The sequence below is a fragment of the Apteryx mantelli genome, chromosome 2 (genome assembly GCF_036417845.1).
Source record: "Apteryx mantelli isolate bAptMan1 chromosome 2, bAptMan1.hap1, whole genome shotgun sequence".
NCBI classification, from domain to species: domain Eukaryota; kingdom Metazoa; phylum Chordata; class Aves; order Apterygiformes; family Apterygidae; genus Apteryx; species Apteryx mantelli.
This window is the reverse complement of record NC_089979.1, coordinates 19,661,128-19,733,216: the sequence shown is the minus strand read 5'-3', so window position 1 is coordinate 19,733,216 and position 72,089 is coordinate 19,661,128. Positions and strand designations below refer to the sequence as shown.

At 37.3% G+C, this 72,089-nt stretch overlaps 1 protein-coding gene across 2 annotated transcripts; it reads left to right on the top strand.

The window, feature by feature from the left end:
- The first annotated feature begins 23,777 nt into the window (after positions 1-23,777).
- Positions 23,778-68,680, top strand: EMC2 (ER membrane protein complex subunit 2). 2 transcript variants are annotated; one of them, XR_010883273.1, is made up of 12 exons: positions 23,778-23,879; positions 30,968-31,081; positions 34,007-34,071; positions 39,264-39,349; positions 42,170-42,227; positions 54,261-54,346; positions 54,510-54,569; positions 57,017-57,098; positions 58,250-58,360; positions 61,190-61,294; positions 66,271-66,356; positions 67,383-67,467. XR_010883273.1 is itself a non-coding variant. In XM_067290240.1 (11 exons), the coding sequence occupies exons 1-11, from the start codon at positions 23,840-23,842 to the stop codon at positions 67,467-67,469; spliced, it is 894 nt and encodes a 297-aa protein (XP_067146341.1). In that variant the 5' UTR covers positions 23,778-23,839; the 3' UTR covers positions 67,470-68,680. The 2 variants fall into 2 exon arrangements, 1 of the variants encoding a protein (XP_067146341.1); XM_067290240.1 differs by lacking the exon at positions 66,271-66,356 and having other exon boundaries at positions 67,383-68,680.
- Positions 68,681-72,089: the final 3,409 nt, after the last annotated feature.

Below are 72,089 nucleotides of genomic sequence, written 5' to 3'. Positions count from 1 at the left end.
CACTGTCTTCAAAGTGAACCCAAAACCAACAATCCCTTGATTATTCATTGCAGCTTCCGGGGCCCAGCTGCCACTTCTGCCACTGAGTCATAGGTATCAGACTGTATTAGACTTGAGTGAATACACATGATGCCTTGCTTGGCATAGTCACATCTGTGTCATGAAAATTACTGAAGAAATATCTTTAGATCATTTACTGATTCACTCATTTAAACATCCAGCTTCTCTCAGATTCTGTGTCATTTTTCCTAGTTACAAAGAATGAACCAGCTTTTCAGAAATACTCAAATCAGTCTCTGGCTCTGATTTTACAAAGGCATCTGCATGAGTAGGTCCTTATAGAGTCCCTTTTCTGAATAAGGGGTTTAAATACCGTAAATCCTTCCCAGAGGTCCCAAAAGAGAAACTGTACTTTTCCACTGTGTGTACTCCAACACCAGCATCACCAGATGTAGCACACATCATATTCTTCATTTCAAAACAACTGTCACAGTGTGTGCCAGAGTCTCAGTTGCCCTGGCATTCAAGCAGTATTTCACATGACATACAAGTGACAACCTCAAATTAAAGGAATAATGGCACACAGTCCTACAGAAGTAACTAATGGATTAATGGAAGAATAAAGCATACTTACAGACATCTCAGTGACACTCTTTTAGATTTACTACCTCCAACTGAAGTACTTATTTCTAAAGCTGTCTTTCCCCACAGATGTTTTTTTCTGCTCTTTTTCTAATTTTTGGCATTGCTACATACTCCTTGCTATTTTTCTCTTGGCTCTGGTGTCAGATTATGCCCATTACTTCAATTTATGTTGCAGAAATTGTATCCAAGGTAGGATTATTTCTTCACTCATCTACTAAAATTGGCTCCTTTCTGCCTTCCTGGACATTTGTCACATTAGTCAAAAAGTTACCATTGACATAACCTAGGTTGCTTGTTATGCATTTGGAGGAACATATTTACCATCTAAGGTGTGAAGTTCCAGAATAGCTTCCCAGGAGAAGCAGAGACAAACAACTGAGTCAGTTGTAATGCAGATTTTGTATGCTGCTGGACAGGATTTACATCCAATAACAGAAGCAAGCACTGATGACCCAGGAGACTCCTTTAAGGTGTATTTCCCATGTGCCAGAGTTATACCTCAGTGTAGTTACTTAGGGGCAGAATATGTCTTCATAGCGGAGTTTATGCCTGTTAAGCATCTGGTTTTGGAATAGTTTGTCCAAGACAGACTTTCCAGCAAGAATCTATATTGCAGAGCTGCACTTACCTCATATCTGTACAGATAATGTATAGTGCCTGGGTTGGCACTAGGATGCCTTGCTAAATATCATGAGAATCCTGCAATATGTAAATTGAAAATTGCTAGGTAGCCTCAGGTTGTGGAAACATGAACGAAAGTCTGGTGGTGATAATGCTGGTGTTTAAAGTCCTCCAGAGAGCAGCTACTCAAACAGCTCTGTGATATTAGTCCTCCTCCTTTATATTTCTTATGTGTTGTGAGTAGTCTGCATTCAATCTGCTGTGCCTCTCTCCCTCACTTCTCTTTCTGTGTCAACTGGAAACCAATCTGCCAGTCCATCCTCCTTCAGTTCAAAGTTACCTTGGCAAGTAACTCAATAACTTGGTGTTGTCTCCAAGAGGCCCAGTGGCTGCCTTTCTCTGGTCAGGCTTCAAGGCCCTGCCCAAGAATTCAGAGAATATCTTGTTTTGCAGCCACAGAAATAGATGCAAAAATTCTTCTCCTTCACATCCCAGAGCAGATACTTCATATCTACAAAGATATGGCATATCCTATCTCACATCTCCCCTTTGCTTACCCATGTTGGCTCTTCATTGTATACTTGCCATGCCCTGTAAAGTTTATATAGTTCTGTACAATACCATTTTAATGTACTTTAATTAGGTTGGGTGCTCTGTGAAGCAGAGACTTAGGCCTGGAACTGAGATTTGGCACAGCCACCTGTGTCATCTTCTGGGATCATTGTATGCAAAGTCAGGCCAAAGGTGCAAAAGCTGCTCATGGGTCTGAGCAGTTCACCATGGCTGTAGCAGGCAGAGAGGTTTAGAGTGATGGTTTCCCAGTGAAAATTGTAGGAAGAAAGAAAATGCTATTTTCAATTGAGGGACCATACATCTCCTTAGCAGGGAATTCAGGCCAAGTCTGAGTAACAGCAGCTAAAAAAAGCATATTCATAAGAAAGTGTTGAAGATGTCTCATATGATGAGTTCCAACTTTTCTGCTAGATGTCCTTTCTGCCAGCAATATTCTCAGGATGGAAATAGCAACAGATTCAGAATAACCCTCTGACCAATTCTCCAGCATTATTTTACATGATTTTGGATCAGATATAGGCTTGCTTATGGCCAACAGTACAGTCCAATGTGGCTACACTGCATGGGAAGGTCTGGCCCTTTCTCACCAAATGCTTAGTTTCAGAATCCAATATATAATCTAATGCTGTTCTATTCTAGTTGTAAATAGGGACTGTTCCTTTATGATTCCTGGTTATATTTACTTTGAAAAAAAATCTTAAGAAGACAAATGCCTAAGATTGCTGTGCCACAGCTGATGAGCTTTTGATGGGGTTTCTGAGAACAGAGAAGGCCATTCTCAGCCAAGAACCATGGGCCAGAGAACTCATCATCCCAAAAATTCAGGACAAGGCTAAGCAGTAGCAGCAGCTGAAACGAGCACGCACTCAGAATAGTGCCTTAAAACATTTTCTGCAATGAATTGTTTTCTCAGTTAGGCCTACTGTAGAAAAATAGACTTCTTTCTCCTTTTTTTCCCCCTGAGAAAAGCTTTGCATATGTTTTTAAGCAGTGATAAATAGTTCAGTTGCCATAATGCTTTAGTGTTGATTGATTGCTATGTATATTGTATGTGGTATGTTTTATGCTGTTTTTCTGACACTGGTTTCCTGTCATTAGTCAAACCTCATTTTGTCTGGAACAATGGCTGAATTTCCAGACGAAAGGTAAGAACCCTGATAGAGAGCATAAGCCAATCATGTTCTCATGTTGGTGAAAATTAGGAGGAACTAGTAACTTAATTTCAGCATAGTTACTCTGGATTTACGTAAATGTAACTTGAAGTAGAGTGTAATGCTATACACAAAGCTAGATACCAAACGCATAATTCTTAGTTAATAATTTTGCACAGTAATTAGCAAAAGTGCAGTAATAGGGAAGTCCTGTGCTACACAACTGTCCTATAAAAAGCTGGGGACATTTCATTAATCAGTATTTGTGGTTTTCTACTAGCTAGTCTTTCTAATGATTAGAAAACAAATTCTGTCCAAACTTCTATATGAGTTAGCAGAAACATATAGAACTTTCCCCACTTTCTTGCTGATAAGAGGTTTGGAGCAACATTTGCACAGATGACCATGAAAGACACTGTCAGAACCATTTTTAGAAGTATGGAAAAAACGCCAGGTAGAATATTTGTCTCAACACATAAATACTTTTAACCCTTCAATAAAATGGTAGATGGCAAATATCTAAGTAGAATTAGTTGTTTAAATGTAATGCTTCTTGCCAGGTCTAGGTACCCAGTCACTGCATATATGGAAATGTGAGTGTTTGCCCGGAGGACACTAGGACGATGACACTGAAAGAACCATTTTACTTTCCCGTCTGGCACTGAGCACAACAGGGTTAAATGCATATCTCCATAGGCCCAGATCTACCCTGTCTGTGACAGTGACAGCTTTGGTCTGATTATACTATCAGCAGTATGATGTCACGGTCTCGTTCCAATGTCATCATCCTGTGCTCAAGAGTGAACTCTTCACAGAAGTCAGAGGAGAAGAGGAGTATGAGAGGATTGTGCCTGATTTGACTGCAGGGATTTGGTATTACCTGATTTTTGTTGATTTTTATCCCATTTTAAAACTTGCTGTGTTTTATAAAAGATGTTGAAAAACAAAAGAATAAATCAGATTCTATGCATGAACTATTTATGGGACAGATTGCAATCACTCATGCTGGGATTACCTATTATATCAAATAAGGATATTGCATTAAGCCTTTTAAAAGATTACTCTAGTATAGGCACCTCAGGGAGCACAGCAGTATATGCACTAAATAAGAGTTAATGTAGTTTGGCACAGCTAAAAGTAATTAAAGAAGATGACATTACAGGCTATGGCTCCTGATGAGATATTCCTTTCCTTGGGTGTGCTGGAAGTCACAAGGCCAAAGGCCAAGTGACTCATCCTTCTCCAAAGAGGGAATGACACACATCCTGGAAAGCCGCGCTGAGATTCTTTAAACATCGTACATGGACAGAGGCTGTCTACAAACACCAGCATGAGGCCTGGGACATTTTTCACTTATGATCGTTACTTTAATAAACTGACTCAATCTCTCTGTACAATTTAGGGACAGATACTCAGCTATTGCTTATAGATGACCCCAATGTAATCACTCAGGTTCATGACTCTCTTTCTACAGCCTATTTAGATCTTCAAAACAGGCTCTTTTCACCAGCTTAGATAATTCCAACTACTAGGCTGTAGAAGCTCCAGTCTGATTCTTGATAACTTGATAATCATGCACAGCTGGCTTACATGAAGGAGGATCCTTTCTTAGAACTGAAATGCACAAATGTCTAAACCAGACATCTCAAGGATTAAGAGTTACAGAAAAACTGCAGTCCATATGGACGGTACAAAATAACTACCAAACACACCCAAAAGTTTAATGATGTCAGAAGAGCAATAATTTAAAAAAGATGTGGGCTGTTACAGATTGCAGTCCATTTGGAACAGAATTCCCATCCGACATCTCGCTCCTCAGTCCCTGGTTCCAAGGCTTCAATAGTTATGCTTTGTACAGTGTCATGAGATCCTCATGTAGTGGCTTGTAAAATAGAAAGTCTATTTCATTTTTTTATCACAAAATGATATATTAATGCTAGTCTGAAGCACAGAAATTAGGAGTCACTGGCAAAGGTAAGAAGGGAATCTAGGACCACATGTACTAGGTCAACATGCAGTATAATGTACAGTTATGTCTTTCATAATACACCTATGCTTTCAATGGGAACAAAGCGTTGTAGCAGATCATTAGAACTAGTGGGATTTTGCCAATTTGTACCAGTAAGAAGATGATGTCCATTCTATCCTTTTAGCAAAATGATACATTTTCTTGTAAATTCAAAATCTGACTACTGCTAGGAAAAATAAATGTATTTGGTTTTTCAAAGTGTTTCTGTCAGTAGTATGAAAATCACAGCACACAAAATACTTGATCAGTCCTCCACTAGAATACTTATACATCTACATGAGCAATACAAAAAATAAAGAAATAAACCAAAGTAGGAGAGTACCGGGCTCTGTGAAGTCCACGAGGATCTTTGTTATAATAACTGATAAGCTTTACAAGGTACTCAGTTATATCCATGCAAGTGTAAAGGTCTCTGTGGGATAAGTTACTGTATTATTTTCCAAAACTTTATTAGAAAGGTTCAGCCTACATTGTCTTCCAACTGGTAATTCATAGGCACACTCATTTCCATCTCTCATGAACAATAATGCTTCTTAGGAGCGCATATTCTGTGGCAAAATAAAGATAAGCTTTTAACCTAGTGGTTTGCTAATACTAGCAGTCCATATAAATCCATTTTCTGTTCCACCAGTGCCAAGTCATTTGCTGGTCAGTAGCATAAAGCTACCATCCGTGTTCTTCAAGGAGGGTCCCGTTTTGGAGGGCAGGTGGGATAGCAGACAGCTTCAGAGTGGGAAATCTCAGAAGCCCTCTAGGTCTCTGATCTGGAAAGTTTCCTCTACCTGAGGGAGTATGCTCAGAAGTGGGGTACTCCACCATGGGAGCCAGAAGAAAAGTATTGGCAAGTTTGTCATGAAGTCCTGTTCCCACAATTACAGAAAGCATTTGTTTTGCCTTGCTACTGGAGCGGGAGCCTGGAAGTGAAGAGGTAAGGAGACTCCTCAGCTACTGAAAGCTGTCACGCTGCATCGATTTCAGTAATAGTATGAGGCAGCTGAGGGCTTCCCGGATTGGTCCTTTTTGCCTGCTCTGCTGCTGACTTCTTGCATTAACACTTTCAATGTACTCATTTGTGATGAAATGGAAGCAATAAACTTGCAGTGTTTTCTTCATGATTAATTAGCAGTTTGCAAAATATTTAAACATTATAATGGAATAAAGTACCAATATTTGAAGGCAGTTTTTATGTGGTATGAAAATCAACATGTTAATACTTCTGTGTCAGATCAGTCTTGCAGTTAAAATGAAAAGAATCTGCACTACCATCTTTCCTTTTAGGACAGTTTAATGTATTCACCTCTACTTAGAGAAAAAAGACATGAAATAACCATAAATTGTTTCAGCAAATTACAGTCTAGACTTGCTGATTTGTTTTAACAACATGATATATCAAACCCATATGCAAGCATTATTGTAAACTGCTGTTCCTAAATGTCTATAAATGTATTGTCCTGTAGACTAAGTATCACTGCAGCCAAGTAATTACTTAGATTTAATGTGGAATTTGTAACAGGAAAGGAGTATTTGCTGTGTCACTTGTAATAGTCTGTTTTTTCTCTTCCCCTGCCATCTTTAGACAGAGTGGCTGGGTCATCACTATCATTTGACAGAAATGCAGCTTGCAGAAGATGAGAAGGCTATATGTGGTTAGGTAACACCAACACAGACAATGAGTTGTGTGCCTCTGAAAGGAAAATGAAACAGGAGTCAGGCTGCATTTAATTTTTAATGCTTTTTGTGGTTGTCCAAGTTTATCTTTATAATTCATAGTGTTCACACGATGTACTCCTTTCCTTCAGAACAGCAGCTGTGGAATGCATGGAGGACTACCTTTAAGGTTTCCCCACAACTGAACTTGCCTGCTTCTGTACGACTGTGAAAGCTGTCATTGACTACGATGGTCTCTTCTCTGCCAATAGGCTGTGGTGGTCAGCCAAGCGCATACCCTTCGAGCATAGAGCAGTCGCAAATTCATAATAATTTCCAATGAAAATAAAATGTGCTTGCAAGCTTAGGTATTCATGGTATTCATGTTTTTACAAACTCTATTTTTATTCGTTATAAAACAGATTGGTATAACTATTTAGGATTTTAAAACCAGGAATCTAAAGCTTAGAGCAAAGACATTTGCTTGTATCTGGGACAGTGGCATCTTGGACAGGGACTGCCTGGTTGAATCACTGCCTTCTGCCGGTTAATTTTGGAAACTAGAACTATCTGCTCTGCCATTAAATGCACAGAGTAATTAAGATACCAAATAACTGTAGTAAATCAGTGGCCTGTAGTGGCCCGCTCCCCCACTACAGTGTTTATTTTGTCACATGTTTTCATTGCCATTTGTTCTAGAAGAGAACATGTCGCCCTCATAGAATATCCATGCAGCACAAGGAGGCCAAGGCGATATTGTAACCACAGTGCTTCTTGCATATACTGACCCTTTGAAATGTTAACTGTGTAGTCCAGCATCGGACTGACATTGCGTTTAGCTCCTGTAGGATTTCCCCTCCCCTCCCTCAGGATAAGGCAACAGATTTGGGGAGCAACATGTTCTGAATGTTGTAACGAGGCATTGGAGTCTTCTTTATAGAGCTTTTTCAGTTTTGGCTTTATCAAACTCAGCAAATAAATGATATATATGCCTTTCCCATTTCCTATGTAAGATCATGAGTGAGGAGGTGCTTCTTGACAGATGGTCAGTGAGTATCTTCAAAAGTGATTTTTCAGTCAAATATAACCATTATAACTGTCTAGTCAATTTAGCAATGGCATCTCAGTTGCCAAACTTCAGCCAAGTTTTCTAATAGCTCTGCCTAAAGAAGTTCAGCTAGAACTTCATAAAAGGACAAAAGAGCTCTTTTTTCTGTGCCTAAAATTACTTGAACATAAAATTTGCACCTTTAAAAAATAAAAAGGCGATATGTCTCAATGAAAGAAGGAAAAAAAATCAAGACATTATGATTGTCTGAAGAGAGCAATGCAAAATGAATGTAACATTCAGATACAAGTATGGCATAAATCCCAAGGTCTTTGCCTAGAATTATTACAGAAATTAAGGTACAAATTCTTTTGGCATCCATGTGACTTTAGCACTGCTTTGGTTCTGTAAAGGATTTTGGGCAGATCCTCTTGTACAGAAACAAAAGACATTCATATTATTGAATAAAGATGGAAAATGAGAACAGTAAAAAGACATTAGGGGAATATAAATGCATACTGAGTTTGACCTAAATTATTAAATATTTATTGCAAAGTGGTAAGTTTCAGTTACATTTTCTAAGAGTTCATATCATTAACTGTGTCTATAAAAAGACAAGTAGCAAAAGCCACAGAAATTGCAAACCAAAGGTTACAAACAGTTCTAATACCAGCTCTAGCACCCTAAGCTGTAATTTCTAAAAAATTTAGAGATTCCTTAATTTCTAAAATTAAGAAAATGTTAATTTTTCATTTACTAGCTGTAAGTATCAATACAGTATAACACATTCTTTCTAAAAATTGTCTGCTTTATACAGGTTGGACTATTTGATGTGAACTGCCTGAAATGCCTAAATATACTGTTCCATCCTTTTATTAGTGCATAAACTGTTTTTGATGCATCAGGATCACATTGGAACAAAATGTGATCCACGGAATGACCTAAAATACCAGTCATGCTGGTATATACCATGTTCTCTCTTCATACCAAAATGTGGAATACAAATTATCTAAGAGGAAGAAAGAGCACACTGTATAGCTCTAGATGACTTAATATGAACACTTTCGGTGATGTTAACATATTGCCTCTTGCTTCTGATTTACTGACAAAAATATATTGCAGTATATTGCAAACTCTTGCAATTTATAGAAATAGAAATTCACTTTATTAAGAGAAGATCAAGTCCAGTAAATTCAGGACAAAACAAATCCCACACATCATTAACTGTGGATCTCTTCAATACACTGGTGAATATTGGCTATTTCATGAGATCATATTTACTGGGTTTGTCATCAGATTGTAAAACATTTTACCTAAACTGTCAGTGAATGTAAACCAAAATAAATACAAAACTGAGTAAAATGAAAGATGATACTGAAGCTGATGATAAATTTTCTTCATCAGTCGAATTTTTTTTCTTTCATTCTGATTTTCAGATGTAAAAATATTTTTCAAGCAACAGCCTGAACTACTCAGCCTAGAAGTGATCCAGTTACAACACTTCATGTATGGTGAGGTTCACAGTAGCTACTTTTTTGACAACTTCTGCACATTTTTATTTCGGAAATAGTTTGTGGTTCGTGTAGTGGAATAAGCTCTTGTTCTTTTCCACTTAATGACCCTGGGGTTTTTAGCAGTGATACCTTTGAGAAGAATGTTGTGGTTGAAGCTTTCAGTTGCTGTACTAATGCATCTCTGGTACTCACTGTAGAGCTACTGTGCAGTTGAGGGAAAGACAGTAAGAACTATTATTTTTAGCAGCCATCTATTTGCAAAGCAGTGCTGATGATTAAATAATTTGTTGCACATGTACTGGTCCAGATTCTGCTTGTCTTTTGCAATCAAAGCTCTCCTTGATGCCTCTAGAAGAAGTGAGGGTACAAGCATAGCAAATTCATTCCCCTAATCATTGAAGGCCGTGTTTCTCTACTTTTCTCCGATTGAGTATGAACTTACCCTGAAAATAAAATAAAATTTGTATGATCAGTCACAGAGTAAAAAACTACTCACTCACAGTGAAGTTTTTCTTTTAGATTTATAACCTGCTTGTATAGGCAGCATAATCATTAAAACCTATGACTACTCCAAAATCAAAAAATGATTTAAACAACACAGTAACAGTCCATATTATCATCTAAAAACAAGGATGTCTCAAGTCCACTGCCACTCATCAGTCCATATCTCAGCTCGCATAACTGATTGTCACTCCTTTGATCTCAGCAATATCTCTGTTTACATGTGCTGGTGGTCTCATTCACTCTTCTAAACAGTATCCAATGGCTACATCTAGGTTAATAAATCAAACAGTGTTAAATGGTGTTCCCAGGAGCAAGAACCGATTTGTATCTACTACTGAATTGCCAGATTAGTCCCTGGGATTATTTTGTCTCAGGCCAGCTTGCATTCTCTCAAATAACTTCTGGGTGCAATTCAGGAAGAGGCATGGGCCAGAGACCATTGCAGTTTGGATGTAGCCACCACGTTTTGAAGGATAAGAGAGTTTAATAGTAGAGATGCAGACCACTCAATGCCATTTGGCTTCAGTACCAAGCAGTGCTCCTGAGCAGATGAATTTACTTGTATAGACTTAGGCAGTGAGTACCACATCAGAGCACAGCCCCTGAAATCTCATCCAGGGTAAATGCAGTTCTTGCACCAAGAGTATCAAGATAGAGAATATGACAGTCTGAATTATAGTGCACGCAAGTGTGAGCCTTTTCGTAGTAGCAGAGGAGTATGGGAAGTTTCAATAACCCTTTTAATTCTCACTAAAAGGGGTCTCTGAGCAGAAAGCTTTAGCACTCTGGCATCTGGGTTTCAGTTCAGGCCCTGTGATTCATTCTCTAGAGGCAACTCCACTGTAGAAGTATCATGGAGATTTTTCTCTCCTGATCTCCAGCTAAGTGTTATTATTACTACTACTAGGGGTGATCTAGTCCTCAGCTCTCACTTGTCTCTGCAATACCAGTTCTTCAGGAGTTGTCACAAGTGTAGATGACAACAGAGCATGGTTTCTTAAGCTTGAGAATGACTGTTAACATGTATTTGTTCCCTTTACGATTTGTTTTTTTCTCTCTCTTTTTCCTATGGAACTATGCTAAAGACATATGCAGAGTTTCTTTGGGTTTTCACAATAAGCAATTTCAGCACATAAGCTGTGTTCCTCTCTGGTCAAAGTTTCCATCTGCGGCTTACTTTCAGAAGCTGGAAGACAAGCAGTTGTATTGCAAGGAAGGGCTGTTGACGTCAAAGCCGTGTTTGAGGTAGGTCTGGTGTGCAGCTTGAGATTATAACTTCCCTTCCTTATACTTCAGTCCTTTTGAGAAAAGTTTTAGTTAGAAGAAAGGCAGTTATTTTATGTGGTTATAGAAGTGCTAGGCTTTTTTGGTAAATCTGGTTGCATAGCCACTGACAATCATCTGCAGATTTTAAGATTTAAGAACTGCAGCTGAGTGAAGCAGAATTAAAAAAGAATGACCATATGTAATTCATTTTTGTGTCCTTCAAAGATGTTAATTTTTACAGATCTTACAGCAGAGTTCTATTTATCCATCTCTAAGGACACATCATGCATTTTTATATTCACTGTCACCTTTTGCAAAACTTGCAAATGAGTAATAAAAAAGAAATGAAGAGGAAATATTTAACTAAAAAAAGATAATACAATTCATCATTGGGCTTAAAGGAAAAATAATGCATTCCACAACTCATCACATTCCTAACTTACAGCACAATCATCTCATTAAAACCTATAGAAGTTTTGTCTGTGTATTTGCTCAATCTTCTCATGATGGTATTAATTTAACTAACTTTTTATCACTTAGGACACAAAACAAAAACAGCAGGTGTGTTAATTTCCAAGAAAGTAGGATGTATGTTTATACAATTTCAGAGTGGCATAATATTCAGTTCAGCTCTGTGCTACTGGCCTTTACCTTAAAGCAGGAATGATGTGACAAAAAACCTCAAGAAGTGCCTGCAGATATATTTCAGAATAGAAGTAATCTGTTAGGGAATTTAGGAAATACTTCCTCACGCTTATCACTCTCTAAATGGGAAATGAGAAACTATACATCCATTTGTTTGGGGCTGGCAAAGAATTATGTACTGAAGTGCATCGTATCAGCGCCTGATACAGCTTGTTATTATGGTGGCTGGGCTGTTATAAAGCCTGGACTACTCACAGAGTTGTAAGATGAGTAAAGAGAGCAGATATAATTCTGACACAAGGTAAGCAATCCAGTTGCTAATCAGGCCACATGTGGGAAGCTCATAGGATCCTCTCCATAAGTGCACAGGTGATTCATTAACTTGCCCTCAGGATTTAATGCAGCTAAACTCTCTGCTGGATGCTTCAGTGGACCTTAATAGATGGAATTCCTTTCCTTATAATGGCAGGGCCTCACTGTAGAACAAGCATGAAATTCTGATTTCTCAGTGGCCCATTTTCATTCTCAACTTGTATGAATATCATTGCTGAAGGAAAAGCTCTGAAAAGTTTAAATTTGAAAATGTCAAATGTTTTATTTCAAAAGTGAAATATTGCTTTTGAATCAAGGATACTTAGAAGTTAATTTGTTGATAGCTGATAGTCCTTTAACTAAAGAGGACAGAAGACAGACAGCAGGAAGGGAAGGTTTGGGGGTTTTCTGTTTTTTTTTTTTTCTTTTGTTTTTCTGGTAAGAGGGAAGAGAAGAGAGTAACTGCTGAAGAGTCAGAAGTGAAGAAGATCTGAAGAACTGCAGAGACAACGAAGATGTCTACACGCAGCAGTTTTGGGTTGAACGTTATCCTTGAGCATCCAACAGAAGCTTGTGCCATATTGGATCATCTGATAGACTTCAGGGAACAAAAGATCCAGAAATGTGCCTAGAGTCCACAGTAAAGTTCAGACAGGGACATAAAGAAAAGGTGTGAGGAAAAACAAGATTTGCAGATACGTATAGACCAGAGGATCTGAAAAGCAGATCTGTGGATGGGGACAGTAACTCATCATATGACCATGACGACAACACAGAAGAAAAGGAGAATTGGTAGGGTAGCATGGGAGAATGGAAAGAGGAAATAAATAAAAGATGGAATAGAAAGGAGATTCTGGCTCAAGAAAAAGAGAAGAAATACGGTGATGACAGTCACTGATCACAGCTTGAGGAGGAATGAGGAGCATGATATTCAGGAGACAGTAACAAACAACAAAAGGCAGGATGCTACTCAGAAAGCTGGGAGAATAGAAAAGAAGAGACTTAAGATTCACAGTAAGAAGAGGCAGGTCCGCATCACAGAGGACCCCCGGCTAAGGAGGATTAATAGATGTACTCCTGTGCAAGTCCAGAGGACGGAAAGGTAGGCAGAGGGTCAGTTTCAAGAATGAGGAGAGTAGGCCAGCAGGCAAAAAGATCCTGACTGGGCCAGAAAAAGCCCACACCCATTCTTCGTTTTGGATTAAATGCCATGGCAAGGTTCTTGCTACAGGATATGTAAAATGACTGCATCGGCCTAAAGAAAATATTCAAAGAGGTGCTATAAATCAAAGGAACAAAACTTGTCATACACTATGAAACAACCACAGATCCACTAGAGGAACTTCTTATGAATGTTGACCAAATGTTTGTGAGGCAGGCAGATGGTCAGAGAGATGCTGAAAGACTTTGGGGAATTTTCCAAGATGTTCAAGGCCAGAAGATCTGGAGCACAGTGAAAAAATGTGAGAGATCTGGAAAATATATTGCCCCAAATGATCTCCTATCCCTGAGTCAACCTACAAAGTTTTCCCATCACTATAGTATCAAAGCAGACAATTAAGAGAGCTCATGCTAATACAAGATCATGATCTGAAAGCCACACAAGGCTAGTGTATGTTCTTGGCAAACCAGTTTCATACTGGTCAGGCACGCCATTGCTCTTATTGGTACAGGTTTCTAATGCTGTTATAAAACTGGTTTACCTCCGAGTGATAAATCCTAAATTCTGGCTTTCAGAGAATGGGGCTCATATAAACTGCACTAAGGTCATAAATGGTATATACCTATTCATAATTTGGACTTTCACTAAAGGAGCCAGTGAAAAAGTGAACCACAAGAGGTTCTTTAAAGCCTGGAGCACCATGGAGCAGGCTTATGAGCACCAATCTGGAAGGCATTGGCAAGATATACAACATCTGTGTTTGGAAGAAATAGGACACACACACACCCTTGGACAAGCTGGGATCTTTATTCTTTCCCACTAATAACATTTCTCAATAGGGTGCAGGTGCCTTCTGTTAGTCTGAGGAATTCCATCTAGCTTCTCCTGCCAGGACTTATGAAGCCAAATGTATATACAAAGTGTATCTGCCCAGTGCATACTATTACAGCCTGTAATGATTGCAGAATGGTGACAGATTATTCACTGTGAAGGCTGAAGGCAAGAAGACACAGTTTCCAGATTCATTTGAATGCCAATATCACAAATACTATAAATACAGTGATGACTGGCTTTACATTTTGCAATGTATGGGAATTTTTTATTTTTATTGGAGTAGTACCTGGATACCGATGAACACATTAGCTGATCTGCAAATCTGGAAAGGACTCCCCAAAGCCATGCAGGTCCTAGTTCAAGAGACTAGGGAAATTAGGAAATTCGCATTGGAACTTTAGTGTATAATGGTTACAAATTGTGCAGGACCACTTTATGGTCAATAGCGTTTTTATAGCACTTTTTGTTATTGAAATTCTTCACATTTTTTTCTTGCTTACTTTTTCTGCCTTCACAGAAAACCCTGAGAAGGACAAAAAGTGTTTTACAAAAAGCAACACCACCTGTTTTATTATATGAAATGTAACACATATAGTTCCTTCTCCTCTGTATATATACAAATAAATATAGCCCATATGGTATTCTGAGTATGTTTGTGTTCACATTCATGCCACACGTAGTTATCCTTTCAAGAAGTCATCTGATAACTCAAGTGCTATTCTGCAGACTGGAAGTGCTCCTATCATTGCAATACTTTCATTGCAATACCGCACAGAAGAAGATGCTGATCTGTACGGCAGATGTCCCTGATAAATTCTATTTCTCGTTGTGTCTAAAACATTGATTTTTCTATTGAATTGATTTAATTGGAATTTTTTCTGGCTGCAATTTTGAGATCATGAAGCACTGTTTCTGAGGCTTGTACATATTGCTTGGTGGTTTGTAATATTTCAGTAATGTCTTGAGGCTTTCTGTTTCATTGCAATTGCATTTACAGCAATAAATAGTTCAACAAACACTGAATTTTATTAAGCTGGAAAATATATATGATAAAGAAAGTTAAAGAAGCCCATAGTCAGCTGTGCCAAATGCAAACAACAAGTGTTTTCTTTTAAATACTAAAATAATGTGCAAACAAGACTAAGCAAAACTAAAATGCAAAATAACTCCAAAACTGAAGTGTGTATAAAATTAAAGTTCAAGAGAAGAAGGCTCACACCATTGGGCTGCAGTTCCACAACAGAAGGAATTCATCATTCCAAGTTTAAGGAAATCCTTAGCCATTTTTTCTCATCCTTGTTCCACGATGTATTGCCCCTTCAATACAGCTGACATACAGAGAGACCAGATTCTGGCCCTGAGTTGGACTGAAAATGATCCTCCTTTTTTAAAGTTCTTTTTGAGTTAATTTTAACTTGATTAAATTTACTGGTTGAGAACCAGCAAACAGTTGCACTGGCACAACTGAGGGCATACTCTGCTGCGTTCAGGGATGAGACAGTAGATCTGGATGTAGACAGGCAACTCCTTACACTAGCCTTGCTGCCTAATCTTATAACGGTGCATATAAGTATGGTCCCCCTAGAAGTGAGGGAGGCCTTCTTTCTCTTGTGCTTTCCACTTTTCCTTCCTACATTTTCTCCAACGAACAAGCGTGAAGGAAGAGGGGACAGCTTTGCCCTTACTAGTGCCCAGACTGCTGATCCCCCATGGAAACTGGACCATCAGGGTTCATCCTCCTGCTACCTGCAGCAACAGTGGCATATTCACTTTGGTCAGCAGGCAGCTTACCCCACAGAACCCCAAGTGCTTTTGGTGAGAAATAAAAATAGTCCATTAAGTCGTTATTGTTAAATAAAGTACCTGTATTTCTCCTCCTTCCCTCTTGTATTCTGTTTGACTTCAGCATTACGAAGACATGCTTTGCAGTTTATAATTTTGTCATCTCTACTCATATTTAAGATAGGTGATTCAGAGGTGAACACTGGAATGCACGGCAATGGTAATCATATCACATGAAAAGTTGTTTTTATCTTTTTCACACAAATAAAATAGGAAAACATAGAAAATAAGGTTAAGAAACATGAAATCCATCCCCTAATCGAATCATTTGCATTTCACCTCTTCTTAATATACTTCAGTGATGAAGATTCCACAAACTGCCCAAGCAGTCTTTTACAGCACTTAATTATCTTTAACAATTTGTCCTTGGTGTCCCATCTCAGTGCACAGCAATTTTTCTGTAAGTAGTACATGAGCATGTCTGATTTAGAAGATCTCTTTCACTAATCCAGGATCCATTGTTTTCTTTCAAGCTGAGCATCTTGTTAGGAACATAAACATTACACAGGTTCCTGGCTGGAAAAGAAGTGGCAGTTTACACTAGTGAAGAACTTTTTGTCTTCAAAGACACTTTTTTAGAAGCCCGATGACTGCAAAATATACTTGAACAGAAGGGAATGATTATTTCCTTAATTTGCCAATTAGTAAATGTACAAAAATTTGCATAATATCACCTCCTAGCAATGGGGAAAGATTATAACATCACCAGTGGAGAGAAGAAGGAAGACTCACATGAACTTTGCTTCGAGAACTTTAATGATTCATTCCCTAAGTGTAAATGAGAGATTTGCTAAAAGCATTGTTTTCTCTTTCCTGTTTTCAGTGGCTGTAGCAAGGCTCAAGTGAGGAAAGGAGATACTTCTCTGGGGGGAATTCATCTAACTAAACATAGACATTTACAGTGTAGACATCTACATCTGAGCTAGTCTCCTAGATTTCCTTTATAGTTAATGCAGAGAAAGAAGTGAGTTTAGGCAATGATTTAGTTTATGTCTTGGACATCTACTTTAAAATGAGATGCACCCCACAAACGCATTGTTTGCTCCACTAATTATAAATGGAACCTGAGATAAATAGCATGTATATAGACATATACACTGTATAAATTTAAAGTTGTGAGATGAATCCTACTGCTGCTGACTTTTAACATGAACAGTGTCCATGAAGGGAATCATATTATTTGCAGACAAAATCACAAACTTGCTTTGACTGAACTTTTCCTGAAGCTGCAGTCCATTAACACTCACTCATGCAGATTGTAATGCATGAGTTTTTTAAATCTTATGTAACAATTTTAGTGTGTAACGATGTCATGGTAATTAGAATCACAATTTAGATTATTACGAGGCATTTTCTGCTTCGCTTGTGCTTTTAAAACGTTCTTTCCCTCATTTGGCAGCCATACTGATGAGGATGTGGCAAGGCGGGGGAGATGTTAGGGTGGTGGGAAAAATGTGGAAATCATCCACTAAAGTTTCTATCCCAAATCAAATCTAGTCACAGTGGCGAGAAAAGCCAGAATCGTCCTTAACTTTGTTTCCATTATCAATCCACCAGAAAACTCCTTGGCCCCACCCCTGAGATTTTGCATCCAAAGAGGGCTGAAGCTTAGACTGCCCAGTAGCTATGGCTGCAGCTGAGGCTGTGTTGCCAAAAAGATTTTGAGATAACTTCCCCACGTTGTGTAATGGGGCAGGTTCAGAGCACACTGCTCTGCACTTGCCAAAGGCTGAAGCTCTGCAACTGCAGTATCCGTGGTTTAGTATTGCTCTTCAACAGTCTCCTTTCTTCGTCTATCTCTGAAAAGAAGCTCCAAGCTGGAGAAGAACTGGATGAAGCAGTCGGCAGATTAGTATTCAGAGAACTGGCAAGTATCTAATTCAGTGCTTTGTAGCAGGGTATGTAGTCAAGGCATTCTTGGGCCTCTAATGAATTTCCTCTGATTTCCTGTTGAGCTGTTTCATATGTTTGGTGTGATCACGGTTCTGCAGTCTGGTAGAATAAAAATACAGCTGAGGAGGCTGCTGCAAATAGTGATGTGTATTACTACTCCTTTGACTGAAATAGTGGTGTTTGCTGTACCTTATCCAGACACTGACTGTCCTTTAAATACGGACATCTGACTTTCCTAACCAGTAGCTTGAGTGCTGAGAGCAATTGGTTGGACTGGTAAAGCAGCAGCTAGTTGGCAGTGTGGAATAAAGGTTGGTCAAGCAGCCTGTAACAGTTTGTAGGGAAAATAAATGATGAATAGCAAGGTATACATTGCCACTAAGCTTCTAAGAAGTGAAGGGAGAAGAGCTGGGATACCTAGAAAAAATAACATTTAAGTCTGATACCTCCCAAGCATACCCTAATCACAGCAGAAACTAGCAATGTACAGTTGTGAGCAGCACATAAGACAAATATTTGTCTCAATACTGAACAGTCTGTACAGTGATGAGATGAAAAATAGGAATAAGGATTTTAAATTTTACAATTAGATTGTGCATGAATGTGAAATGTCCTTTGTTTATGAGTTTAGGTAAGCTATTTCATCTCCTGTACTTCAATTTTCTCATCTTTAATACTGAGTGTAGTACACCTTTCTGATGTATGCTGAAACACATAGACAGCAACTGCTATGGCACCGTTACTATTTCCCTCAGTATAAAGGGATGCATCCGGTTTGCCTTTCTTCTTAAGGGTAGAAACACAAGCCACTCCATGCATTAATAAAACATACTATCCTTCAAAGAAATTACTTCCCCTCCAAGTTCTATGATTGTCCTGACAATAACATCTCAGAAACATTGCAAAATAATGAGATGTAGTTGAATACAAGGAGAGAACTTGGAAAAAGGAATGAGATTAATAAATAAGGTTTGAGGGAAAGCACAGGAGAATTCCTTGTGAGACAGACGTGAAGTTCAGAACTGAGATTTTTTTAAATGGTCATGATGTCAGGAGGGTGTTAAAAAAACATTCCGAGAGCAGCATTCAGCCCAGGGAGAGCATGTAACTCCCTTAACTTCAGTACAATTTATTTCAAGTCAGACAAAAAAAAGACCCCAAATGTATATGACACACTATCGCAGTTATGCGAAGATGAGTAACAGGGCTGGGAGCCGGAGAGATGAATGCAGGAGGGAACGCAGCCTCAGGCCTACAGGCATACATCTGCCTGCAGTTCCCCCACCACGGTCCTTGAAGGAAGTCCGATGGACCTGCTCAGCTGCAGATACTCTGACCCTGAGCCCACCCTATGACTCTTCCCCATCTGCTCCCATTACAGCCAGCATCTCTGTAGCACTGAAATGTTTGCTGCCCCAGGAGATGCACTCCCTCTGGTCCCTCTGCTTCTCATCCGTGTTTCTTGTGCAGCAGTGAAGTATTGGTCCCATCGCTTGGGAAAGCTCTACAGACATTTGTGGGCAATCTTATTCTTATTTCTTCTACTCTTCTCACTTATTTCTTCTGCTCTGCACGTACAAGGATATTGCTGTTGGCTGCAAGTAAGAGCAGCACTGTGCTAACTCACGCAGCTCCGACCCTACGGGCCTGTGTAAGGAGAGCAGTGCATTCGTGCTGCCCTAGGAGCAGAACAGAAATCAGATTACAACTGAGAGTCAGCCTGTTTCCCGCTTCCCCTTTCGCCCCTCTGGCATTAGAATAGGTCATCCAGTAACTGGAGCACACGGCTCCTTCCCCGCCTGGACGCTGCCCATTTCCCAGTCTAGCTGGCCCCGTTCTCTGGGTCTGTTAGGAAGAAAACTAGGGCAGCCGGCGTGCACAGCGCTCGCCCCAGGCCCAACCTGGGCACCGTGCTGTCGCCGACCTCTCCGTAGCTTCCCCTGTGCCCTCCAGAACCCTCCCTCAGAGGCTGCTCACTATATAGCAACTTACAACAGTGTCCACCCATTTTAGCTTCTGCGACTTATGACCATTAATGGATTCTCACATTTAATTAATGTCCACAGGATCTAGTTAAGACTATACAAAAATTCTTCTTTCAAGCTTGTATATTCTGCGCTGCTAAATGTTAAAAATTAAGCACATATTACCTTATCACGTGGACTCAGAAACTTGGATCTGCAGTGTTCACTTTACTGCCATTTTAAAATCAATCTCAGGAGGCGCTCAGGATATAGTTTGGAGTATCAAGCGGTGGAGGAAGTTCTGTTTGACTTGCTTAAGGCTCGTTAACATTGTCGATTCATCAAGTTGATTTATATTTCTTGTTTTCCCCAGCTTTCCTAAAGTGTGTCTTCTTTGCCTCTTTTCATGGAATGCTGAATGACGCAATTCTGGCAGTGGGCTCTGTTCGTGAGTGTCAATAGCTAGGAAGATTTATATTTTAGGCATAAAAAACTCCCACAGCTGTGGTCACCTCTTGTCCTTTAGTTTGGTAGTCATAAAAAGGGAATTCATTCTGAACTGACTGTAAATACTAATGCTGATTTAGAAATTCAAAATGGTAAAGTTTTGCTACGTATTTTCCAAATATATAACAGTTTGTGCTAGTCAAACTTAGAAAATGATAAGGAAAAAATAAATTTCAAGATGGCAAAATTTTTACTTGATATTTCTTCTCATTTGTGATTATACTGTGATAAAACTTAAAAGCATGTTAAAATGTTCACCTCTCTCTAGTACCCCTTACAGCAATCCACTTATAGCAAATTTACTCATTTATTTTCTTAAATATTTTTCTTTTATTTTGGGAAATTGTAAACTAGATGTAAGCTAATATCTAAAGTTCCAACTTTAGTAAATAAAGGCCAAGTAGGATCAGGCTGAAAGGAAGCTACATTACAGCAGAGTCTTTAAGTCATATGATTTAAATATCTTGAATTTCCTCTATTTTCATCCCCTAATTTATCTTTAGGGACTCATCTTTACCATTACTACACAAGGTAACAATATCTGTAAATGCTCCACCCATAAAATGAAGTTTGTCCATACTCTTCAAGAGTAGGGAAAAATGCATCTGAACAAGCAGATGAGTCTTCCTTTGGTTCACATGGAGGACAAAGTAAAGTTAGCACTCTATTCATTCCCAGCTTACATGGATGCTATACTTGTACATTCTTCCTTGTACCACAACTGTTTCAGAGTTGCTTCCTCTTCTCTATCTCTCATCTACTTCAAGGATGCCACCATTCTTACCTTACTAAACTAACCTCAACATTACCAAACTAAAACAGATTCCAGATCCTGTTAGGGGAGGAGCTCATGTATCTCTACATGCTTCACATTTCATCCACAGGACATAGGCTTCCATGCTTTGCTCTATTGGCAAGCTGTAATTAGTTTGTGATTAGTTTGTAATAAGTTTGTAATTATTTTGTTCTTCTTCCTTGGTATGTGTCATTTCTCTAAACTATAATTCTGACTGAATTATTTTTGAACTGACTGATGGGTTTGATAAAAATAAGAGAAACGCTATTTTTTTTAAAAGAAACAGAGCAAAAAACGTTTGTTAATATTTTTTTTCAAATTCATTTGGCAAGATGTTGCATTAGCTGTGATATCTATCAAAAAACGTAAGCTGTGTTTTCTACAGTTTTAAACAGCCACCTCAAAACACCTTACAATTAAAATTATTATACGAAGTTTAGATCACTATCTTTCCTGTTGGTTCCTGCAGAAGTAGCACAAGAGCAGCAGATGACAGATCCAGAAAACAGATTTCACACGGCAATTGCCTTTTTAGAACATTTGAAACTTTATTAGCAAAACACTTTCAACTTGGAATTAAGTAGTGGAGCTCCTTGGCATTAGAAAGCAGTCTTTAAAATCACTGTTTCAGTTTCCGAGAAGAAAAAGCTTAATACCAAAAACATCTCTGATTCCAACTATAATATTATCTGGCATAACTGGATATTGTAACAATAATTCCCTGCTCTACGTGAGTGTGGCAGGTTTCTGCTCCACAATACGAATGGAGGAATGCAGAGGAAGGTCAGTCTCCAGCTCGGCAGAACACAGTGTATGTGATCTTGGGCAAGTCATTCAAGACTACATCCAAAAAAGGCAGTAGGCAACACTTACAGTGCATAACTTGAGGATCCATTCTCCTCTTACCGTGCACGTGGAGGGCTGCATGTCTTGGGAAGCAATCCAAAATAACTGGGAAGCTGTCTGACTCTAGCTAGCACAGAGGTCAGAATTATTTCTGACACCAGTAATTGAACCAAGCACCTCTGAGGTACAAGCTCCTAAGTCCTGCTGAAACAGAAAGTTTTGGGCAGGTGCAGAAGCAGAAAGCTAATTAATAGTAAGAACCCCCCCCCCCCAAAAAACATTTCAAACACACATTTGTCAAATTTCAGTGCCTTCAGCATTAGGTGGCAGCTGACAGGGCTTTTAAAAGGATCAAAATTTTGGATTTATTTGCTTAAGTTTAGTCTGCATCCCATATTAGGCATTAGAGCTAGCTCAGCAATCCAGCAGCATTGAACTCTGCAAGCTAATTTCTCATTCTAGCTCAGTTATCTCTATGTTGCAATGCAGTGCGCAGAGCAAATGTGTACTAAATCCTTTTATGGATCTGGCCCTTAATCATTCTATATGCAGTCCTTTACCTGTAAAACAGGTGTAACACTTACCTACCTTATAGGACCACTGTGAGAATACATGAATATTTTTGAAGTGTTCAGGTATTATAGATACGGGCATTGTAATATTAGCTGGAAGCATGTCTTTGCTCTACAAGTTCAAATGAGTAGTCCTTCCAATTCAGTGACTTGAAGATTAAAAAAATATTTTGGAGGGAAGGAAAATAAAGACATATGGACAATATGGACATATTGAGAGAGATTCTCAGAGACAGAGAATTGATTTTGAGTATGGAGTCTGATGCACTCTTTCCCAGAAGAGAACTTGTCAGAGCTGAAGGTGAATGTTTGTGAGACAGGTAAATTTTCTGGGTGGTATTTTCTAAACAGATGAGTTCCTTTATTTGCAGCTGAACAGCTAAAAATCCATCATGACTTCCGAACATCTTTTAAGTTTACATCATCCCTGAAGTGGAGTTAAATTTATTTCTTAATAAAGTAGTGAAATTGGGAGCCTTCTTTGCTAAGAAGTCCTTCACATATACGGTCTGTGCCCAGAGTAACTTCAGTGTTAGGAGACAAAAGGTACAACGGAGCCAGGGGTGACGGGATTCAGCAGCAGCAGGCCGGGCTGCGGGGCGCCGGCAGAGCTCCCAGCGCCAGCCCTCACGCGCAGGCCTCCTCCGACGCGGCTCAGCAGTCTGTGTGACGGTGGCGGTTTAGAAAACACTGAGCGGTTGGAGCAAGTGAAGAAAAAATTGACTGTTCCTTGTCTTCTCCAAAACAAGCCCGGGGGCATGAAATGAACCAGCAGGTAACAAGCTTAAAACAGATGAAAGCGGATGCCTCATGCTGCAGCGCTTAAGCTGTTAACCTTGTGCCACAATACGTGGATGCTGAAAGTGCACATGGATTAACAAAGATAGGACAAATTTATATACAACTATTAACGCTACCTTTGCCACTGGACGTCCCAGAGCTAGCTATCGCTGGGGCCCGGAGGGCCCTGCTTTATGCTTGCCCGGTCTTTTATTTTCCCCTCGGCATCATCTGTGGCCACTGCAGGCAGCCGAACCCAGGATGGACCCAGGATCCAACCCCGCACGGCAGGTCCCGCGTTTGAACCGGCAGCGCTTTAACACTGCTGCCGCTTATGACTGAAGCGTGAAGGTCGCTGTGTTTATGCTAAGCAGGCTCCGGGGGCCCGGGCTGCTTTGGGGGCGCCTCTGCCGGGTGCCCGCCCGCGGCCTGGCGCGGCCAGGCCTCCGCCCCGGCACTGCGCTCCCGGAGGTGAAAAGCCCCCGCCAGGCTACGGCGGGAAAAGTGCCCAGGTCTGCGCTCTGCGGCCTGGCCAAGCCCGCTCCGCCCGGGCGCGGCATCAGGCCCTGCGCGTCTCCGCCCGGCGAGGGCAGGCGCGGCGGGCAGCGCGGCCCGGCCGCCGCCGCCGCCTCCCCGCCAATGAGGGCCGGCGCCGTCACGGCGGCGCGTCACGCGGGCGGCCGGCAAGATGGCGAAGGTCTCGGAGATGTACGACGTGACCTGGGAAGGTAACGCAGCGGCGCGGCGGGCGGGCGGCCGCCCGGCCCGGCCCGGCCCCTGCGCCCGCAGGCCCCGCAGCAGGCCGGCCGGCCCCGCGGGCTCCCGACGGCGGCGGCCCCGCCGGGCGGCGCGGCCCGCGGGGGACGACGGCGGCGGTTGCGGCGACCCCCCGGCCGGGCCGGGCCGGGCCGGGCCGCTGCGGTGGTGGCGGAACAGCCCTGTCTGCTCGCAGGCACCGGGGAGCCGCGCGGGGTCTGGCCCGGCCCGGCCCGGCCCGGCGGGCGCCTCTCCCGGGGCTCCCGGCCCCGGCCTTGGCCCCGCGGCGGCGGCGGGGTCGTGGCGCCGCTTCTTGCTGAAAGCAGCCTGCGGCCTTCGGTGCCTCCGTGTCCCGCAGCTCGCCGCTCTCCCTGCTGAGGTTTTCTATAAACACTCTCTAAGCCTTCCTTCCCTACTCTTTTTTTTTTTTTTTAAAGGCCGTTATGCCTCTAGGAACGGCAGTTCAGAAAAACAGCGTTTTTCTCGCTGATCGTGGCACTGCGTGTGCAGGCTGGGCGTTTCTGTTACCCCCCCGCAGCTCTCCCTGGGGGAGGTGCGCGGCTGAGGCGTTCGCGGGTCGGCAGCATCAGCGCACCTGCAAGAGACCCGCTCTGGGACAAAGCGGCCCGGCCAGATAGAAACCCGCTTTCCCTTTCCATCACTATTGCTGAGGAAGGAGGAAGCCAGTGATTCAGTTTCAAATGTAATAGTGTTTTTTTGTCTTTGTCTTCTTCCATAGCCCCTAAGTTCTTGTTTATTCCATGGTAAAAATATTTTCTGGTAAAGTTAAATCACTTTGAGGGTAGGTATGAATGTGTAATACCAACACGAAAGCAGAGTGATTGGACAACCCTTTTCTCGGAGTACTTTGGCGATCTAGTATATATTTTACTGGAAGAGAACATTTTTGCTGGGATAAACTACGTCAACACTAGATGCATCTGCTCTTGCTCAATCCTTTTAGTTGAAGTCTTAAAAGTGGAGGGATAACAAGTCAAGATTTAGGATAACATAGCCGGTATCCTTCAGTCTGTTCAGAAAGCCTGTATGGAGTACCTGAACATTGTCTGATGTTTCTCTAAAACTCAGTCATGAGAATTTGTGGAGGAACACTCAGAAACTCTGAAGTGACATAAAAGTTTTTGAAAATCCTGCTTCTTAAATCTTTGTGTATCCATTTGATCTTAGTGCAATTTTTTTTTTTTTTGTAGTAATACCTAATGTGGTTTACCCGAAATTCTGAGTGGTTCTTCTTTCATAAGCAGTTTGTTCTCACACCTCCTTGTCCAAATGCTGGTTCATACAGCACTCAAGCCCATTGAAGTCTCATATCAGAAATAAGTTAATGCTTGTCTGTAATTTTGGACATAAAAGAGGGACCTAAAGATAAATGGTCCGCTGTGTTACAAACATTATATAGTAGGGAAGACAGTGCATTGACAGAGGGAAGCTGCGTGATGTTTTTTATTTATTTGTTTACTGTTAATCCATGAAGAAGTGGGGGAAGAAAAAAGAGTTAACAGAATGATTTCCTGAACATAAATTATTATTGATTACTTTGGTTTTGTAATGTGGGGAAAGAGAAGGAATATTGCATGGGAGGTATTTTAGCAGATGTCAGTAACATGCACATCAGAAATAGTGCCCGTTCTGTCTGTCGTGTAACTTCTTCTAGTGGACTCCAAAGCAGCACAAAATGGAATTTGAAATACTCAGTTTTCAGTTGGAATTGCATTAATATCAGAAAACATTGTATCTGATACTGAAATAAATATCACTGTAACTGAATAATTAAGGATGAAAAAGCGAGTTTGCTTGCCAGCGTGTATGGTGCATTATGGTGATGTCATTAGATTAATCTAGTACTTTAGGAAAAGATTATGTGTGTGTTTTTATATATCTTATGAGAAGGTGTACTGGTTGTGAAGCTGAACTTGAATAGAGAGCAGGCAGGCCAATATATGGGAATGAAAGGGGTGTGTGTTTGTGTCTGTGTCTGTGTGTGTGTCTGCGTAGCATTATTAGGTTTATTTTTAGGCCTTCCCAAAAGTTGCTGTAAAAAAAAAAAAAAAAACTTCTGAAAAAAAGGCTTCTAAGAAATCAAGAAATGACAGTGCCAATGTTGCGGTACTTTAACTGAAAAAAAAGCTATCAGTTTTGAAAAAGATAAGTTGACATTGGCCAGTTAGTGACAATGGCCTGTTTTAGGCCCTTTATTTGATTTATTAATACAAATACTGGAAACAGATCCTTAAAACCAGACCAAATATTAATATGGTCTCTTTGGAAAAAAAAAAATTGGTAAGCATTTATGATCCAGGGAGTAATTTAAACATGTCAAGTCACACTGCCTAAATAAGTTTGGCTATATTTTTCAGTTTTTACTTTATTTGAATATAAGTTGCTACAAAAATTACATCAGAGAGATGATTTTTTTTTCCCTGCTGCTTAAAGTGTCAGTGATTGGGAAGAGAAGTAAGATTTTTTTCACAGGACCAGTAGCATGTTTTGTGGATACGCTCCCTGTATAATTAGCCCAACCTTGTTTTGGCTGACAGTTTTGCAGAGTCGCTGCCTTTATTCTGTAATCTGAAGGTTGTGACCAAGAAGGGAGAGGATGCCCCAGCTTATTGCTTTTGGACTTTGCTTGGGTGAGTGCCCTACTCTCTTGGAATATTCAATTTTCAAGAGTTTTAACTGACATTTGCAGCACTGTGCAAGGTGCGTGTTTTTGCCTAGGGGTATACTGAACATGAAAATTTTTGAGGACTAGTCAGGGTGTTTTGTCATACCAATTTTTTAAGTTGATATCTTCCAGTTTACCTTCAAATGAAAGAATCAGTTGGCATGTTGGGGAAAACCTTGAAGATTGTCTTTGGTACCACAGCTGTCTCTGCTCTAGAGAACACACATTTGAAACATTATATTCTTCTGTCATGCTTTAAGAGATGCAAAATAGAGTAAAAATGAACAAATTCCTGCAACAAACTCTTCTCAGAGAAGAAGGCTTTTTCGCTGTACTCCACATGCACTTTTACAGATCCCTAGTACAACGAGGCTGTTCATTAGTGTTATGATCCCAGCAGTGTTGTGTCCTAGTCCCTAATGGAGAACTTGGAGAATTAGAAACTGTATAGTGACAGAGAGCCAGAAATTGCTGTCTGGCAAAGAAGCGTGATATTGCAGATTTATCATATTGGCAGTAACTGGTGATGTACAGTCTCTTCTAGGAACCTCTTAAGCCGTGTAGAACTTGATAGATATTGTCAATCTAAGTAATGCAACACCATTGGCGTGCATCTGGCCTGTTTGGATTTGTTTCCAACTTTTCTTGCTATTGATAAACATTTGACATGATTTCAGTGATACATTAAAGATGAATTTGGCCCATGCGTGGAAATATTTTAAAAAAAGACACCTCTATAATTTTAGGAACTGGTTGTGTTCCCACAGAAGTTGGTCTGCGTGTGCAGAATTAGATTGATTGGCAAACAAGAAGCAGTCATGATTGTTGAAACTAAATAAAGTAACAGTTGGCTTTCACAGTAAAACTTGTCTGATGTCTTGTCAGAATTGGACAAAATAAACCAAGTTTTCTTTCCTTCTCTTGCTTGCACAGAAGCACAATTGTTTTAACATGCCAAGTGCAGCTAAAATGAAGCTGTGCCTTTCAGTTAATGATAGACATGCTTTCTGGAGATCTCTGAGTGCTGTCAGGGTAACTCTTTCTCTAATCAATAATTCTTCATGGGGTATCAAAACCAAAAAGAGAAATGTCATATTCTCTAAACTAAATTTCTTTTAACATAAGTGGAATGCAAGTCAGGAGATTATTTTGCCAGATTTTGGGTAGCTTTCTTGATGGCTATATTCTTGACTTTACACAGATTTTCGGGATCAGTAAATCAGTATTACTATTTTTTAGATTAAAAATTGCACTACTTAAGTAGTATTACATTAGGAGTTTTTGTTACGTGTTCACATGAGACTTTTTTTTAGGATTCTTTGTAATTTGTGTATATATCATAAAAATGTTTAATAAAATCAAATTAAACTGTATATTCAAGGCCATTTTCTTGCAAACACATGCATGAGGAAATGTCATGTATAACAAAGAGAAAATCCCGAATGAATTTTGAAGAGGAACATTTCTAATTATCATGTCTCTAGTTATTAGAGTCCACTTTATATGACAAATTGCTTCCTTCCTTAAAGGAAGGACTTAAAAACTGCGTTCACATTTACTTTCTAAGAAAAGACTCCACTAAATAGAAAACTGAGTCCAACACTTTGTCTTTCATAATCCGTGTACACTTAAATGTTGATGAAAGTATTTGTTGTGTTCCATGCTGTGTTTGCTCGCTTCTGTGTATTCCTGATTTTTGTTGTAATTGGGGACAGATCAGTTTACTCCAGATTTTAAATATGAAGTAATGTGATTGCAACAGGCAAAGGTGAGATCCTGAAATTTTAGCTCAGGCCACTTTGTTACAGTTAGAGGCGGCATCAGTGTTGTCCAGCTGGGTTTCTGTTGCCTCTTGCTATACTTGCAAGTTACTGGCCACGTGTTTGGGTGGAGACAGCGGGCTGGAGATCTGAACCGAGCCGGAGCCCAGCCATGACACACAGTGCGGGCTCAGGTCAGCTTGTCGAATTGGTGGCTTGGTGGGGCTTTTATGTTCATTTATTTATTTCCCCTTTTGTAAGTTGGGTGTGGGTGGAACTGAGGGGTGGTGGAATATTGGGTGTCTGCAATTGAAGAATGATATAAAAATGAGCTCTAGCAATGTGCTGGTTACTGAATCCCTGCCTCACTGACCACGGTAACGGTTGTCAGATGTCAAGGTAGTGTTTTCAAGTGTGTAACGTATGTCTCAACTAATAGGGATAACTACCTTGATTTCATTTCATCAGGTGGTTTTAGATACTAAGGACTTGAAAACTGTATTTCATCTAAACCAACAATCGAAATATAAATAATTATAAAAGTTACTTACTGTCTAGTTGCTCAGGCCAAATTAACTGAAACCTGAGCAGAAACAAAAATAAAATACAGGTTATTTCTTTTGGCTTTCTACACATTATTTGTATATTTTTAGGGATCAATGAATATCTTGGCAAGTGTGCCTGTTCCTTTGAGCTTATAACACTTTGATTTATTTATGCATAGCTTGCTATTTTAAAAAAATCCAAGACTAAAGCAGATATGTCAGTTGCTCAAGACCCACCTATATATATATGATAGAGGTGTAATTGTAATTAAAGTTAGTCATTTCTTTAACTATTTTTTTCTAAAATCCCAGCTTGCTATTGCCGAACCTTGTATTGCATAATATATGTAGATTTGTCTCCAAGACTTGAATTATTATTGGCTGACTTCTGTGAAGGCTTTCTTAGTAAAAATTCATTAAGTTTGAGAACATTGTTTAAAAAAAAAATCCCATAAGTTTTACTGTAAATTTTAGCATTTTCTTCTGCCTGTTATAGGGAATTCAGTATTTCTAAAACTAATGAGCCTTTTGACAGATGCACCTGAATGAGAACATCTGTTTGTGTGTTCTGCTTTTCAGTCATACACTGATGTACTATGCCTCTCCTGCTGGTTTTTGCCCCCCCCCCCCCCCCCCCGTAAATTCTGTAATTAGATGATGAGTGGTAGACATGCATTCTATTAATAAATTACTTGGACACAGTTGCATTTGGAATTGCACTGGAATGGAGGCGTTGGTAATTTCCAAGTAAATGAGTAGGTAAAAATCAGATGACTTATTTTTTATGTACGTAACTTGTCAGTTTTTGTGAGTGTTCGTGTTCTCTCACATTCTTGCTGTCTAACTTGGAATTTCCAGGGATCATCGTGTGTCTAGAACCATTTGACTTTACTCATGCATATGAAACATAACCCTGTGGTGGTTTTGGTTGAATTTCAGAATACAAAATATAGCACAGTAACAGTTTTATGAGTGATCTGAGATCACTTCAAATAGATGGAAGAAAGTTCTGTGCATAATTTTAAACTGTCAGTTATGTTAAACTGTGCATTTTGAAGTGCAAGAAAAACTGACAGTATTTAGATCTATGTTTGTGTTTGTTTTTCCAGCTGTTGTAAAGGTAAAAAAAAAAAAAAAATTGGCAACAGTTTTCACGGTACCTTCATATTAGTAAAAACACTATATAATATTGAAAACTATTCTCTTTATATTCCCTTAACCTTTTGTTCTAGTATATGGGACTCATATAAAATTATATTATTAATAATTTTGCATTTCAGAGATAAATAAAACCTAGTCTAGTTAGTGCTCTCTAGATGAGTATGCCCTGCTGTTCAGGAGATCTGGTTCATAATAAATGTAGTCCTAGAACTGCAAGCAAACAAAAGTCCTCATGCTAAAAGAAGCTGTTTTTTCTCTCTTAGCTAGATAAGGAATGATAGTCTTCATGCCTTTGGGCCCTCCCCTGCTGAAGAAAGCCTTCACTGGTGTGCCCGTCTTTCCTGGTACTCCTGTCCATAGGAGTGTGCTGGTTCTTTCTAGGATGGAATTTTACAGCATTTTATTTGCACTGGTACAAATGAGAGGCAAAAGAGTTCTCATAGTTCTTCTGATACTTTCTCTGAGTGAGAATTTATTCATCTGGAAAAGATAAAGCAATTTTGGTATGGTTTGCAAATATAAGTATAAAACTCCTTGAACTCTTGAAGCCTGTTTTTCCTAACAATGAGTAATGTCTGTTAAATTTTATTATTTGTTGGCTAAAGAGAAATCAGGGATTTCTGCATATGTTATTAACCTTATAGCCTACAAATTCAGAAGCTGAATCGATTTTTTATATATATATATATATATATATATATATTAGCACAAAGGCAAGGTTTGATGCTGTTTCAGAAGCCAGGTGCATCTGTCTGTCCGCAGGTAGATTTTTAGTATTAGTGGAAGTCATTTTCTCAGATCTACTGCCCTCTCTAAAACCGTTCTTCAGATACTTATTTTCCAGACATAAAATCCAAATTCTGTTACTCTTTGGAAATCTCAGTATTTTCTTTTGACCCCCCCCTCAGATATGCGTGATAAAATGAGGAAATGGAGGGAAGAAAACTACCGAAACAGTGAACAGATAGTGGATGTGGGAGAAGAGTTAATTAATGAATATGCATCTAAGCTTGGAGATGACAGTAAGTACACATTATTTTAAAAACTTCCATCGTTTTAGCTTTTATTGCACGTGTCTGGTTTTGTTTATTCTGTTTTCTTCTTTCAGTCTGCTTATTATACTTCTGTGTAGCTTTTCTCTGTCTGCTGATGTTGATTAAATATATGTTGCTTCCTTAGTTTAATAGGCTGCCTGAATTCCCAGCCTTGATTTCTTTCCCAAATATGGGGTGCAGTGAAAATAGATGGAAAAGTTACCTGGTTGAACCCTTAGTTGGCATGTTAGTAGTTAGACCATTATGTGAAAACTTGGCGTTAATCTGTTATCTAGCTGTCCTTCAACTGATTTCATGTTCTTCAACAGCATGGCAAAAGTTGAAAAGTATCTTTTTATAAGAGAGAAAGCTATTCCTTAGTTTAAGTCATATGTACTGCAAGAATTAATATTAAGGCTGTTTTTCTTATAGCATTACATTTGTGATACTGTATTTGAAGGTAAGTCTAGGTTTCTGCCATCCATAAAATTATTATTTTCAGGGGATTTTAACTACATTATACTAATTCTTGGTAGACAGAAACTTGGCATATAATGTCTCATATGAAAAGAGAATTGTTTAGAAACATGTCACAACAATACAATAGCACACTTTTCTGTAAGCATGAAATAAAATATAAAGTATAACAAAATACTCTATCAAGAGTGTAGTTGTAAGTTTGCATATTAATGTCACACAGGCCCTTTTTTTTTTTTTAATGCTCATTCCTCTTTCTTCGTGTTTCCTTCTTTTATAATTTGGATAACTTAATACAGACTGTATATTTTTCTTGTAATTCTTTTATTTTCATTAACAGCTATTATGTAGTCACTGGATTTTAGCAGCCTCAATAATGCATTGTATTTACTAATGTAAGTTACAGTATTCTGTGTGACTAACTGTTTGTTCAGCTTTGGTAAGTTAATTTTAATTTCAAATACTTGGCTTCATACAGCGTTCCAGGAATTAAAATCCACATAATTATTGCAGAAGTATACTTTACTTCATATTCTTATCAGATGAAGAATCTTTTAGTATTTAATCTTGGGTTCTGTAGATATGATTCTCTTTATAGTGATATTTTATTGTGGTTCTGTCTAGCATATTCTGCACTGTAAGTCTGTTTTGGAGTACTTTTAGTGCTAGGGAACTTGTGACATTGGTCACTGCAAATATTATGATTTTGGGATATAAATATGTTGATAATCTACCCGAATAACATTGTGTCACAGACACTTCTGTGCATATCAATGAGTCATGAAGTAGATATGGAGATTCAGTACCTAAAGTAGATATTGCACATGGGGGTCTTACATTTTAACTGTGACAAATGTACTTGTTTTTAGACTGTCTGGCTGGTTTTAATACGGCACCCTGCAAAAGAATTATCACAGTTTTCCCCCCTGCTTTAGAAAAACTCTGAAAGCTAACTTTGATTTTACTTTATTATTACAACATTGTTAGGAATTTGAGAATTGTATGTTAGTATGGAATGCTCTAGGAGCTTGATGTTCCTCTCAGATCTTGCCACTGCCCTTCTAAAACAGTGTCCTCAGTAACTCGGCCCCAGTTGGTCCTTCTTGTTCCCTTCTTGTCAGTGTTGTCTTTGTCCTTCTTTTCAAAATATATGTATCATATTCTTTCATAAAGTTGGTGTTTAGGATTTATTAGATAAATTAGCTGCAGTGTTCCTAAGCTTCTTAGAAAATGCATAAAAGTATCTGAAATTTATTTAAATATTTGTTCATTTTAATTTTTGAAAAAGAAATATCAGGAATGGAAACCATATACCATTTAGAAAAAAGAAAGATAGTGTACCTAGAATTCTTGGGTAGCAATGAAAGGTAAAGGAATCATCATATATGATGGATGTTGGTCTTGTTGTTTGATGTGCTTTCAGAAAATATCCGGATGTTGTAATGATTAATTTCGGGATGCGTATAGAAGGGAAAATAATGAATGGAAGAGGGTAGATTATTTGGGTAGCTCTATAAATTGCCTTGTATATTTATGTATGTTATTTGTATTTTGTACCTGATGCATGCGTTTTCATGTTCGTGAAAAAATTGTATAAATTATATTATAACAATAGAGTACATCTCTTACAAATTGTTCAGTGGGGAAAACAGGTTACAGACAAATTAAGGCACGTGTCAGTTCTTTTATATATTTAGAAAGAAAGAATAGTCTCTTTTTAAAAATAGTGGAAACTCATATAATAGAATGTATGTTTGAAAAAAGGTTGCGAGGGCCTTTGTTATTTGCTTTCTTTATTTTGGAAGATATTTGCTTCTGGTTTGGTTCTGTGATGTATTGAGTACCCCAATTCAACTTACAGGAATTGAGAACACTTGGTGCTTGCAGTACTCACATGATATGTTTCCTTCTGCCATAACCCATCTTTGCTGTATAGCTACATTTCTGAGTTCCTTACATTCAAGAACTCAGTAGAGCTAAAATAGGGATAACATAATCTGTCATTGATTTAGAGAAATTGTCCAACTCCAGGAAGAAAGCAATGTTTATAGGAGTTTTGGCAGTGAAACAGTTAAGGAAATTTGTTTTCTTTCTAGCCCAAATGGCTATTCTACAGGTCTGATCAGAGAGCAGGTCCTAATGGAGATCTGTTTAGAAAACTGTAGATATAATGTTAGGAAAAGCAGAGAATTAGAGCTTTTTGCCTTTCAAGATGTCAAAAGGTACTTTATGTTACTAAAAGCAATAAAACTGCTTAAATGTATTTTTAATTAATTCCAGCAGTTTGTTAAAACGTCCCTTTTTCAGTCATGGTCCACAGGAGTGGAAGGGGAAAAGTATACAGAGACAAAATTCATTAATCTTATTTACATTTTAGGTGTTTCCCATTATCTTAAAAAATCAGTTATCTGCATTTAATGTTTCCTTTGTGTCCAGTTTGGATAATATATGAACAGGTGATGATTGCTGCCCTGGACTGCAGTCGAGATGATTTGGCATTGGTAAGTTTTCAAGTTGACTTTTCCCTCAAACCTTAAGTTTTCTTCCTGGGAATCTCTTCCAGATAGTTATAGGATATTCCAAACTCCATATCTTGGACTTTTAGAATATCAAGAAATACACTGTGGGGAAGAAACCTCCTCCACCCACCTTCTCTAATGTGTAACTTTTGTTTAGACAGATCATGTCTCTTCCAATAGCCATGAAAATATTTACAGCTACTCTGGTATGGGCTAAATGTCAAGAATAATACTAAAGTTGCCATATTGTACAGGGAATGTTTGTTTATTGAAAACCTCTCAAATTATATTGTTTTTTTGGAATGTTTTGGGGTAAAATGTCATGTCATGCATATCATATTATTTGTCATGTTGGCTATCATCACAGACAAGGAGTCGTACAGTTAGGTGCACGTATGGTACATCAGAAAGGCCAATATATATAATTCCAAATGCTCTAGCCTTATTAATGAGTAATAATTGAAAAAAGTGTGGTTGTGCCCATTTTTGCTCTTACTAAAATGTCAAGAACACATTATAAACTTACGACTGTTTTATTTTTTGTTAGCTACCTGATTTTGTTTTTTTTCACTTAATCCTCCCTCATCACCTGAAGAGGAAGTGGCACAGCCATTTTTAACTTTTTGTCTGTTTAAATTGTGAGCCAAAAAAGAGACCTGCAGATGTTAAAATCAGTGAAATTCTTTTTCTTTTGGCCTTTAAAACAAGTCTGATTCCTAAAGGCAGAAATACCTTGCTGTTAGTTGTTTTTAAGATAGTATGTTTCAAGTATGGGAACTGATTGTCAATGAAATAACTTTTCTGCAGAGTACTTGGTGCTGTTCTCTCTGAACAGATCAACGCTTAAGGTGAATTCTATCCAATGGAATTAAAGTAGGGAATAGTTTTCTTGTTAGGCATACCTGTTAGGTAAACAGAGCATTTCTTATATTTGAATTTCTCTCTCACAAGTTAGTCAGAAAAGTTCCCTTTTTAAAGCATTTGCTTTTACTCATTAGGTAAAGAATGTCAAATAAATGCTGTGAGTTTTAACTGATGATTCCTCAACCTACTGTATTGTTAGTGAGCTTCTTTTCTGTTTTTTTTTTTTTTTTTCCATGTTGTATTTGAAGAGAGAGCGTTTATTAGCGACAACATAGTCAGCAGGTTGAGGGAAATGGTAATTCCTTTGTATTTGGCCCTGGAGTACTGTGTACCAGTTTTGAGCTCCTCAACACAAGAAAGACATTGACATATTGGAGCAAGTCCAGTGGACAACCACCAAGATGATTCAGGAGCTGGAGTGCATAACACATAAGGAAAGGCTGGGAGTTCTGGGTTTGTCAAGTCTTGAGAGGACTAAGGGGGGATCTTCTTGCTGTTTTCAAATATATGCTAATGGGAAGGTACAAAGATGGATCCAAAGACAAGAGCAACAGACACAGGCTGCACAAAAAGAAATTCCAAACAGATATTGGGAAAATGTTTTTAGCAGTCAGGATGGTGAACCCTTTGGAACAAGTTTTCCAGAGAGACTGTGGAATCTCCATCTTTGGAGGGGTTCAGAACTTGATTAGCATATGGCCCCGAGCCTCCTGCTCTGACTTTGGAGTTGGCTCTGTTTTGAGTGGGGATTGGGCCCAGGTGACCTCTGAAGGTCCCTGCCAACCTAAATTATTCTGTGATTTTTAATGTAAATATTGTTTATGGATATTCAGTTATAGTCAATTTGTATGTAATTTTTTTGCATATATACAAATAGCAATTTAAATAAAATGAGCTAATGTAAAACTGGAACACCTTTTCACTAGATGAAAACTGTAAACACAAACTTAGCTACTCCTTTGCAGGCAGGAACTGAAAAAGGCAAAAGACTGTTTTGCACCCAAATTTTAATGAACTTTTCATCTGTCCTTCACAAAAGGCTGGGAAAAGACATGGGGTTGATTTGTGTCCTGAAAGTCAACAATCTTGGGCTTATTCCAAATAAATAAGAAGACATTTTATAGAGTTAAAGTCATTTGTGAGAACTGTTCTTCCAATAGTTTATTCTCCCAAAGATGACAAGACACCACGTAGTCTTTGAGCCTCATGTTGTGTTGTTTGGGCAAAACTCAATGGCCTGGGATACACAAGGGGTCAGACTAGAGGATGTAACTGGGAGAAGGGCGATTTGAAAGTAGACGGACCTAGAAAGTTCTCAAATCTTTATCTCAAATTCTGTATGTATATAGTAAAATGGAATACACTGAAAAATACAGCACAAAATACTGAACTTGTTGTGAACCCAGTGAGCTTCCCTTTCTTAGATAATTTTTATGTACCTCAAAAGAAAATACTGTTTTAGTATAGCTGTCTGTTTAAACAAATGTATTTCTGTGTGCCGATTTATATTGAAAACATTTTTCATCTTTATTTTGAGGGTCTTTTAGGAAGACTCATGAAGTTGTTGAGGGAGCCAATGTTGAAAGATCAGTTGTGAAACGCTATTTGTTTTTATTAACCCTGGCAGAGATTTTGAATTTGAGTTTTGTGCCCTCTAAGGGATATTGCTTGAGATGACAGTGCAACATTTTATGCGTCTCAGAAAGTAGGCTAAAAGCCTAGAGGGAAACTTCATTTTTTTTTAAATTTGATTGATTTATAATAAAGAAATAGTTAATTCAAACAAGCCAACATCATATGTGGCTTTTTGCTACAGCTGTAGCCCCAAAGTAGACAAACAGCTCTGGAACTTCTGTTTTTTAGCAGTGAGCTTTTTGACAGCTGTGATGCATTTTGCTTAAGGGAATGGGTCTTATCTGCTCCAAATGAGGAGCTGAAGATGGTTTTCACAGAATCATTCATCTGGCTTTTCTTTTTTCTTTTTATTACTGCTGTCCTCTTTGTCTTGCACAGAATGATTGTGCATAATGCATGCATCCACTGCAATTAGCCAATTCTGTCTTTCACACACATGTTTTAGTGAAATCACCTGCTTTTGGCAGGCACCTGCACTACTGATGTCTTACATGCTGAAATTCAAGTTTATGCTTCTTTGTTGTTGTAGAATTTAAGTCAGACTTTTAAAGCTAAAAACTTATTGGCTAAAAAAATCAGAAAGCAAATTAACAATACTTAAAGTTGTACATATAAATTAGATTGTCATTATAACTGGTGAGTTTCTGAGAGAATCTCAAAAGTAGATTATTGACATAGTGCAGAACCAGTCCTAACTGTAGGAACAGATAGAACTTCTTATTAACAAGTGCAACATTTCAAAAATAAATATTAGCTTAAGCAGTTATAGGAATTACGAATTAAATTAAAAAAAAAAAAGACATTCGGTGCTACTGAGTCCAGAACCCTTTGAAGATATACCTAATGTATTTTATCTCTGCAGAGGGCTTCTTTTGTTTTTGAAAGTGTTGCAGTGGATTGTTTACATCTGTCTCACAGCTTTTCATGTCACTTGATTGTGCCAGATGTCTTCAGCTCTTGGAGTTTGTTTTGGCCTCGTGGTTGCTCTATTCAGTTCAATTATGATCATGTAGTCAGATCTGTACATGAACGTTTCTGGTCTCAGAGTACCCCTGCACTCAAGTGTTACTTCATCTTCTTTTTCTGTAATGTCGATGGAGTTTCTCTGGATGCAGCAGTCTATCTGCAGATTGTGGAGTTTAGTCTCTATATTACAATTTTTGACATTTTAAAAAGTTTATTGGAGAAAAACAGAGCATACTTTTATTCTGAAAGTTATTGTCCTTCAGGATAGCCAGATTATTGGACCACATGGTGGATTTATGGTCTGCAAAAGTTCTTTTTAAAAAATAGAGGGTTACATTTGTATTATAAAAGCTGGAGTGAAACTGCTTCCCTGGAGTTTCATGAAAGCTTCCTGTCTCTTAAAAATGTTCACAGATTCATTCAGATTATGTAATGTGCTGCTAAGTACATGTGGTTTTCTATAACAATTTGTAGCTCAGAGCAGCAGCATTTGACCTGACCATCACTCAAAGTGCCAGTAGATGGTTTCTGTATTAAATCTGGGTCTTTTGTTACATGAAATTGCGTTGTTGAGATCTTGGTTGATTGGTACTAACAAGATCATGATGCAAATAGCCTGTGCTTACTTGAGGCTAAACATTACCTCACTGATTACTGCCTCCTTCCTCTCTCTTCTCTCTGTATTCTTTTTTATCTGGGGGAGATGTGAGTACTTCTTTTTGCTGTGCTCTAGGAACCTATTTCATCTGCAGAAGCAGAGAGGGAACCTGGTAATTTTTACCAATTTGCTTATCTGTCAATATATTTTCTGTGACCAGTGGATGTGATGAGATGGAACAGACTATGTAGTTAAGCCTCCACCAGGCCCTTAGAACTGAAGAACAGGTTTAAAACTGAGTTGTATCAAATGCCTTGAAAAGGAGGGTTCTGTATGAAGCTTTTAACATGACTGATACCACTGCTCTTTTGGAGAGCCTGGGGCTCATCCTGCCCTCCACTGTAGAGTAATGGATCAGCTACAAATATTGCACTGCTATCTAGCCATATTCATGATATGGTTAGAGTTAGGTTGCTTTGGGGAAGTTCTGACCCAGTCCCTCTGCTGAATGTCCTTTTCCCCTAATCCAGGGAAATCTGCCTGTGATGAATTTATTTTATCCAGCCCAGGTGTCTCATTGATTTCAGCAGTTAGATGTTTTGCCTCCTCTGCCAGCAGGCTCAATTTAAGCCAGTGACAAACATTTTCTTTGGATTTCAAAGTTTTATTTTAAAAATAAACACAGTGCGTAGTATTAGCATAGTTTCTTCCATTGTAAGAGATCTATTTATTAAAGAAGTATCATGTAAGCTCTTACTGTCTTTATTTTGGGTTTTACTGTTTTGTATTGTTATGAGGCAACTAAGTAGACTTCATGTTTTAATAGTATCAGAAATCTTTTAGTAGATGAGTTTAATTTTCTAGATAAATAACTATTTCCAAGAAGCCTGGCCATCTAGTGACTTGTATGGAAAATATTTCTTAGAATTAGTTTTCTAAGACTAAAAGGTTTCAGTTTCTGAACTTCTCTTTATTAATACATTTTATTGCTTATTTCAAAAATTTATATTTGCTTTCATGTTCTTGAAAAAAAGTCCAGTTTCTTTTTTCCCAGCTTCTGTGTGGATAATTATATTCACAATAATATTTTTGGTTTTGTTTATTTGTATAGTTTTGTCTTCAAGAACTAAGGCGGCAGTTTCCTGGGAGCCACAGGGTTAAGAGATTAACTGGAATGAGATTTGAAGCTATGGAAAGGTAAAAGCTGAACTTAAGAAAATGTAATTCCTGTCTGGAAAAGGTACTTGCTATTTCTTAAAAAGTAATTCAAGCATAATAAGAGCAGAGCAAAGCAATGCTGTGCAGTTTCCTTGTAGAAAGTAACAATGTGCATGATAATCTTCTAATGCTTAGACATTTTTATTGCCTTTTTGCTTGTACTCTACGGTGTTCATTTTTCCAGTCTTTCCATCAGACTTCACAGATTAAAAGGATCTGTTACTTTCCAGCATAAGTCATTATACAGTAAAACACTAGGCACTTTTTTGGCGAAGTCTATAAGCTATACATTTAATGTTGCAGAGCTAGAGCAGCATTTGAAAATCACTGACAGTCTTTTTGTTCTCGTTGTTCTCCTGTGCACCTAATTAGCAGGGAACATCTTTTCCCATGTTTTCTGAGTGTGGTCTGGTAGAATTTAATAAGGATTAAATCTATAGGATTCTTTACAGAAATTACTCAAAAGCCATACAGAACTGAGTAGCAGAACCTAAAAGGCAGACTGACTTTTCTAAAATAACCTGTAGAAGGGTTATAACTTACCAAATTTAGGAGGAATTATTAAAATAATGAACAGCTGAGGACTTTGCAGCTTTTCAAGAGGAATGACCTCAGGGCTTGAGGTTGACCTTCATTGTCTGACTTTCTTCTTTGGATATATCCTTTTTATCAACATTCCTTTCTAATGCACTTATCTTGGATATGGCAGAGGGCAGTTAAAACTTTGTGAAGGACTTTTAGTTTCTGGTTGCTTTGAATGCTAGCAAATCTGTTCTGTGCTGCACTTCTAATTGTTGAGATTTGGAGCTTTTGGGCTGTCTTGATATGAAGGAACTGGAATTTAGAAGTAAACCCGTAAATGCTTTTTTTCTATTTAGCAGATATTTTTCATCCATTTCCTTGCAAACTGAACTCTGAAAATATAATCTGGTATCAGCCACCAGTGAAGGTCCATTGTTTGGATCAAAATAACTGGACTCCACCAGCACCAGACCAGCCAGAGGGCAACTAAAATTTTGACATTCCAAACTCGCTTTGTATAAAATACATATCCCTGAAGAATTTCCATTAAACTTAGCTCTCTTTCTGTCTTCATTTGATGTAGGGTAGGAAGGTGGTGAGAGATTGGCAGCAGATTTCCCCCTCCCCCACACCTGTCCACAAGTGCAAAAGATCGTGATTCTGTTCAGGCTTGTGTGATTACATTAAATGTGTTACTGCATGTAAAGAGATCTTTGTGGGAGTTGACTGCTACACAAACGTTATGCGTTGTTTCAGCAACAAAGTGGGATTAAACTGCAGTTTTCCAAAAGTGTGCATAAAAATTCTTGACATGATGTCTCTGTGAGGTTAGTTCCTCAAGACTGGAACATCAGGGGAGCAGGGGTATTGACAAAAGCTGAGGTTTTATCTCCATAGGTTTCCTCCAGAATTCAGAGGTGGAAGAGAGGCTTCATGTCTGGGTTATCTTGTGCAGGAACCTATCCTGGTACAGGAACTCTGTGAGGTCTCTCTCTCCAGTGACTGTAAATGAAGCCTAGGGAGACCTGCTAGGCTGAAGTGATGACACATTCTGCTGAAGAAGTGCTCCTCTGCTAAAGTCTGAGTGACTCCCAGGAGCTGATAAGATCCTGCCTTCCTCAGCAGGAAGATGAAACAGTGAACAACAGCCTTGCAGACTGAGGACATCACTTACTAACAGAAAGAATAGATTATTCTGGAACTTTACCCAGTAAAGCTGAGATTGTGGCCATCGTATTCAGGCTTGTAAAATAGGTTGGTTAAAGTAGCAACTAACAGGGGTCATGAACACAGCATTTTGCAGTACTTCTGCTTAAGTTGTCTGCAGTCACCGTCTGCTCATTTCTGCTTTTGTGCTTTGTTTCGCATTTGTTTTTATATCTTATGGTGATCTGGACTGGACAGCTGAGTTTTACAAATCACAGTGCAGCTTGGGGAACAGTGTAAGTATGTAAATGGGTGTCCAAGGCAAGAAGGGGATGGGTAGCAACAAGTTTGGTCAGCAGTACCTCTGGAAAATTCCTTGTCGGACTATACGTTGAGAGACAAAGTATGCCCCAGCTATGTGGTTATAGCACAATAGCTGTATAATCGAATGTGTTTTGAACTGAGTTGTTTTATTTGCCCAGTCTGGGTTCTTCATATGGTTAACTGAATGCACAAATCTGTTTCCCAGAAGATTTAAAGCATTTATAGCAACTGCAATAAACTATTTCTAGCATACTTCAAGTAGCAGAATTAATTAATAAAACCTATGTACTGATAATGGAAAATTTTCTTTCATGATTTATGGTAGTGTAGGGGTTGGACTCTTTCGTATGCACCTCCCTATTATACTCTTCTGCTTATACTTTATTAAGTCATAACAAAAGAAACTTACCTGAAAAAAGTGAAAAGTCTGTCATTCTGGATGTCCTTTCAACTTTTTGGGTTTCTTTCCTTTGGCGAAGAGGAGAGTTGGGAAGTGGTGGTTGTACCTATTAGGTACAGAAAAAGAGAGAACAGGCAAAGGAGTAAAACAAATTGGGTGCAAAATGTGTAAGTTGTTGCTGAAATAGTATTCCATGAAGGAATTGCGATTTATTTTTTTTTAACTGTGTGGCATAAAATACTGCAGTTCATATTCAGCACTCACTTAACAGAAATTTTGCAGAAATATAGCTCTCACAATATTCAGTATGAAAAGTACAGCAGTATTATTAACTGTATAGGAAGGATAGCTGGAAATTCAGGAGTTCTGTCTTAGCAGAAATAAATGTGACTGATTTCTTTCAACAGGTATGATGATGCTATCCAGTTATATGATAGAATTTTACAAGAAGATTCAACCAACACAGTAAGTTTAAAAGATTTTTCTGAAATACAGTGCTACATTGTTTGAAATTTTGCTAACATTGTGTGGGTTTCACTGTGGAAAAACATTCTGGCTGTATGATTATTGAATTTGTTTCCTTTAACTTCCTAGTATAACTTTGTACATTACTTTCCGTAGAACAAATGAGATTCTTCTCATAAAGAGAAGGTGTGATTTAATGTTTGCTTAAACACTGAGTTTAGAAAACATATTGTTATAACTTGTAACCTTTCCAGTGATCTTGATAGGGTTTGTATTGGACTTTTCAGCTTTTCCATTTCCCCTGAACATTTAGTATTAACGGATCAATATAGTCTGCCATGTGTCGTCTGTCTTCATAATGCTTAATCTTACTTACGAGTACACTCAGGTAGTGCTTGAACTGCTTAGTTATTTTGATTTATCATCTGGGACACTTTATTAGCTTTTGAATCAGAATGCTGTAAAGCTTGCCAACCTTACAAAACAAAACCTGAGACAGACTGTACTTTTTAGGGATTTCTTGAATACTGGTTGTATAAGACTTCTTCAGATATTAGATGCCAAAATGAAAGTCTAAAAAAACTTGTAACAATGTATTCATACTTTTTTTTTTCCAGTAAAGGTAAAGTTGGAAACATGAAGAAACCATGGAGTTTCATATTTTTATATCACATGGTGCAATTTCAGTTGATTATTATTGATCATTGCCCATTTGAGAGTATGTTTGCCTGTCTTGGTTGGTTTTAAAGAACTGGATCTCTTTATTGAGTAGTCATCTATGCAAATATAATACTTTGGCTATTCTAGATGTTTTGACAGTCTCATGTAAACCTTCATCAGTGCATTTTGAACTGCTACCTTTCTGCAGTCTTATTTGGTGTGGTCTGTTGTTCAGGAATGAATAACCTACAGAAACTCAGATAACTGGGCAGGGTATGCCAGAACTGGCTATACATAAAATGCCATCACTTAAACTAAACTATAAAAAAAAGAAAAGACAGGAAATTATTTTTAAGGGAAACATTTTAAAATGTAAATACCAACTTAAGCACTCAGACAACAGTGTTAGATTAAAGTCTGTGTCTTTTTGCAGTGATTTAACTCAACAAATGTTTGTGCAAGGGCCAGAAGAACTCTTCAAAATTTTCAGTTTTTTTTTCTTCACTCTCCCTAAGTTGTACTTCTTGATCTGTGTTCTGCAAGACAAATGTAAGTTGTCTGCGGTTGTCCTTTGGAAGTATATGGTATTTCTGAGTAGGAATTTGACTACAAGGTGCATCATTGTCTGCAGTAAATTTTGATGGATTTTAGCAATATATGGCTCAGAGTTTTAGAGATGCTGTCTTCAAAGTCATGCTAAAACAAGATGGAAACCATCTACAGTGTAGCCACAAGAACAGGTCACCTAGGTGCACATTTTATGATCTTCTGCTGAAGCCAGTGGAAAATTGAGCACCATATTGCCATGACTTCTGTAGACCACAGATCTTTGAAGTGTGCATTTTTTGGCAGTTTTACTCTTCAGCTGTCTCAACATGGCTAACGTCATCTGAGTAAGTGGTTTGTTGGATAGTTTATAAAACAAAATGATAAATTTAAATAAGTAACATGCATGGCAATTACCTAATTTGGATTTCCTCCTTTAGAAAATCATAAAGATACATAAAATGTTAATACTTAGAAGCATAAGACGTAAATATTAGAACAGCTGCATGACCTATTGGATTTCTTTAAATCTGAGAACAGAAGTGAAGAGACTATTAAATGCAGAGCAAAGGTTCTTTGTTATATAACTATAGAATAGGTTGGCTCAGTCTTGCATGTGCAGAGTGAAAGTTAAATAGAAAGTTTTGATAAATTGTCATATGTTAGAATTTTTTGTGTCTTTTACCTGTTAATTATTTCCATGCATGCATGTGGCTGCTGTAGGAAAATAAATATTTCAAGATTTTAAAAAAGAAACCATTGCTGAGTTTGTCTTGGCACTCACCTTACCTTACAGCAATTTCTTCTGGTGTGCTGACACATGGAGATGCTTATATATATTAAACGTTTTGGCAACTGCTGTAAGTGGAACATGGACATTGTTCACACAAGTCATGTAAAAATCATACTTTGCATCAGCCGACAGTTTCAAGTAGAGAGAAGCATGGGAAAAGTTTTCTTTCATTTTTTTTAAATCATTTATTTTTAAGATGCAGCAGACTTTTCCATTATGGAAAGTGAACTTTGAACTCAAATTATGTAATGGACATTCACACTTTTGTATGAGTTTTTTTTTTTTGCATGCAAAATTCTGAAATTGAGATAATAGTAATTATTTTATTTCAGTTCTTAGGACAGAATTTGAAGTACTCTTTGTTACAAAAAGATGACCTCCTCTCAATGTTTTATCTCACTTTAAGCTTATTTGCTGAAAAAGATGACCCCTTTGACAGTGGGGCAATGTTAATGTTGTCACTTGAGAGATCCCGTTTCACTGTTCAGAGCCTGTAGGCATTGAGGAAGAGTCTGCCCCTTCCCTGAAGAGGTTACCATTAATGAATGAAATCTGACTCCTGTGAAAAGCACAACTTGTGTGGATTTTAATAGGATAAGAATGGGAACCTTTTTCTTTCTAGACCATTTCAATTGAAATGTGGGAGTATTAGAGCTGTAGCTGGCAGATTGCTCTGTAATTAAGGCTGCATAACATTTTCTATTGTAGGACCTTTTTTATTAATTAAAATTTAATATAGTGTCTAGTTGAAAATCTTTATACTGATGCCAGACAGTGGCTCAGTTGTTTGTATATCTTCAGACAAAGTGTTTACTCTGTTTCTGAGAACAAAATAAGGGGGACATTGTGTTTCAGCATGTTTGGAAGAGGATTTTTTCTGTTTTGTTGTTGTTGTTGTTAATGTGTTTCATTGAGAAATCCCTATGCTCCTTTCCTTTAGAGCAAAGCCTTGAATACCAACAGGAAAAGAGCTCTTGGTAGAATGCAACTTTTATTATACTATAAGATCAACACCCAAACTGGCTAAGTTACAGACATTGGAAAATCTTCATTTTATGTGCTCAGTAGACACTGCTGGGATTTTTGTTAAATGCATCTTCTTAAAATTCCATTTGTATAGAGCATGATTGATCCCAGGCTAGAGAGTCTAAGCAGGACTTCCTTGCAGTTGTTCCTCATGACTGTAGTGCTATGGAAAGGGTCAGAAAGTAGGGAGACTCCTTTCTTTTCTGAGTTGCATCCAAGCAGTGAGGAAGAGAAGGAAAAAAAGGTCCAGAAGGAACTGGGTGATATGGTAAGGAAGCAGAATTGTGAGGACCAAAGAGGGAGGGAGAGGTGATGGAAGGTTAGCTGGTTAGTTAACGGTAGAAATCATGTCAGAAGTAGGAGATTAGACTAGAGGAATATGTATTAACACTTAAGTCTTGGGCATTTGTTTAAAAAAAATCACATTTTGCCTTGAGGCACTGTGTTTTCTGCTATCAATAAATAGCTTTAAGACCTACTGGTGAAATGTGTCTCTTTATTCCCTCTAGTACCTGGTGTGTATTAGTTCTGTCGGTACCTGTTTTAGCTCTAATGGTGAAGGCATATACCATTTGGATGTTGCAAGTAACCAAAGTTATGGTTTTCCAAAATGGAATTTCTGTTCTTTCATTAAAGCTAGCGCAGGCACGCTTCACGCCTTCTGAAGATAAGGCTGAATGGTCAAGCATGCTACTTAAAATATGCCACAATGTGTACAGCCTTAAGTTGACTTTTGGAGTGAGGTTAGTTATTTAGCTGTATGCATTGTAAATTAAGATAATACAAGGGCTAGAATTTGATATAATATATATTTTATATATATTGTAATATAATATATATTATCCTACTCCAGCTATAGTTTCCCCTTATTCTTCAACTCATCTGCCAAGCAGACTGCCAGAGCACAGAGTCAGCAACAGGGGAAAATGAGATAAGACACATGGTTCTGTCTTAATTCTAATCCATGGAAAATCTGATGTTTTTATTGGGATACTAATTCTACTGTTTCTCTTGCTCCTTTTTCAGCTAAGCTTCTAATTCAAGAAGGCATTGTATGTGCTTGCTTGACTTAGGACATATGGAGAATCCTATCAACTTCATGGGTCTAGTAGTATAATTATGGCTCACTGAACGAAGAATTTAAAATAAAATTTTAATAACAAGATGGTGATAGAAGCCATTATCTTTCAGGGTTCTTAAAATGTTCTTCACTAATAACTTTGTGGGAATGAACAGGAAACAGTATATGGATTTTGTCACATGAATTTAGTCTTTTTTGTACAGTTTTGAGGGTTTGTTTTTTTTTTTTCCCCTAGCCAAGTTGACATATTCCAGAAGAAGCACTAGAGATAGTTGAAGACCTGTGGGAATCCAGTCACTATAAAAAAAAAAAAAAAAAAAAAAAACTGAGTAAAATAATAGGACTGTATATCACTTATATAGGCAGGAATTACACATCATTAATATCTCAGCTCTTCCTAGCATCTCCTTTTGTCATTGTGTATTACTGTCATCTTGACTATATAGGTAACTTAGTTTCATCCAGTTCCTTATCCTTAACAAATACAAGGAGAATATTGGACTTTAAGTACAAGTATTTATCATTTTAATAGTGATAACTCTTTAAAACTCTTGTAGTAGTTGTGCATTCATTTTAAACAGAGAGAGACCTCCTGTGAAGTTCTTACAGATCTGTACAATCTACAGGATGCTTTAAAGTTTCCAAAGGGAAATTGCTTGCTAAATAAATATCTGCTAATGGAGGGACTTTTCTGAGGTGCTATGTGTATGTTTCATAAAATATGTTGCTAGCACTGCCAGGAAAGACATGACTAATCCTAAACTGAAGTTTGTAGGGTGGTAGTTTTAAAGGGAATTGAAAAGGATGGTTTGGCACAGTGTCTGATGCAGGCTGAAGTTGGTGAGAGGTATGAGGAGCTGCAGCTGCTGCTTCAGATAGTCCCCAAGGAGGACTGATGATTAAGCTGGGGATGCATATGTGGATCCCGAAGAAATGTTCTCTTCATTTGGCAGTGGGAGCATCATTTACCTTCGCTAGGGTTTTTTTGCTTCTTGTTGAATCATGATTGGTGAAGTGAGAGAGTGCATTCCAGCATTTGTCACGTGTTTGACTTCTGAGGGTGTAACATTTTTAAATGTTAATGGAGATTTTGTCCCTTGAAATTAAGTACTTGAAAATATAAGAACAGCTATCCTGGAGTTGTGCCCAAAGTCCATTTAGGTCATTGTACAGTTTTTGACAGTGACCAATAGCAGATACCAGGGGAAGTGAACAAGAACAGGGCAAACACACCGTATGCTCTGCTCTGGTCTCCCAGCTTCTATTAATCTTCAGGTCCTGGATTTCCTCTGCCAGAAGTGGTAACTACTGGCTCTTCATGGAATTTCTGCATTAATTTTTTGAACCACTTTCTGAATCTTTGTAAATTTTGTGCATGTGTATGTGTATCTACAACATTATTTGGCAGTGAATTTCCATCACTTATGCTTTGGGCAAATCTCCTTTAATTTATTTTGAGCCTTCCACCCAGCAATTTTATTTGATAACCTTAATTCTTCTCTTATAGGCAATACTCATTTTCTGTTCACTGTATTAATTTTTGCTCATGATTCTATAGATCTTTCATTCCCCTCTAAGCAGAGAAGTCCCAACCTGTCTAGCAGTTCTCATTGCCGTTCTGTGCCCCGTAACCCTGCTGCTATTCCAAGGACCCTTTCTTTTTTGCCCTATTTTTTTAGACAAGGTAGGAGAGCACAGAAGTGCAGTTAGTATTCAAAATGCAAGAGCATTATGGATTTATACAGTGGCAAAATAATGTGTTCTGGTCTGTATTGTTTTCCAAAAATTCCAGCATCGTAGTGTGGCGGGTGTTTTTTAAGAGCACTTCTGAACACTGAACTGACAGAACTGTTTATTGTAATTCCAGCATCTTCCTAACTGGGCGGACTCAGAGAGTATTGCTGTGGACATTAAATTAATATTGTTTTACCCTTTGTGTATCCAGATTAAATTTCATGGGCCATTTTATCATACTGGCATTCACTGTTGTGAATGCTAGTATTTGCAGTTGTTTTGTTTTTTATACTTGAATAACTTATTATCATCAGTTAACTTTGTCACATCACTGTTAATTCCCGGGTTAGAACACCTATAAATATGCTGAACAGTAGTTTTTACAGGTGACTGTGGGATTTTCAGTAAAGGGAAGTTGCTAGTAGAAAGGAATGACTTTCTCCTGTTTTATATCTTTTAGCTAGTTTATTCATCGGTTTGAAGACCTTCCGCTCTTATACTGTGGCAACTTAGTTTCCTTAAGAGCTTCCAGTGAGAAACCTTGTTGAAAGTCTTTCTAAAATCAAAGTAGACTGTATTAAATGGCTCTTTATTCATCCACACTCAGTGACTTCTTCAAAGAAGTTCAATATACCTGTGAAGCCTTATTTTTTTTCTGCATAAACTGTTCTTACTCTTTGTGGGTATGTTTTTCATGTTTTCAAATTCCAGTCTTTAGTATAGTTTCTACCAATTTGCTGTCTGCTGATATCAGACTTTACAGGCTGTTGTTCACTGGATTCCCCTTTGGAACCCTTTAAAAAAATATATTCACATTTGCTACTTGTGCTTTGACATTATCCCTAAAGTAGTTGCTTCAGGTCAGCAGCTCTGCGCCTGCATAGATTCATTTGCAAGATTTGGCCTGGTTTAACTGTCTTCCATGGTTAACTTGGAAAAAATAAATCTGGCAACAATGTTTCATTATTGTGGTTGCATTCAAATAATAACTTTCATGTACTTTCTTCACTTTATCTTTGTTATAGCTGTTTACACTTCTGGTTTGATTTGCATATTGTAATTTGAAGGAAATTATTTTAATCAGTCAAACTTTTAGACCAAATGCACCTTTTCTAAAATGTTAAATCCTCCATAAAAACAAATTGAAAGAATTAATTTTGAAAAAATTTGTAAAGTCACCAAATACAATTTGTTTAACATTGCAGCAGTTACCCAGATATAAAACTGTTCCTTTCTTAAGAGAGCCAGTAACTGAAAAGCCTTCTCCAGCTAATACTTTCTTTGCAACCATGAAATTTAGAACAATCTTAGACTCTCTTATGGTATGTTTTACTAATCAAATGCAGAAGTTGATAAATGTTCAAATCCTTGCTTCACTTTGAGTCTACTTAATGCTAATTAAAAAGAATCATAACAAATGGAGGATTAGTTCTTGTGCCAGATTGGGATTATTAGTCTTTAAAAGAAATAGCTTGGAAAGGTTCACTGTTTAATAAATATGTGACATACTAAAGCACCTTACTCCATATGATAGTGATTATGGTATAAGTGTTTCTTTAAGATGACATATATCTTTCCATTAAGAATGCTGGATTTACAGAATCAGCCAGTAAACATTCCGGTGTTTTGTTTTAAACTCTGGAAAATTGATAGGGGGAATTCCATGTCATAGGTTCTGCGTGGTCAAACGGTGCATATCTTGTTGCAACATAAAAAATTTTGCCTTTTCCTTTTTGATTTAAGGTGGAAGGAGAAAGGAGAATGAGTTCCTTTATGTATTAGAATTGTTATTATAAATCTTATTCTTGTGATAGACAGAATTCAAATGAAACCCTTGGGGAGCCTTATTTTTCTGTCTTTGTTAACAGAATTGTTACGGCTATTTTGGTATGCTTCATAGATCTCATAATAATCACAAACCTTGTATTTAAAAGTAGGTTGCTCATGATAATTTTTAGTGGACTTGAAATTAATGAGTTTGAACAGATTCCTACTCTGTATTCTGCAGTTTTTTGGTATCTTGCAATAGGTCTACTAAAAATGAATTCACATTTTGAAATGTGAGTTTTTTACTAAACAAAGGGCTAAAACATAATAAAATATATGACCTGCTTTTCTTATATCAGCTGATGATGAAAACGGTGCTAAGTTGGATGTATGAAATATAAGTAAATCTTCTGTAGTATTAGTGGCATGCTACCTTTTCTTGTAAGAGTAATTAGTTTTTGTCTGGTAAGGTGGTTATTGGTAGTGGTGGTATTGCCCAGTAAAAAAAAAAAAAAAAAAAAAATTGCTTAATTTGATGTACATAAATAAAAACTGGTGCTAAGTGTCTAAAAACTGTCGTTACATATTCCATTCTCCTGGGGTGCTCATTAAGCACCCTGTGAGCATGGTGAGCATCATTCCCAATTCACCAAGAAGGAAACGGATACATCCAGAGACCTAGATAAGGGCTCGGAGACAATATAAATCAGGATAAGGAGGACAAGCTTGCAACACACAAACTTGTTAATGTCCTGATTTTAATGCAAGCCTTTTCATATATATGTATATATATATAAATAATATTATATATATATTTTTTTTCTTGAAGCATTGACTACTGCAGTCTTCCTTTAAAAAGTAACTGATAGTCCTTGTGGTCTAAAGAAAAGCTAGAATGAAAGCGTAGTATGTGAATACAGATAAACCAATGCTGTTTTGTTTTCATTTATTTATTTTTTTAGTCTGTCTTAGGACTTTCAGGGATCATGGATCTGAATACTTCATTTCACTGCTACTGAACGCCTAAGTATATATCTCTTGGCGATGTGTGCAGAATATTTTTGTTCTAATTTTATTTATGTGTTTGAAAAATGCTAGCAACTTCTTTAAAAACAAAACAAAACACAGATCCTGATTGACTTCTTCCCAGCAGTTTTTAATAGGTTAAGCCAAATGCTGACTTTCAAAAATTCTGTGCCATTATAAAACATCTTGTTCATCCAGTTGCTAGATTTTTCTTTTGAAAAAATTGTCAGCACTGTTTTGAATATTTGTGCCTCTTTTTTTGCTAAGAGTTCTCTGTAAATAAGCTAACTTATCCCAACATTTTTGAAGGTGTATTTAAAGGTAAGAGAGCTCTGATTTCAAGCCCAGATGCTATTTTAACTTTGGTGGTGCGGAAGGTGAATGAAAAAGGAAGTTTTAAATACTATTGTTCTCAAATATGAAACAAAAAGTGTAATTTTGCAGAAATGTTGTGGGATTTGGAGTAGGAAGATGTGGTTTAGAGCCGTATGTATACATACTTCATTTTACTCCTGAATGCTGCTGTCGGAACCAGCTAGTTATACCTAATGCTTTTGTCCTTATTATTTGATTACGTTAAAGGAAGTGCTTGTTATAGACAAACATCAGTTTATATTTGTGACTAGAAGTAGTTGTAACTTCTAAAAATTAATATCTTGAGGTTACAGTGATTTATGTTATTTGGGAGTGCTGTGGTTCAGAAATACAGCCACCACCGAGGGAATCCTTTTTCAGACTGTTTTGCAGGGCTTGCTTGCATGCGATTGAAGGAGTTTCATTCGAAACGAAAAAGAAGGGTGACTTATGTAGGCAGCTCCTGTCTGTCATTGCAAATTAAGTTGTCAGATGCATTGATTGATTTTTATATATTATATATATATATATTTATATATATTTCAGTTGTTAAGCAGTCTCTTGATTGCTTTTTCTTTACATTTTGAAAGTAACTGATTTTTTTAAATCCAAATGCCACATTTTTAAAGTAGACTTCCTTAAGCTGTCACCTGCAAAAAGGTTTCTCTCTTTGTAAGTCAGAATTGCATGATGGGCTCCTTGGGTGTCTGTGCGGCTGTCGCCTTTCCTGTCTCTCCGTTGTCCTGCTCTGGGAGCAGCTCCTTGCTCTCGGTGCGCTCTCCACCTTCAGACTGCTTCAGTGATTCTCTCTTCCTATTGAGTGTAACGTGTTTCCTTTTTTGGGGTGCAAATCTCAGGTTGTGTCACCACATGTAATGTGGCCTGATGTGCAAGTGGAGCATGAATCAGAAAATCTGGTTTAGTTTGTGCCTGTGCCACTGTGTGGCCCTGCGTTAGTTTAGCGCTGTGCCCCCATGTTCCTGCTGTAGCAAGGGTACTAACCTGCCTTATATAATGCTTTGAGATCTCATAAAAAGTGAGGGGTTTTTTGTTTGTTTTAGTAACAGTGGCTATGTGATAAACATGTGAGACAGCTCTCTCTATATTTGAAAATTAAAAAAGTTTAATTATGCTGTTTCCTTATTTTAAAAACTCAGGAAAATAAGCAGTGTGTATTGTTATTGTAGTGATTAATGGGGTGGTCACCAATTGCAATTCCCAGAGTCCGTTAAAGATTTAGCCTCATGTCTTACAGTAAAACTAGAAAGAGGAATGTAATTTCACAGGTTGCAGTTTGACCAAGAAACAGTGGTTAACAACATGACTCTGCGTAAACCTCCCATGCTGTCTGCATCCAAATCTGTCTCCTGATAAGTCCAGTGAATTGTCTCTCTACCTGTGCCTTGCACTTAAGCAGAAGAGCAAAATTTTTTCTCTTCACTTGAACCATTTTCACTGAATGTGCATTGACTATATGTTTGTGGGGAGTTGAATGCATTTCTAGATATGGTGGTGTCACTTGTTTGTTTTATCAGCTTGAACTAATTTACTTAGATGATACAGGCTACTCTTCTTCTAGAAGAAATTAAATTGGTCGAATGATGATGAAAGGATAAGAGGTTAAGTAAGAGAATAGTCGCAGTTAAAATACTGTTATAATGTGAAAGAGGTTTTGTATTTTTATGTGACTGAGATCTTAAGAAGGTCTGTCACCAGGAAACAAATTTCTGAACTATCTCAAATTCTAAGATTAAAAACTTTCAAGTTTTCGTTGAAGAATTGTGTGTTCCTGTGCAGTCAAGGCTTCTGTAAGATTATACCAAACTTTATAACATCTTCTAAGATATGAAATGGAATGAGAGTTAGGAGGAGAATAAGCAATGGGGTTGTGCTACAGAAGGAAACTTTTCATGAATATTATCTCATGGAGAAATAGCATGTAAGTGTGTGTATGTACACATACAAATCTACCATGCAAAACAGACCATCTGTCGTCTTATGTTTGACTACAGCAGTTATGATGGCCCAGGAGAACAGAGTTTACGTGCAAGGGAGTGGGCTGGTAGTATTTTTTCTTTAAGGCATGTTATACTGGAATTTGTTTTTACTGTTATTTTGTCAGATTCCAGATCTGATGGCTTTCAGGCTGGCTGAGGTATATTGCTGTTTGCTCCAAACTCTGTCAGACTGCTGGGAAGATGTGCATTTTTTTGAATTACAACATAAGTATACCTTGATTCAAAATTCCTCGAGGTCAGAAGATTGCTTTTAGAGAACTGTAACCTACATACTTCAAAAATTGGAGTATCAGATTGGAATTCAGAATAATCAACTACTAAAATGCTGTGTATCTTTTTTCCTGGTGGTCTGTAACAACATTTATGGAGTTCCAAATGTTGTTATGGTATAGTACTTAAATCTTCATTTTTTTTATGTTGTTTATGCTGAAATACATTTTTCCACACACATACTGAAGTACTGGTTGGTTTTGCTATTGAAGAGGCTATTTTATTTTGCCTTTATATTAAAAGGTCTACTTTGTGCTCTATGATGAGAACTTGTTTATGAAGTTGGTATATATTCAACAGTAATTAAAGATGGCATTCAGCGCTTTGGCAGAAATCTGTAAAAATGGCTGAAAGCCATTTTTATACAGTGGCAACCCAGATGCCTCTGTGCGATTCTCTAAAACTCAGTCACTATAATCATGGGTCTTGTGAATGAGAAGGTGGGGGTCTTTGGACTGGCTGGAGATTAGCCTCTCCTGCTGGTTTGTAATTACCAGAATCTGGACAGTCATTTGTTGGAACGAAATAATGCATACAGTTTGTGTCTCCAAAGAAAAGCATGCATAATGCGATTGTAAGAAGAGGTTTTCAAGCTCTCAGGGGGATGTTGTGGGGATGTTTATAAACTCCAGCCTAGCAGTTGCTCTGCAGTGGAATTCCACTGGTATTGAGATAATAATTTGCACAGTCAAATTGCTTTCTATACAAAAACCCAGGGAATTATGAGACCCTAATCCTTTATTAATGTCAACCCATAGGCAGCAAGAAAGCGTAAGATTGCCATTCGAAAAGCCCAGGGGAAAAATCTTGAGGCCATCCGAGAGCTGAATGAGTATCTGGAACAGTGAGTGTCTTACAAGAATACAGATTGTGTTTTGCTATTGTGATAAATCTTTTTAATTAAAATGGAATTTGCATTTGATTTACACCTTTGCTTCCATGCTGGTCACTTACAGAATCCCTCCACACATTCTTTTTCTTTTTCCTCCCTTGCTCTCTGTATACAGATTTGTCGGAGACCAAGAAGCTTGGCATGAACTTGCAGAACTTTACATCAATGAGCATGAGTAAGTTGTTTGCTAAGTCCACATAAAAACTGTTAAATTTTAAATCTACTCCGTGTAAGTCGAAGACATCAGTGATTGTTTTCATGGGCCAGTGTTAGAAAGTATACAGTCTCATTTCCAATATAGCAAGTGTCATCAGGAAATAATTAACAACCTTATTTGACTAATAACTGATTTAACGAGACATTTGATTTTAAAGCAGAAGCAACTTACTAAATTACCTGTATGTTTCATTTAAAAAAAAAATCTGATATAAAAAAAAGTGTTATATATGTAGTGGAGAACAGCACGCATTTGCCCTAATTTCTCATTCAAGTGATGTTTTTACTAGTAATAGATTTGAAATTCTGTACTTCTAAAAACAATTAATTACACTAACTGTATGTAATATTCTGTTTTTCTGTTAGCTTGCCTCTGCAGGAACTTGCAGGGCCTACTTCTAAACCTGGAAAAAAAACCAACACACACACACAGAAAATCCTCACCCCCACACAAAAAACATGGATGCAGAGCTAGAGGCATTTGGTCGCCTGGGTACAAAAGCCAGTGCAGTCAAGAATGTTGCATGTTGTAGTAACTTGCTTATTGGATATTTAATGTTTTTGTTAGCTTTTTTTATTGCTGTAGTGACAGGAGGAAATCCCAGTGTGAGAGGATTAGCTCAAAGCCTTAGTGTAAGTTTTCTAATATCACAGCATTAATTCTAACCTCCACCCAAAGGCGTATACCCCCTCCCCCGCCCCCGGCCCTTTAGTTCTTCAGCCCGGCCTGAATTATATCACATTGTTTGTTTCCTTCCTTTCTAGAGAGTAGTAAAAGAATCAAATTCTCAAGGAAAAAACAGCCATTCTCGTTGTCAGGAAAAAATTGTTCCCCCATCACTTCTCCTTCTACTCCGTTCTCACCAAAAATAATTATTAAGCTCTTTCAAATGCTGACTTAAAGAATAATCTAGGATTTTGATGTCCAAACTTCCATTTGTTTGGGGAAATTTACCAGCAACTTTTCCAAGAAAATAGCTATTTTTTAAAAATGTGAACTGAACTCCAAAAATATATTTAACCTTGTCAGAGCAGTTGGTACAAAAATGAATGATAGGGTGGAGCAGACATACTTATTTTACTGTTTGGTTTTTTTTTTCCCCCCCTTTTGGCTATAATCTTCATTACAGAATACTGTAGTGGAACTTGAGAAATAAATTGCTTTTGCTTGTAGTTATGTTGGTCTGGAATTCCAATAAAAATAGTATGCAGAATTTTCTCCAGATCATTGAAAAAATTGACTGTGCTTAGCGTACTGTTCAGAGCATTATTATTATTTTAAGATTAAATAGGGAAAAAATTGGAATCTGGGCTAAAAAGCAACTAAAAGTTAATTTTTCATTAAAGGAAATAATTAGTCAGCTTACCTGTTCTATCAGTATCCTAAATTTAGTCTTGATTGTGAAATCACCATGCCGTTACCATTGCTCATGAAAGCGCTTAGGTTTACAAGGTTTGTGTAGTCCCCAGTTCTACATTCTGTTCTGTTAAGAGGACTGTGGCTTCCTTCCGATCTACCACTTTTGGAGAATGAGATGACTATCATACAAATTATATGGTTTAATACTGTTTCATCATTGCTAAATTGCTTTTACTCTAATATTTAATAATTTGCCAATACTTGTGTTACAGACCTTGTGTCTCTGGTTTTTGAAATCCTACCATGTAAACTCTTCTGAACAATGCTATCATATATCTGTAGTAAATGCAACTTCTGCAGGAAGCCATATTAACTGAGACATTGTGCAGTTAGGATTTTTATAATTAATGCAAATAAATTAGCATTATGAACTTATCTTCATAGTTCATGCTGAAAGCTTTAATTTAAAGAACAAGTGCTAGCCTTTTCTTTTGCAATGATAAGTTGTTGCCCATTTTGACTGGTTTAATACTATTTTCATATACACATTTGGACTTTTTGATTTTAGAACTGTTCTCATTATGGTTTTTAGATCTCACTTTTGTGGTTAACTGTGAGTGCATAACATTAACTGAGAGTTTAGTTCTTTAATCTATAGCTTGACATATGAATCATCATGTAGCTGAATTTTATGTGGAAGGAAACATGAACTTGGTAGCCTGAATTAAAGTAACTTCTAGTAGTTAAACAAAATTTGCTTATCCTGTTTCTTCTCATCATTTATTAGAAGAAATGGGTAATTTTTAAAGTTTTCCATGAGCTGTTCAATATATACCAGGGCCTTTAGTAAAGATTTCACCATCTAGAATGTGAAAATAGTAATTTGTGGTTTCAAATATCATTTAAAAATAGAACATTTCTTTTGATCATAAGTCATGTGAAGATATGAAGGAAAATTAAGACTCTTTTTACTGTACTGTAAAGAAACTGAAGCAAAGAGCTATACACTTTTTCATTTTTATATGTCACTTTTCTATATTCCTTAGCTATGCAAAAGCAGCCTTCTGCTTAGAGGAACTTATGATGACTAATCCACACAACCACTTATATTGTCAGCAGTATGCTGAAGTAAGTATTTTCAGAAAAATCTACCGTGTTCAAATACGCATTCTGTTTTTATATTACTTAAGTGGTGAAAATGGAATAAAAATGGTTTCTTTTAATTTTTCCCTAGGAGATTTAAGAGAGTACACAGAGAACATATTAGTTTAAAACATCTCATAGAACTTAACATGTTAAGAAAACTGTGTTTAGTTATTTAATGTGGCTAAGCTATAAATAAGAGTAAGGGCAGGAATTACAGAAGATAAAGTTTCCTTTTTAAATGAGCTGTTCTTGTTGAAGGGTTTATGCACTTTTCAAATTAAGTGTATGAGAAGTTAAACTTTTTCATAATAATGCTGTCTAGGAAGTTACATACCGCCTGCAACTGTGGAGCCAGATCTTGGAACTCTTCATGTAGGAAATTTTGCCTGAAAGAGCACAAGGTGGAGAGAGGACCCTTAAAAGATTTTTTAAAAGGTTTTTAGCAATTTATAATAATTTTTCATATATATATATATTTTTCCTCTAAATTATACTGTTAACTCCCGGGAAAGGGTTTAATTTGTTTTGTTAACGGGGATAACACTGGATTAACATTAAAACTTGAAAGTCTGAATAGCTTTGTGGTGGAAAATCTGTGAAACATCTTCTCATATTTATCCCCTTTCTTTTTGATTTAATAATAGGCAAAATGAATAGATAAGTAGTGGAGTAACCTTTAAACTTTGTGCATTGTTTTGCATTTGAATAGATAATAAAAGACATTGTGTTGTTTTGTGTACTGGTGTTAATTAATGTTAAACTGAGGGGATATAGAGTTAGTGTGCATTTGTAGCAGTCAGAATTTAGCTTTAGATTTAAAGCTTGTTATTCTCACAGGAGACCATCCCAAAATTGTAAGTAATTTATGAATAGGCTCAAAATAATCACTCTTTTATTGTAGCAGCTGATATCTAAATTAGTGTTGGCCTTTTTCCTGTAGTTAAATATTTTTTTAAAGAATTTCTTTATTGAGAAGAGCTCAGGTTTCTCCTAGTCCAGTATTTTGTCTTTGACAGGACTCACACGATTTGAAATGTGAAATACAAATCTGAAGAGACGTTTCATAATATCTTTTATTCAAGAGTGAATGCCTGATGATATGTGCAAGTTTCAGGAGCCTGTTATTTTTACAGGTGAAATATACTCAAGGGGGACTTGAAAATCTTGAACTATCAAGAAAGTATTTTGCACAAGCACTGAAACTGAACAACAGAAATATGAGAGCTTTGTTCGGACTTTACATGGTGAGCTTGATTATATATTTTCTGTATTATCATTTTGCATATGTTATAATGTCCTTTACAATTTGACTTTTTCTCTTTTGTGCTAACTTAACACTTCAGATTATTAACACTGTTATTAAATATTGGGTATGGAAAATTTTATGCCAATGGTTAAAAATGGTTAAAAGAAGTCAAATTTGGATTCTGTGTTCCAGTATGTATATACTGGTTCCCCTATCCCAAAAAGGATAGTAATACCTTATTAAACCTGATCTCAAAGTGTTTTATTAAAACGTTCAAACTGTAATGTTCAGTTGCTTTTAAATAAGTTTTTCTGTGGAAGCAAGGCTTTATGTGCTTGCCCATATGTAAATCCAAACAAGATCTTTTTTGACTTGATGTTCCCCACTGGCATGCTCATATATTTTGACTATTGGTGTGGACATAGAAGCGCAGTATTTGTTCTTGCCAACTATCCAAATGGTCTGAGCTTTCTCAGTTTTGCTTGCTAATCATGTTGTTGCCTTGTTCTCTCAAGTTTATTTGATCAATGATTAATTCATTTTCAAATATTTTATCAGTCATCTTTATTAGGTGTAAAATTTTCCCTTTATCTCAAGCCCTTTTAAGGACCTTGGTGCTTCCAGAGGTTTCACGGGCCTCATACTGATAGATGACTTGACTGAATGCATCTCCAACCATTTTGGATGGCTGTAAATCCTCTCAATTAGTGGTTTCAGTTGTGCTCCACTAATTTCTGTATTCCATCATCAGGTGGCCAGTTCACCTGTGTTACCTACACAGTGTAGTGCATTATTGGCCAGTATGCCATATGTCAGTTCTTTTGAACTTACTGGAAAAGATCACTAGTTTGCACCAAAATCTTCTCGGCACGTCTGTCCACATGACATCAGACTTAAACAGCCAGTGAATTTGTATTATCTACTATGTCCTTGCTGGAGATAGGTGTGTATTGTACATATATTTATGTATATGTACATATATGTATATATAAAAAAGGCTTGGAAAACCATGCATTTTTTTAGCAGTAGCTTCCTGTGCATGTTTTTCGATGGATATCTCTGTAGGACTGCCACTGGAGTGCTAGGTTAAAGTAGAAACATCTTTTTCTTCTACTTGTGGAGATCCCTTATGCTTTGATATTTGTCTTTTTTTGCAACTACAAAAAGCTGATCTATGCTGTTGTAGTCTTTCTTCCTACCCAAAGTGTTCTTCAGCTATAAATCTTGCTCATGTTTTCCAAAGAATTATAATCACTGACACATGAAGATACCTTCTTGCAAAAGAATTTAGTCACACTCCTCTCTACAGGGTGGTGAACTACTGAAGGGTACCAGCACTATATGGTGACAGTGTTTTTGTTTTTTACCAACTTGTTTTCTTCTTTGTTTTTTCTCATTCCAATTTCTAAATGGAACTTTCAGTTTCAAAATCGATGTTTATCCTGTACAGCATTGTTGCCTTGAGTGCGGCAGACAAAACAGCATGTGCTGCCATGAATGCAGTATCTACAGGTAGAATGTACTGGCATCAGTACTTCAGTTTCTCCACAGATATTTAGGCTTCAATGAAAGATCTTTCTTTAGATCTTAGATCTTTTAAATGATCTTTTTAGTAACAAAACTTTTTTTCCTTTTGGGAAATGTTTGCGGGGAGAGGACAGGCAGCTTTAAGGCTTCCTCAAAACACCAGACAATATTAATAGGAACTTCCTGTCAAGGATCACTTGCTCTTAGACGTCATATTTAAGACACAAGACTCAGACCTAATCTTCCTAGCCCATCTTGGATTGGTGAACATATGTTCAAGAAAGAAAAGGATAGCTCCTTGCTGTTCCTTTGGTGATTTAGCTTTTAAAGAGTAAGTTTTTGAGGAAAGCATTTAATGCTGTATAAATTAATCTGTTTATTAGCCTCAGTTGATTTTTAGGTGTGTATACATATAGACAGCTCAACTGATTCTAGAACAGCCATAAGGATTTATGATGGCCAATCTTGGCTTGTCCTCTGCCAGATCTTACCTCCCACCTGTTATTTTCAGTCTCTAAGGTAAATTCTGAGCCTGTTACTCATGAGCAATTTGTTTTGGTGGTGCCTGAAAGTTGCACACGCAAACCTGGATTTGCATAACACAAGTAAACTACTGCAAAAAAGGGCATGTGCCCTCAGTCTCAGTTTCTCCAGTTTCTCTCAGGTGGTTGGCTGTCAGATTTCATTAGGTGATTTTTGCAAGTGCAACTCTCCATCTCTGTTTGTGTATCTGCCCTTTGACTCCTAACTTCTTTGTAACCCTGTTTCCAGGATTTAAGATCTGTTCTTACTGTGGCTGCTACTTTTGTACTTGACAGACATGCCAAGTGCTTGTAGTCCCTGAAGAAGGTCTATATCCCTTGTAAATGCTCCACAGAGGCTTCCAGCTATATCTGCTGAGGAATGTATAAGGTCTCACCTGCCTGTGATGTCACATGGAAAAATATTATGTTTTTAATGTCAGTCTGGGCTCCAAAGTAATGTGTTATGTATCTTCTCTGATAATAAATTGAAGTGGAGAAACTGATTTATAATTCTTACTTTGGGAAAAGGAAATTGGATTTGCTGATTATGTCCAGGTTCTGCTGCTAACTCAGTACACAACTGAACTTAAGTCTAGTTTTAGTTAGAACAAATAATTGTTTAAAAGGTTTAGCTAGTTCTTAATTGGATGCTGTTTACCAGTCAGCTGATTTTTTTCCCCTGTATCGCTAAGCCTGGGACTCCACAAGCAGAGGTGTCCATCTATTTACTTCATATATATTTTTCAGTTATGCTGTTTTTCTTTTTGTGTTCCTAGTCTGCCAGTCATGTTGCCTCCAACCCGAAAGCAAGTGCAAAAATGAAAAAAGATAATATGAAATATGCCAGTTGGGCAGCTAACCAAATAAATAGAGCGTACCAGGTTAGTACATAATTGTGTTCTGATACCTACCCTACGCTTTACATGCTCTCTTCTTTTCTGCATTTTTATCAACTGCTATTCAAAAAGTTAGATATGACAATTAATGTAAATCAGCATTATTTGTATTGTATGCATTCTGCTTCTATTGATTTTCTTGGAAGTCTTAATAAATTAATACAAGTAAAGTTCATATATTACAGTTATTAATTTGTATTATATACTCATTAGCTTTGAACGCTTCTTTTGGTATTAACATTAAATGTACAATGTAGTATAATGTTGACCTCCAAGACTGGTTTATAGCTATCTTAAGTACTTTAATAAAATTTTGTGTATCCTAGTTCTTAGAATGACTTGGAAATCTGCTTCTGCTGTTTACTAGAAAACAAACGAAATTTCTAGAATTTAGTTTCCTTTGGTTTATTCTCATCTTTTAAAAGCATATTTAACAGTGTTCTTAAGTATCTTAGGAACTGTGACTGAGGCTGGTTTTGCATAGTTTCATAGAAAAATTCCCGTAAAATTGTGAAAATGTAGACTTTGTAGGCCACAATCAAAGCTCACTAAAGTCAACAGGAGTCTCTTCAACGATTTGAAAAGCTATGTATGAGCCACTATACTTGCTTAACCTAACTATGAATAGGAAACAGATTTTAACACATAGGTTCTTCTGTTTATGCATCCTGGACTTAGTATGTCAATTTGACTCCTTTGCTGCTATTTTTAATGATCTAGCAATCAAAGTATATGTCTAAGTAAGCTTGAACATCAACAACAGACTGTCCAGTTCTCCCCAGAACTCTATTTATGAGCAAAAATGTTGGTATTAAATGCAAAGAGTTTACATTTATGTAATGCTCCTTTATCTCTTAATATTTCAGTATCAGGACCCCCCCCCCCCCTTTTTTACTGCTGCTGTTTCAAAGCTAAATACTAGCAAGTGGCTTTCTGACCATTTTCATCTATTACAGAATTAAGTGAGGATTTTCCTTTATGAGCAGCACAGTTTTCTTAATGTACTGTGTGCCAGTTATTGACAAGAGTGCAGCTTCTTCTTACCAACAAGTGTTTTTGATACCTTGCAAATTTGAAGAACTTTCCACTTTCCTTGATTAGCCATGTAGTTTCTGACTGTACTGTACAGTGGAGATTATCTCATTAGAAACAGTTTTATAGGAAGTATATTGTATCCCTGAGGACATAATTAAGCACTTTATACTTGCAAAAGCACTTTATACTTGCAAGCCTAAAGGTTTCTTTTTCTGTTTTGCTGTTTAAATGACTCCCTGCTTTCTGTTAATAAATCATCTAGCTGTTCATGACAGTAAGATGTATGTGACCTTATACATGGTGTGACTTTTCTATCTGATTCTAGACAAATAAGCAGGACTTCTTTTACTTCAATATGCCTGACATTCCTGTAAGCACAGTACTGATGGAAAACCCAGGTACTGCAGGATTTATCAAAAAAGCTTGAAGAGCAGGACACACAGTAGATTTACCATTGATAGAACAAGATAGGTTATAAAAAGTGTGAATTTGAGAAAAAATTACCATTGCATGTTTTACACCTTAATAAAACGAAACGCTTAGATTGAGCGGGGCTTTGAACATGTTTTTAAGTGAGTGTTATGAGTGAGGTCTCCAGTTCAGAGCACCAGTGGAGACCCATTAGCACTTCTGGGAAACAGCTCCCTTCAAGACGCATCAGGATGCGAATATAAAATCAGTATTGGCTGTAGATTGATGTCATACCAAGATTAGTATCTAGAAATTTATATCTCCAGGTTTTAAATATGATGAAAGTTTAATGAAAGTTTAGTTATGACAGTTTATACTTATTTGATTCACAGCCAGATAAGTTTGCTTTTTTTAATGTGGCTTTTTGTTAACAGCACTCTCTGAGGAAAATGAAAATCTCAGAAAATATGACTTTTATTTTTGGGGGCTTTGTTTTTGTACTGAAAAGTGTGATTCCATTGTTTCTGTGAAGTTATTTTGGAACCTAGGTTAAGCATTTTTGGTTGATGCTTACCAGAACAGATCATGTTAACACAACTAATGTATATTTAAAACAAATGTCAACAACTTTGTGACTTCATACTTTTGTGATACATTGCATACTTCAGCAGGTTTTTTTAGCTGTTTCTGACATAGAGTGACGAATACCATATCTGACTGGAATCACCAGGGGAATTTAGCTATGCAGAAAGTGTAGCTGCTCAGACTAGACTTTGGCAAGCAACTGGTGCGAACACCCCTTCCCCTTCAGAAAAGTACCACAGGAAGCTCTAGTGACCACAGCTGGAGAGGACAACCCCCAGCCCAGCCCTGCTGAGCTTGTTATTCTGACAGGCCTGCCAAAGGGTTTGGCCATTCAGTGTTTACATCAGACACTACAAATCCAGCTGCTAGAGCAAGTGGTGTTTGGTGATGTAGTAGGTGGCAGTTTCCCCTCTGAGTCACTATTGATTCGTTGCTCCTGTAGAGTGTTGAGCAGTTGGAAATTGTCATCTTTTGGACATAAGGATGAAACCTTGATCGCTTGTGTCAGTGGAAGCCCTTGCGGCTTGCTTCCGTTAGAGGAGGATTGTCTAGCCAGGTTTGAAGCTGGATACCTACATTATCTCTATAAATCCTCCCCACTTCCCTCGCATTATCCAAAGCTCTTTGTAAAGTGAAATCAGAGCCTTAAGAGCTTGTTGAATTTGGCATTGACTTACTTTATTAGTTGGACCTTCTGATGCTCTTAAATGCAATTTGATCTGTAGTTGTGTCCCAGAGAGTAAGATGTATTGGCAGAACTGACTTGGGTGCCCAGTCAAATTATATGAATTTCTGGCTTTTAAATGTGACGTTATTAATTGGGAGAAATTGCTCTTGAGCAGTTGTCTTGCAGTGAGCTCTTTCCCCATTCTCAATCTGGATTTTGAAGTTGGAATTACCACCCGTTTGCTCAGTAATTTTGGAAAATATCCTTTATTCTTTCAAATTCAGGACTGGCTGTAGTTACACTTTTATTTTTCATACAGTTTACTTGAGATATTTTTACTGGTCTTCTTTTTTCTGTTTATTCTCTCATTCAAGTGGTGTGCTTTGACATTTGATTTTAGCTTTTCCTGTGCATTCCTGTTTGGAATCTAAGGAACTTTATGTTTATTGTCATTTTTAAAAAAGCAATCTTTGCGTATAAAAACAAAACAAAAACCTACCTTGCTTTTGTAAATGCCTGTTAGACTGTGGAGCAGTTTCTTTAAAGGAAAATACAGTGATAAAGAACAGGTGAATTAAATAATTTTTTGAAAGCACAGATATTTGCTCCATCTGGTTAATATTCTTAATTTTGATGTTGAATATGTAACCATCACTGCTGATTACTGCTTCTCATCTGTGCCTAATCGAGGAGAAATGTAAACTTAGGAAGAAAGTGAGAAAGGTTTCATATCCAAGGTTGCTACTTGGAGCTTGAATTCCTAGATCCTAACACACATTCTTAAAAAGGTCGTTATTGTCTAAGCCACTTAAATTTAGTTGTTTGGGTGAAAAAAAACCAAAAACCCCAAACTTTTATTTGAAAGACATTATAGAAGTACTAATTATTGAAAGAGTTGTCATAATCTTAAGCTTAGTTTTGTATTATTTTATCCCTGGAAAACTCTGGTTATTCTATCAGTGCAGATTCTGTGAAGAAACGTATAGCTATTCTCACTGTAGACATGAGTCACATAGTTACTTTAACATCGAAACAGAATATGGCTACCTGGGGCTTGTCAATTAGATAATTGGTTTAGCATGTCCTCCGGTAGAAGTGTTTCAGCAGAGGCAGGCAAGTTTGATTAATGCTCACAAAAATCTTTAATGTGATCCTAGTCATAGTAATTTTCCAGATACATGCTTCTTGGGTACACTGCTAAATTCTTCTGTGTTAGCAGTCCACATGTTATTTATGGTTGGAGAGGTGATTTTGTTACAAACCATTTGGGAAAAAGAAAATTAAATCATGATTTTTAAGAAATGGATTCCGGCTCAATCAGTCAAATTGCAGTGTAATGGCAGAATAGACAAAATAATTGTTCGTCAAGGCAAATTTGAAGTGATTAGATTTCCAAGTTTACTTCTGTTTGTTATGACGCAGAGTTTGGTTTTATTTGTTCAGCCTAAAGTACACGTCACTAGCAGTAAAGCAACCGCTCTTGAAGTTAACAAGGAACATTCTTAAGCTAATGTCTTATGTCAGCTTTGCTTTCAGGGTCCTGAAGGAGACATAAAAATAAGTAAAATTCTTCTTATTCTGAAACCTTCCTCTGCATGCTTGCTGGGTGTCTTGCCATGCAGCTTTCTGACCACAGTATATTCAGGCTTCTGTGAATGTTATTGAAAGTCTCAGAAATGCTCGTTTGAAACAATTTTTTCAATCAAGGATTTTGGTTTTGGGGGGCAGGCTTGTCTGTTTGTTTGTTTTTATTGAGAGATTTGGACCTCCCCAACTATCTGCTTAGGTATATTCTTGCTTAGTGTGAAGAAAAAGAGAATACTGTATTAAGTTCAGATCCAAGCAAAAGTTACTTCTGTCAGCTGGGACAGTATTCAGAAATCCCTGGTTTTCTTCTAAAGTTGATTATTGCAGGTCATTCTGAAAAGTGCACAACCTAAAGAATAGATTTATACTTACTACAAGAGACAATCTGTGGGAGAGTCGTTCATATTCTGGAAATATGAAATAAGAAAATATGGTGTTTTCAGTATGTCCTTTAACTGTATAAAGTCTTGTCATCATAACAACATTTTATTTTCCTAAGTATTTAATCTGAAATGGCATTCATTTGCTGTACCAAAACTGTTTCTTTAAGAACGAGGTACTGATTGGGAATCCCAGTGTTAGATTTTAGCTGGGGGTCAAAAGCAGGTTAACAGGTCCTGCAGCTTGGTGGTGGTGTGATATTACCTGGGTCTGATCACTTAATCTTTCTTAACAGGTCATGAAGAGTTTGCTAAATTAAGTTAATTACAAGAGAGAAGGGACACATTACAAATCAAGGACTAACTGTGCAAGACAGCAGTGGTATTTGAAATAAAAAATATTGAATTGAAAATTTATTGAGTGTCTAGATGTTAGCATATAGATAGAGAATAGGCTATTTTACTAACGGCAAATTATAGTTACTGCTTCTATAATTTATTTTACCAACCTCCCAAGCCCAAAATGCAAAACCGTTTTAGTGCAGGTATATTAAAAATGGTTGAGAGTTTCATTTGACTAAAGCACGAACCTAGTCCGTAAATCTGTGTTAAATATGGCTGATGAGTGATGGGAATGGTCAGTACAGTTAGAAAACTCCTTTTGAGACCAGCATGGGGTAGTCAACAACTCCTACACGTCTTCTCCCTCCTCTCCCAAACTTGGCTGCATGTACTATAGCGAATCTAAAGCTATGCTATTGAAAAGTAGTATTTATCAAGCTATATCTTCCTTTGCTATCAACATAGGCTTTATCTCAAATACTCTGAAATTGCAGTTGTAATAATTACAGTCAAATAAAAGGTCATTACTCACATTTACTTTGAATCATGAAGTGTAATTATATGATGACTGCATTGCATTATAGACGTTTTGATAAGTAACTCGTTCTTCTCTCTCTTGCTATAACAAAAATAGAATCTGATTAGCTTTTATATCAGGTCCAAGTCTTGCCACTATTTAAATTATGAATATAATCTAATTTAAATCACATTAAAAATTCAAGTCTGAAATAAAATCTGTTACAAGTCACAGAGCAAACAAAGCGGCACTAAGATTTCCTTTGTATTTAGATAAATGTTAAATTTTGAAGTAGTATATTAGTCTTAAAAGTTCAAGTTCAGAGCAAATGAGTGAAATTAAGGAATTCTGTTTTGTTAAATTTTTTCATGACTTATTAGAGGAAGGCTGGTATAGCTTGTATTCTAGTAAAAATGATAAATCTTAGTGAAACATTAAAGAGACTGCTTTTGAGTTTGTAGTAGAGTTAATGCTTTTTAGAGTCTTTCTGCTGTGTAATTTCTGATATACAACAAATGACTTTTTTTTTTTTTTTTTTTTTTTTTTAAGTTTGCAGGCCGCAGTAAGAAAGAGACTAAGTACTCCCTGAAGGCAGTGGAAGACATGTTGGAGACCCTGCAAATCACTCAATCTTAGATTGGCACAAAGAGATCCAATATTAAATTTTCCAATTCCGTGATCAACCTTTAACGACCTATGGGTTAAGTTACTGTAGTGCTGTTAAAAATTAATTTTGTATTGATTAATATGGCTATCTAAAATAATGTTTTTATGAAAAGTAAAATGCCTATTTATTGCTGCTATGAGAAATATGGTAAATACCCACTGAAATGAATAACTTATCCCAGGAAGACAGCTTAAAGAAGTTAAATATGTTGCACATCAGTCTCTTTAGATTTTGTATGTACAGTACCTGCTTTTAAGCCATAATTAGTAGAAATAAACCTGTTAAATGATTAAAAAAAAAAAGTTACAGTGATTTATTGGGTCTGACAGTCGAAGTTACAAATTTATATATGTAGATGAATACTGTATGATGGAAAACTTTATCTTACTCATATATTTCAGAGTTAAAGTGGGCTACAGGTGTATACTTTCTGGCCAATATTTACCATACAACACGATGTGACTGTTGTGCATGAATATACTCGATTAGAGAAAAAAGTTAATAGTTTCAATAAGGTATTGTTATCTGGTATTACAGAAATGGAGAAAACCTATTTGTATACTCTGCTCCAGTGGGGCTTTTGTACTAGCTTAAGGCCAAAGACATTCCTTTCTGTGGCTTTTGTGGGCAAATGCTTGCATGTCCACTTAGTTCTCCAATCGGTATATGTATAAGCACTTTTTATTCCTTCTGTCTGTCCTTTGTTATACATATGCTTCACATCAAGAGTTTAAAGACCTTTTGAAAGCAGGGCTGCATGCTGGTCTGTGCTAATTTTGTGCCTAAAGTCTGGCTACCTCCTCACTGTGGTGTAAGCTATGGTATATTAGTTTCTCCACAGTAACTGAGTGTTATTGCAGAATAAGTTTGAGGCAGTTCATTCTACAACATTGTATTTAATGGCTGTATGCACACTTTTACCCTCCACTAGCCTGAAGTATCTAGTGAATTGTAAACCTATACCATATTTGTCCTTTAGGAACTTGTTTATGTATTTGGATAATTAGTCAAACATTCATGGATTTTGCAGTTCTGATTGCTTTGACTGTTGTTCGTATGTATACTCTGACAATTCAGTTGTGCAGGTATAGTTTTTTATTGCAGCTCCAGTTAGAGTACATAACGAGCAAAACATGCTTGACAAATTCTAATAAAAATATTGCCATTTTGATGATTGTTATCACTGTCCAGAATAATTGAGTTTCAGATTTTATACTTCCTACTCTATGTAAAGGGGCAGGTTAAAGGTTATGCATTAAGATGTCCTTTTTATGACCCCAGACCTGATATAATAAAACAAAGCTGCACTCTTGCTAAAACCAAAGCAGCAACAAAAACTTCCCCTTTGGGTTTAAAGCTTGAAAATGTGTATAACTGGTGGTTGGATGAAACGGTACCTTCAGGAAACATAAGATCTCATTCCCATTGTGAAATAGGTTGTCAGAAGCTGTGAGTGTGATGCTGTGAGAGGATGGGTGCTATGCCATGAGAATGAATTGTATGTAGAATCTTAAATTAAATTAATTCAGTATTGCTGAAATATAAAACTGTTAAGTTTTTTTATATATATATAAAATATATATGTTGTGTGTGTATATATATATAAAAAATATTATGTCGAATCACCCAATTCTAAACTGGGGAAATATTGCAGATCCTTTATTGTATTAACTAATTCACAAACTGGCCTCAAAACACTGTTTGCAGATAGATGATTTATATTTCAGGTGGAAAAACAAGTTAATCTCATAAGTGAACATATGTATTTCTGCTCAGATTTACAGTCTTTTATTGTATGAGTATGCCATCTAGAGTTTTAAATCTTCATTAGTCTTGTTTTTATTTTACCTACATCTCAAATGACTTGGTCTTACTCTGAAAATAAAATAGTGGAAAGCTCTACTGTAGACTAAAATTACTCAGATTAAAGAGCAGTTCAGTAATCCAACTTCATTCTATACAGTGGAATATTTTCTTTGCCTCATAGTTTTACCTTTAGGAAGTGCATATCTGCTGTGTGTTTTACTGGAAGAAGTAGCCTAGTTAAGATACTATAGCGAGCACAGAGGGGCCTCTGAGTAGTAGTAGTGAACAGTAGGTTGGCCTCTGAGTCTGTAGTACGGTAGAAGATGCATATTGTAAAGTTTCACCTTGCTGAGTTAAATTTATGTGAAGTATGAAGTATGCAGTGAAGTATCAGGTTGATTTATAGAAAGCTATTCACACTGCTTAAACATTTTATTGTGTGTAGTTTGTAATGATGAAAACTCTCCCACATTGTATTTAATCAGTTATATAATGAACTTCAGTTATGCAGATGAGACGTGTAATGTTTTGCCTCCAAGGTATTCATAAATTAGCAGTGCAGTACTCTTGTACAGCAGGCAGCTCTGCTTCTTGGAAGTGTCACATACAATGTTTTATTCAGAGGCAACTTTTGACAAAACAAGGAACTTAAATGTCAGGCTTGTGCATATAGTATATCTGTTTCTCTGTAAATCTGTTCTGTTGGTTGCACTGATTTGATGACAAATTTCATCTCACTGACCACTTAGAACTACCTACTTTTTGTTACTGCTTAGCATTTTTTTGAAAGCTACTATTTAGCACTACTGAGCTTATAAATTGGCCTGGCAAATATTTCTGATAAATTCATATCTACTTAAAAGGTAAAATGGATTACTCCTATGAAAGTGCATGGGCAGTTTTTGAATGAACTATTGAATTCCTCAGTGGGAATTGAGGTTTTTTTTTCCCCTATATTCAAATGAAAAAAACTTGAAGTCCTGTGTCTGCAGGGGAAATAACTGTGTGAAATGCCCTGCAATCTCAGCAAGCAAAGGGTACAGAAGAGAGGCTGAGATATAATATGATTTTTATAAAATTGATTTTTTAATTTTAGTAAATTATTTGTAATATATTGCTGATGTTGTCTTGGATTAAAGAATAGGCTTCAAAGAGGGTTATTTAGTTAAATAAACTTGATTACATTCTGTATTGTGCTCTGATAGTGACAAATGCTATATAAAAATATTGTTATTGAGCATGCAGTCTCCTCTTTCAATAATAAAAGACTATGATTTCATATTGTTTCAATTGACAGCAAAGATCTGAGACCTTTGCAATGCCAAACTGTGTAGCAATGATTTATGCCTATTTTGGGCAGCTCTGCTTTGATAACAGGCTTGATAAGGAGGGTTTGGTATCATCTGTTGAAGTGAAGGTCATTGAAAAGCCAGCAAATCTCTGATTCTGCCTTTATAAAACAAGTTACTGATGACTTTTCGAAAATCTTTTGTCCAAAAGTTATACACTTCATATTTTCTAGTTGCAAAAAGCACATCTTGTTTAGAATATATCCCTAAATCTCTTCAGTTCAGTGCCCAGAATATCTTGCAGTTGCTATTGGAAACTCTGTTATTAGTCAACGGAGGACTTCCTCTTGGCAGTGCTCTATTTGTGATGGCATCCGTGTTTGCTAGTCACTGCATTTACAGTGGAACTTGTACGTCAGCCAGCTTTAGAAGGGAGGGGAAAAGGAAAGCAAATTAAACTTGACTTACTGGCATGAATTTGTTAGCTTCTTGTTACTTGCACCCTCATCTTCCAAGAACACCAACTGTAGCTGTAGTCAGGTTTGCAATAATAACTCTTCTTCTTGTAACTCAAGAGCTTCTATATATTCAGCTGTAAAACCAACACTCTATTAAAATCTAAACATATAGATTCCAGTTAAACAGTGCTATGCAGTGTGTACTTACCCTGGTGTTCAAGGAAAGGGCAGTTCTCCTGCCCTCACTCAGGTCGGTATCAGAGTGGAGGAGTTTAGAATGGTTCTGTGATACTGGTTTATTTATTTATTTTTGTCTAGAAAACTGATTTTGCTTAAAACACCTGGAAACACTGCTTATTACTTGCATTATTCAGTGCCTGAAGAGAATTTTAGAACCAACTATTCTTTAACTACAGATATTTGAATCTGCGTGGAGAGTAAAGTGCTTGGAGTTAGTCATTAGTCTTATCTGGAATGACTCTGCACCCTTAGAGATCTGTATCCTCTTGATAGGCACCAGCTGGAAGTTGGATTTAACCCAGAGACTAGTTTTCAGAAATAAATAGTCATTAATCTACCTGCTTCTTAGAGCAGAAAAAAAGATCTGGTAGAGAAAGTCGTTTTTCAGATGCTGGATGCGAAATGGGAAACCTTTATCAGTGCACTTCGTAGGTAGGTTTGTTGTGTTCTGTTAAGAGGAAATCCTTTCCCATAAAAGCAGCGCAAGCCTTTTCATGCCCCTCCTAGTATGAAGAAAGGCTGGAGAGCAGTGCGAAGTCCTGTTCAAGCCATATGCCATAGTAGAAGGCCTTTCTATGGCAAGTCCTTAAAAAAAAAAAAAAGAAAAAGAAAAAAAAAAAAGTCATTGATCTGCCCTTAGGCTCCTGTAGGTGAGCATTGCTGGTATGCAGACAGTATTTCCACCATAAAAGGGCTGAATAAGACCCAGCTGGTGCTGCCAGAGGCTGCAGCAGGTGTTTGGAGGGTCTGCATAGGCCTGGGTCTGCCTGCAGGGGCTCTGCCCTGCCCCAGCCTG

Coding starts and splice junctions, on each gene's coding strand:
- EMC2 (XM_067290240.1), top strand. CDS start 23,840: ATGGCGAAGGTCTCGGAGATGTACGACGTGACCTGGGAAG. Junction 34,072..39,263: donor GTCGAGATGATTTGGCATTG/GTAAGTTTTCAA, acceptor TTATTTGTATAG/TTTTGTCTTCAAGAACTAAG. Junction 54,347..54,509: donor CTGAATGAGTATCTGGAACA/GTGAGTGTCTTA, acceptor CTCTGTATACAG/ATTTGTCGGAGACCAAGAAG.